The sequence below is a fragment of the Anguilla rostrata genome, chromosome 3, assembly GCF_018555375.3.
Source record: "Anguilla rostrata isolate EN2019 chromosome 3, ASM1855537v3, whole genome shotgun sequence".
Classification (NCBI taxonomy): Eukaryota; Metazoa; Chordata; class Actinopteri; order Anguilliformes; family Anguillidae; genus Anguilla; species Anguilla rostrata.
Window position 1 is genome coordinate 38,082,563 of NC_057935.1, and position 72,089 is coordinate 38,154,651.

The window sequence follows — 72,089 nt, forward strand, 5'->3', positions numbered from 1 at the left end:
GCTTTCCCGTCAGCTGACTAATGCTGCTTTTGTTTTTGTAGCGCACAACAGAGACCCAGGTATAATCAAGGGTGTTATTTTAATATATGGTCGAGATCGACTTGATAATGAGACACCCTGGTTATCATCTACCTCATGGAGCTGTAAAAAGGAACATTAATAAATGGGTCTGCCGGACACACAGCACCGGCCACACATTTCAATTAATGAAGATGTAATTTTGTCCCGAGTCCCCCAGGATACGGATTAAATATGACTGGAGAGCCCAATCACACAGCACCACGGTGTGGGCAGCATTTCCCATTCTGGGCATGTCTGTTTCTCTCCCTGCTAGCTGCGCATTACTTATGCAGCGGTTTGTCAGCACGGAACATTATTAGCGCTCGGAGAGATAAAACTTTAAGTGTTGCACCCAATTAGCACAATAGTGACCATGCGCTGTGTTCTCCGCTTAATGCTCGCACCTTCAGTGGAGATAGTTATGAAGGTCTGAGAGACAGAGAGAGAGATAGAGAGAGAGGGAGAGGGAGAGGGAGAGAGGGAGAGAGAGAGAAAAAGCAAAATGGCTTAAGCATTCATTGTGAGTAGAGAGACAGGTCCTATTAACATTTAACAGCATTTGTGCAACTTGGTGCGGAGGTTATGATGCAAATGAGGAAGAATTAAAAGTGGCCAGGGGTTTGTCATTGATGGATTGCAGTCTGGCAGTGCTCACACTTCCCTGTGTCCATCAGAGGCGATTACTGTGTAATTAAACCTTATTTCTGGACTCTCCAGCGCATAATTACTTTGTGAATGTAACCATCATCTAAAAGCTACCAAAATGCTTTAGCATTTAGTCTAGCAGTCATTTCCCGGGCTTGTGTCTGATATAGCCATCAGACCACGCAAAAGAACTGTCACGTTTAATAAGAGGCAAAAAAGGGGAAAAGAGAGGAAAAAAATTAAATGAAACAGTATGCTTATTACAGAAAAATTAGGCTTTAAAGTGGTAGAGTCATTCTGCTATTTGCATAATTTATTCTTTTTTCTCTTCCCGCCGCAAGCTTTAGGCAATTTCCCTCACATTTAAATAGATCGCACATTTAAGGCTACTTAAGGAAAATTATCACTTTGCATATTTTAATTGTTGTGAAGAAAGTGGATTGAGAGAGGTCCGCGGCTCAGCCTCTCGAGCCGCGCGGATGCGCCGCTGTCTGATTCGGCCGCTCGGCGCTGCTCTGCCGCAGATAACCCCCGAGTTCACACGCATCCACTCCAATTTCATCAGAATGCAAATGGAGCTCAGAGCGCTGGAACAAGTGGATCTTTGATATTTACAAAATAGCCACTAATAACTTGAATGTAATTTGTTTGACATAACTTAAGTTCGCCTTATCTGCATTATTTTTTATTTTTTTCCCCCAAGCCAAACGTTCCATCGCCCAATTCAAAATAAAAGTGCAATGCAAAATTATGCTGAAATCATACATCTCACAGTGTGTACATGCGCAAGCGTACTGACGGAAGCAAGCACAGGCCAAATTTCAACTTCAGTGAAAATATTCTTCAAAAATATATATATATATATTGTTTAGAATAAACGCAGAAATCTTTTTTGTAAAAAGCAAAAGGTTTCTTGTGGTCTCTTTCTCTTCCATACACACGCGCGCGCACGTGCATGCACGCACGCACGCACATGCGCGCGCACACACACACACACACAGTCTGACAGGAGTGGGCATGTTGTGTGAGATCTGGGAGATTGCTGACACAGGCATTGCATCAGATATGGCATGGATGACCTGGGAAAAAAGGCGTGCAGAGAAAAGCTTACAGTGGAGAAGGTAATACTTTACTGTAAATGTTTGTCTTGGAGTACCGGGTGATTTTTTACACTGAAGTCAACATCTACTATCGCAAATTTGGAATTCCACAGTGAACTGCTTTAAAAAGGGATGTGAATGGGCAGTAACCATGACCATGACACACATTGTCGTGGGCATAGGGACATGCAGTATTGTGATTGTGTCACTTCAAACATAAATCTTGCACAATGAACATAAAATACTGTATTCTGCATTTTGATAAGTGGAAGTGTAAACCAAAATAAATGATTTGTTGAACTGTTAAGGCGTTCCGTTTACAGTCAGCTTCCCTTCATAATGAACAAGTGTTAAATTACTGACAAGACACCACCCCGTTATACTAATACTTAGGTCTGATAATAATAGAAATGTGCAAAACCTAGTGAATTCTAAAGTTCCTGAAATATCACATCGGAAATTCCCTTCCACAAAACCAATATCTATAAACCACTCTGGAAACGGTAAATACCATAGGATCATCCGGGATCGCACCACATTACAGAATTATTGAACACATTGTAATGCTCATGATATCTATGGTCTTGAGATCATCAATTTGCAATTTTGGTTCACATCTGGACCAGCATTAGCCACATAGTGGCCACAATCCACAACAGACAAAAGGTGCGTGTTTGTGCCATGCCTTGAAAATACCCACTTTTGTGTGGTACCTTGGAAAGTTAGATGACCATTGGCAGCTAGCTAGACGTTGCAATTTATCTACCAAAGTTAAAAATATGTTTCAGTTTACGTGACCCTCATTACAGTGAACTACAAATGCAAACATTAAAATAAAGCTTTTTATATACATATTGTATACATTCTTAGTGACCAAATTATAAATTAGTTTTAAGGAGCTATTTATAACTTGAAAAATCAAAAAAATGTGTCAGGTTGTAATGTACATGCAAAAACTGCTGTTGGCAGAATATTCCAATACAGGTCATAATCAGTTGTTAATTAAAACATTCATATGTCATTGATGATTATTTCAAGATGCCTTCAACAATATTCAATTGCATGTTTTTCTATATTACAGAGTATACTAAGGACTCCAAAAATAGCATTTCTTTAGTTTCAAAATCATGACACCCTACTGTGTCTCATCGCCAAATGAACTACAGATGAAAAATGACCAGTCAATTACATTCTCTTTATTCGTCTTGATTAGGAACTAGAAATCTATCAACAGATAAAGGATTCTGCAAATACTGTGGTGTTGGCGTGGCAACTGAGTCGTGCAAGCTTCGAAGGGAAAGGGCCTTGCATACACTCGCTGGTGTGCAGTAAATCATTAATTAATTGCATTTTAATGAACCCTGAAGAAGATGCTCTAAAAACATTTAGGCTGCAGGAAAAACAGGAACAATATAATGGATAATTAAGAAATATCTTATGCATACACACATTTGTTGCAAGCCATATGAATGTCCTATTTCTGCACAGCACTCACACACATAAAAATGCAATGTACAAACACTGCACACACGCGCACACACACACACACAGCCACACACACAACCTCAAAAGCAAATATCATGTTTTTGAAGTGCAGTTTAATAACAGAAAATTTTAGGCTTTTAGCTTTCAATTTTGAACATTTATTTGAGGTACACTTGTTCTGTATATCCTCCATTTTTAGTAACTCTGGAGACAACAGCTCATAAAAATACTTCTGAATCTCTTCAAATAGTTACCGCTTTAATAGGTTTTTAATTCTGAAATTTCAACCAAGCCAGTGCCCAATGACAAGTTATCTTGTAAAGAAAAAAAGAAAAGAAAAAAACACAGAAAAACAAAAATAAATCTCCAATGGAGATCTCTTACATGGGGACTGATCTGAAAGAACATTACAACACACACCAGAGAGGATGAGGCAACAGATTACAGTTGAGACTGCGATAAGACCCAAACATTCAGCGATGTTCTCAGATGTCAAATTTAATTGTACAACAGCTTCCTATGCATATACCATCAACCATATAATAGTACCGTAAAAAAGTCCTAAGTAGAAATATCTAATTTACATTAACAATGCTCACAAATTATGGGAGTTCATTATGTGAGTGATGGGTAATTTAAGCCTTCATAATTTGATGCTTGTAATTTTTTTTTTCAAAGGGAAATGGGTTTTTATACTTTAATGAGTGCAATAAAGCATTTGTCTTTTCAAAATGCAAAAAAAAAACCACAAAAAAGATTTTTTTTTTTTAAGTTGTAGATATTCAGCCAAAAGACAAAAGAAAGATAAGATCAAAATAAAGACGAACAGCAGTTTATCTATATTGTGCATTGTATAGGTCTTTTCATATACAAATTTTAAATGGTGCACTTTTTTTTTTTTTTAGCTTGGGCTAAGCTCCCAGCACTCATCTTTGGATCACTGAAATTCAGTGTACAGGCACAGTAAACATTGTACATAGGTGTCCAAGCACCCCTCAAACCTAATAATTTGAATGGAAATACAAAAGATACAGAGAGAAAGATTTCAAGAAAATGTCTTTAATGGATCTTTTGCTGTACGTTGTACCTCAGAATACATGAAAATACATTTAAGTTGACTGTAAGTATGGCGATATATACACACATATAAACATGTATGTGGTGCATTTAGTATGTATATATCAATAACAAATGTACATTAAGTATGTTTGTGCAAGTGTGTTTTATATATATCATTTGTATATAAAATCCCACACGTACACAATGAATTTTATATATTATATATGTGCACACACATACACATTCACACGCGCACTACTACAATTCACAAAAGAATAAAGCAACGCATTATATGTTCAAACTGATTTTGCATTAAGAGACCTTGCAGAAGACCTATACAGTCCACAATTTTCTTGCAGAAATTTTAGCATTGTGAGTATATTAAGAAGTTGGTAAATATCCGTAGTAAGTGTGAATTATCTTCACTGCCACACTCACCAAATATGTCTTATCAATTCTGTTGCTAATACTGTTCAGTGTAAAGACAGTCTTTGTGAGGTAGACTGTTCGAGTTCAAGGACAAGTCTTTTTTCATGTTTTTTTTTGTTTTTGTTACAAATGCATGACATTCAAAAAGACATAAAATAAATACTACATGTACAATATGTAGCAATGAGGTAGAAATGTTTATAAAGAACAATGCTCGAATATAAACATAAGATACAGACGTGAAAAAAACATCATCCTTAGCAGTTTTGTATAAAACTAAAACAGGAAGAAAAAAAGGGACAAATGTTGGTTAAAAACAAATTTCAAGTGATTTGGTTGAATTGTATGAGAAGTAATGAATGTGCTTGTAACCTTGATGTACTGCAGGTGGATTTTTCCTAGTTATTTACTATTGGACAGGCAGCAGTTAGGCTACTCTCTGTGCTGTGCGGATCCATTCTGGTGTCTCTCAAATGTAAAATAGAAGTGCAATTTCTTGCTTGAGTGCTTAATCTCTTCTATGAAGGGACATACAGAATAAATATAGAACTGCAATGGCGGATGAAGCTGAATTAGCAAAGCACACATACCATTGCACCTAATTTAGGCAACACTCCTTGTTTTGTGGAATAATTATGTCTGTCCATATTTCTGAAAAAAAGTGGGTTTAGTTAATGAACAGACTGATAGCTACACGCATCTCCAATTTTGAGCCGAGTGTAAAAGAGTAAATAACCGAAAGGTGGGAGAAGAATACACTGCCCTCAGTTAAACCTGTCCACTGCCATCAAAGACTTGAAACACACAGACAGAGAAAAAAAAAAAAAAAAAATGCACAGTCCCTGTCAGATAAACACCCAGCAGCATGGCTTAGCATTTTCTAATTAAAGAAAAAGATTTCCAGTTTGAGCACAATTAACTCACGTGGAAACAAAATGTATTGTTGAATTTGCCGTTCCTTCAAGGGTGATTGAAAATAGAGATTAGTATCAGATAAATCAAATATTTTAAAGGACATTTCGATTAATTGCTCATTAGATTCAGAGTTTTAAGCTACGTGATGAAATTGATATTTCAAAAGTGGTTAAATAACGAGGGCAAAAAATGTTAAACATAGTAACACTCCTTTTTTCCCCCACACAGTAATGCATTTAAGTGCCCCTAGAGTATCTTCTCCAGTACTTTACCGTACAGTGTTCATTCATAATGTATATAAATTATATTTTAAAACAGATTTCTGGCAAAGTATATATTTTAAAATAATCCTCAGTAAAAGTTTTAAATTGGATGCAACAACCATACGTCAAGTTTATGGCCAAACAAGGAAAATTTATGAATTTCAAATGAACACTTTTGTTGGGATTATTAACGCTCTTTTTCAATCACCCTAATTATAAAATATTAGTGTGTGGCATCTTAGTGTATGACCTCTCTTAGGGAAATTTAAATGAGAGAGCTGTCAGGAGGACATCATATTTCTTACCAGTTTAAGGCCAACTGTACGTCATTTTATGGGTCAAACAAGGGCAGTAGTCTTTAGGAACATGTTACATCAAAGGGAAAAGAAATATTGTTAGTATACATTCAATAGAAGATCGCTCTGTATCTCAATGGATGCTATAATGGCATGGAACAAGCAATGGAAAACATAAAAGTGGAAAAGTAGTCACTTCATGAAAAATGAATAACAACAATTAAATAATAACTGAAAAATGTAATAAATATGGATGAATTACTTGACTTCTCATACAATGACAGGAAAATAAAACCAAAACAAACTGGTGTGAGAAAGAAAACAAACAACGCTCAGTGCACCTGTTATAAACTGCTCTTAAAACCTTCAGTGGTATGAAGTGGTATGGCTACATACCACAGGACTAGTGCTTAGCAACAGTTTTCATAATGATACAAGATAAAAGAAAAGGCAAAATAAAAATACATTCAAATGCAAGGCTTCATTTTTCTCATGCAGGTAAATGGACTTCCCCATGTTTCCAAAGCTCGGACTTGCTCAGACTTGTTACCCAGTGCTCATTCGTGACATTGCAAACAGCTGCACTCCAAGCATAGCATCATTAAACGGAGCGAGCTGAACGGAGTGGCGCATGCCAAATGACAGGCCGTGACAGCTTTTCCAGATGGGAAAACCTCCCTCTGTCTGGGGACCGGGGGAAACAGAAGTACGAAAGAGCTAAAGAGGACTGCTTGGGCACCGCGACCGACTTAAATCCAAGGCAACATCCTTCGTTCTTTTTGTTCAAAAAGACTGATTCAGTACACCAAAGGGTTTCTGATATCTAGCCATCCTAAGATGTTCTGCTTTCAGAGAGAATGACCCTAGACTGAGGTAGAACAGAAAGTATGGCATACGGGATACGTAATCCTTAGCCACTGTTATACACGTGACAGCAGCAGCGGAGTCACATACTCTACCAACAGCCATTTCGTTGTGTGTTTGGGGAGAACAATTTATCCTTTTCAGGCCCCAGATGCTCAGCTTGTACAATATGAGCAGCAGATGCAAGTCTTAATTTGGCTCCTGCCCTGCCACATGCTCTCCAAAATAGGAGAGCCAGGGGTAGCACGGTAGCATTTTACACGACATGGGTTCTGTTTTTGTTTTTTGTTTTTATTCTTCATGTGGGCAGGGTTTAATAGAATTACCTCAACTTCATCAACTACGCCCATCCCATAATAACCGGTAGGCCTAAACTTCTCATGTACTGCGGCTGAAGTTCAGTATCAGGACACTGATACATAATTTGGAATTTGAGAAGAAACACAAATCAAGAAACTGGACCTTAACTCTCCCATCTCAAAAAGGTAAATCAAAAAAAAAAAAAAAAAACACAATAAAAATTCTTCACTTTAATTCATGGAAAAGAAAACAAATTCTTACTATTGACTATGTCCCATCTCTCCAGAATACATCTGGTACATTCATCGTCATGTTCTTGCCATTTCCTATTAAGCCTGTTGAGGTAAACCTACATTTTCAGATCATGTATAAATCAGAAACCAAGCCTAATGCAGTACATAGTGCCTTCCACACAATCTTATGAGGTACTGTACAAATCACAATCACTTTCCTGAGTTTTTGCAGGCAGAACACTGAAATGACATATACAAATTAGGGTCCGGATTACCATTACCCTATCTGCTCCTGTTCTCACATGGTACTGCAGAACAGGCCCAATTGAGGAATACTGTTGCTCTTACAATGGCAAAAATCAGACTGTCTCCTATAACAGCACATCTCTAGTTTTAGTCTTGTGTTTGAAGTTAAAGCTCTTAATATTAGCACATGCCACCAATGTAGATTGTGAGGCAAACAAATAATAATACAAAATGATAAAAGCACCACTTTAGGCACTTGATAGCAACTAAATCTCAAGAACAGCAGAATGATATATACAAACAGAGGGCCTCCATCGTTTCAAAGTCACCTCACTTGCACCTTTGTAAGTGACGCTGGCTTCAGCAGTATCAAGCATGAAATAAGATCTGTGTTTGCGACTCGTAGATTTACCGGCTCCCGTTTTTAAAGCGCAGTCGTTTCAAGTCTGTCCAGACGGCGTCCGCTGCTGTCTGCACTTCCGTTCCCCCGGCCGGAGGGCGCCGTCGTCCGTCCTTCTCGAACAGACCCGTCCGCTCGCTCACTCGCTCGCTCGCCCGCCCATGCGGTTCTTGCCAACTTCCCCTTCACTGGCCGCACCCAAACATTTTGTTCCATTCCATGTACGTGTCCATTTCTTTCTGTGATATACTGGGCTGGACTTTGCAAAAAACGTTCTCAAAGTCCTGGTACGTGACGGGCCTCAGCTGGCCGGGCAGGATGGCGGTGAGGTCGGCGCCGGGCATGGCGTGGAGAAGGCTCACCGCCGCCTCCTGACACAAACGGGCCACGTCCAGGCCGGAGAAGCTCTCCGTCCGCTGGACCAGCAGTGCAACCTCTTTGTCATTGAGGCAATAGTTGTGCTGTGAGAGCATCTGAGTGATTATCTGGTGCCTTGCTGTGCTGTCGGGTAACGGTATGAAGAGTCTCTTCATGAAGTACCTCCTCAGCGACTCGTCGATGTCCTCGGGCTTGCTGCTGGAGCAGACCACCAGGACCTGGTCCTCGGGCGAGCTGAGCACGGCGTCCAGCTGCATCAGGAGCTCGCCCTTGATCCTGTTCACCGGGCTGTCCTCGCTCACCTGGGCGGACAGCAGCATGTCCACCTCGCTGATGAACACCACCGCCGGCTGCCGGCACCGGGCCACCAGGAAGGCGGCCTGGACGATCTTCTCCCCCTCCACCAGCCACTTGGTCGCCAGGGCGGAGCCGCTGAGCCGGAGGAAGGTGCCGCCCAGCTGGCTGGCTAGGCACCGGCCCAGCAGCATCCGGCCCGTTCCCTGAGGTCCGAATAGAAGGATGCTCCGAGGTAGCGCCTGGAGGCCACTGAAAACGTCCGGCCTCATCATGGGCCAGAGCACCTCCTCTTTAATGGTGGCTTTGGCTAGCTCCAGGCCGGCAATGTCGCTCCAGTCCACCGGGGGGCCCTGCTGGACGACCTCCGTGGTGACCAGCTCCACCAGGCGCGGGTCGCTGCTCTTCAGCTGGTCCTCGGCGGGGTGGGCGGATGAGGTAGCTGCGCCAACCGCCGACCCCGGCATGGCGTGGGGGAGGTGCGACCTGTGCTCGTCCCCGTGCTCGCCCATGACGGGCGACGTGAACTTGCCGAACGCCTCGCCAGTCCTCGAGCCTCCCAGGGAGCCCTTCGGCGGGGCGAAGGACGGAGGGCTGTGCGCCCTGCCGGACTGACCGCTGAATTTCCTCTGCTGATCCGGGGCCATCAGCTGCTTCGTCGGCTTAAACGCCAAAGACGACGCCTCAGCACTTCTGTCAAATCCATTCCCCCTGCTCGCGCTTGAAATGCTGCTGTCTCCCGTCCTGTACATGGGGCTCTGCGTCGACCGCTGTTGGCTGTAGCTGAAATTTCCATAACTGGAGTCCATTTCTCCTTGCCCTGTCATATAGAAAGCTTTCCTTTTCAGGGAATTGGCTGAACTGCTGTTCAAAGGTGTCGGTGCAATTGGCGCAATGTTATGGGACTGGTAGGTGTAGCCGGGGAGGGTGGAGGGAGGCAGGGGCGTGGGGGCGGCGATTCCTGACGGCAAGTAGGCGGACGGAGGGGGGGCCCCGCCGGGGCTGTACCCGGGCGCCACGGCAGTCTGGGGTGGGTACCCCGCGGGAGGGTAGTTGTAGCCGGAGAGGTTGGGGGACCCGGTGTTGTAGCCGGGCACCAGGGTCGGGGGAGGAGGCGGGGGCGGGGGGGGCTGCAGGAGCCCGGCGCTGTGCAGGGGTGAGGGGTGGGGCGAGGGGAGGGCCGAGGCGGGCTGCCCGCTGTAGCCGGACTGCAGGTACGAGCCGTTGTAGCCCGAGACGTATTCCTGAGCCGGGAGCCCCGAGTGGAGGCCCCCGCAGTTGCTGCTGGAGTAGCCGGGCTCCACCCCGGGGGAGCCGCCCATGCTGGCCGAGACGTCGGCCGGGGGGAGCCCCGACGCCGCCCCGGCCTTGCTCACGGAAATGACGTCGGGCACGCAGTTCATGGGGTACACCGCCTCCTGCCAGGGCTCGCTCTCCGACTTCCTGCCGTTCAGGAGCCCCGGGGCCCCGTCGGCGTAGGAGCTGAGCAGGGCCCGCTCGCTCGGGCCCTCCAGGATGCCCGAGTACTTCTCGGCGTACTTCTTCAGGAGGTTGGAGGCGGTCAGTGCGGAGATGTCGTCGTTGGCCCAGGCGTACTGGTAGGTCCGCTGCAGGTGACCCCGGTAGGCCTCGGCTTTGTGCGCCGGGGAGCGGGTGGTGGAGGTGATGTCAAAGTGCTGTTCGGCCCACTGGGCGTGCTCTGGGGTCCACTGCATCGTTATGCCTGCAATCACACCAACGACAAAGACAGAAATGCCATTTTTAGCTGCCACAAATACATTACTTTATTGACCTGGAAGTAGTCAACAGTCTCATTAAAACAATGCATTTCACAAAAAAACTAGTGATCAGAACTGGAGAAAAAAAAGCTGAAAACTTGGTGGTTCGGTACATAATCGACCTGCAGAATGGCTCGCATGCCAATAAAAGTGCACTTGGCTATACCAATCATATGCGCACTAGGACCTTTTGTTTCAGATTTTTTTGTTTTGTATGTCCAACTCCATACTTTCACTGGAGATCAATTAAAAAAAATTAAACTTCATTTTAAATTAATAATACATACATACATTAAATGCAACACGAATACTGGGGGATGAAGCACCAAGACATTTTTTGGAGAGGAGCTCTCGGTGTCCTTTCAAGTTGTCGCTTAAATCTTCACAATGTGACACTTTTGGCTCTAGCCCTCATCCCAGCTCTTCCTGCACGACAACCCCCTGTATGAAAAATATGAGACATCGCTGACAGATCGCATCAAGGACACCGCGCAAATTTGAGACCCAACACCCAGTTAGCACAGTATAATGCACCCTGCACAGAACAATATGACACAGACATCGCAGGTCACTCTATAATCCAACTCTCATCTAAAGCGGGTCCAAGACGGGTTTCAAATCTGCTTCGTGGAGTGCAGCAAAGCAATCTCCCCGGCATCGCTCTGTTGCCTTCATCACACGAAAGGCAGAGCTCGGCATGAATTACAACGGCCTCCTCTCTCTCTCTCTCTCTCTCTCTCCCCGTCTCCCGGTGCACCGACTGGGGGACTGAAGGTAAAACACACGGCCCTCGTCCGCCTTTCAGTCTTTTCTCTCTCTCTCTCCACACCCCCCCACCCCCACCCCCACCCCCATCCCAACCCCCCCAATTTCTGGGTCTCAAAAGGCACCATCCAGTTTAATCCCGACGCCCGTCTGCAAATACTAGCGTTTACAGGCGCCGTCGCCGCGGGCTCGCCGCGCGATTATCACAGACGCGGCACAACAGGTTGGGGAGGTAATGACAATCCGGCGTCTTCCGCCGGCTTCCTCGAAGGCGTTTTTGCGTTGCGCTCGGGGGGCCGCGGGCTACGTCTCCAGCCTCTCGGCGCCTGCGATTTGTTTGCGGATGCAGAGCAGCATCAACAGGTGCGGTTTCCTATCCGCCGCGGTGCGATTTTCCCGCTGACGGTCGGGTGACCGGCAGCGCTCTCGTGACAGAAGAGGAAAAAGACAAAATGCAGCACATCTGTCACTGCAAGCTTGGATCTGTTAGCCCTGATCCAGCCCGCTCTCAGAGAGACACACACACTCGCAAATACAAACAAGCACGCACACGCACACACATGCACGCACACGCACACGAGAACACGCAGACACACACACACACGCATGAACACACACGCACACACACCCGCCCGCACACAAATACGTGCGCCCGCACACACACGCACACATACACACAGACACACACACACACGCGGTCCATGAATCATCTGTTATCAGGTCAGGTTTCCATAAACAAATGTACACACACGTGTCCACACAACAACCATGTACAAACATATCCCCTACCCTCCCCAAGCACACAGGAAAAACATAAATAAAATATATGACGCTTCCTGTAAAACCATGTGCAAACATACATGGACTCACATCACTGACAACCCCCCCCCCCCCCCCACCCCACACACACACACACACACACAAACATCCTTATACAACCATGTACAAACATACACACAATACACACAGATGCCACCACATAAAAACATGAAAAAAAAACATCCTCACAAGCAATACAAGCACACTCTCTCTCACACTTGAGCGCGCACACACACGTGCACGCATGCACAAACACACGCGCGCGCGCACACACAGACACCCCCGTCCCGCGCTTGCGAGGGGCTTGGACACGGCCGCCGCGGGTTTCGCGGAAAGCGCGGCCTGCTGAGGCGCGGTGTTTGTTTGGTAACAGAGCGGCATGTGGATTCCCACATGACTTTCCCCCAGACGCTTGCCGAGCTGCTGCACCAGACACCGCGAGCTAATTAGCGGGATGATGCCACGCTAATTGTGTTAATTTACAAGGTTTTAGTCAAAGAGAATCTTGCTGGGGCTGGCATGGCTGTCAGGTTCCCGAGCTAATGATTAAGAAATGCCGAGGAGAAAGAGCGCCCTATGAACACGGCAGACATGCAAAAAGTCCATCAATTAACGATAAATACAAATTTGATTCTCACACATGGGAAACGGGAGCCGTTTTTAATACCATTAATAACATTCACCAACATCACAGACAATATCTAACTGATGGAAATTTTTGGTTTAAAAAAAAAAACATTTCATTTTAGAATATTGAAGATGAAAATTAAATTGCAATTAATATTGTGTGTGATTATCTTTTTTATCCCATTCACTTAAAATTCATCAGCTACCATTACAAAATCAAACTGATAAAATATCACAGAGCACAGGTGGACAGCACACAATTTCTCTTGAATATACCAAATAATAATTTCTAATAAACAAACTGAAAAGGCTTCATGTTATTTTGCATTACAATTGCAACAATTGCATCACGGCTAAAACATATTATCTAGCAATAACTTTATTCTTTTGCATTCTCAAAGCCACTGAAGGGGTTTGTAGGTCACTCTAAAAAATATAACAGCAGTTACCAGCTTTTAGCAAATGTTTTTGCATTTAGAAACACAATATTTTTATTAGAGTTGTTTGACATTGTTTCAGCTTAGTCACAGATTTTTCCATTTATTTAAGAGAAAGTGACCAGTACTTATATGCTCTGCAGCCTGTAGCTGCGAACTAATACATTCTAATCATTTCATTTAAACAGCAGCAATGATGGTTCCCCTTAAATCACACTTCCACAGCTCACTTCTGCAAATTACAATACATTTCTGGCAAATGGCTTTCTTTTCTGGTCTGTCTCATCTGCATAAAGTGCCGCTTTGAACAATGGCGTAGGTGCTACAGACAGAGTGTGCTTTACCACGTACAGTTCAGATCCCAACGCATCAAAAGCTTAATGAAATGGAAACGGACCAAGACGACGAAGAAAAAAAAAAAGGATTAAACGGAAGATGAGTGAGTCTGAAATCAGTGGCTTGCGGAGAGGAGCAGTGACATGAAATCCCCCCCCCCCCCCCCTCAATTCCTACCCAATCCACCTCCCTGGCAAAGGACAAGGATAACGGATATGGACCATCTTACTGTTCAAGCCTGCTGTACATAGACGCGGATTATCACGGCAAACACGCGGTGGCCATCTTTGAGAGACGTGCCAAACCCCTCTCTAAGGTCTGCAAATATTTACGATTGATAAAACGCCGGCATCAGGACGTAATGTACAGTATCGGAGGAAATAAGCGCCGTTCTGCTCTCTTGAACGCCGCGCCTGACTGGCCGCCGCTTTCGACTGGAACGCGTGAGGATGTCACGCGGTCAGCGCTCAGGCCGAATTCCCCCCTGAAATGCAATTACCGGCATATTGAAGACAATTAGTGAGGACCAGGGTTTGTGGCAAAAAATCCATTCGGCCCTCTCTACCCAGCAGCACGCAGTCTATCATCTGTTAGAAACACTTCTCTGCCGGCACTAAAGAATCCACAAACTAACTCTTCATGTTGCGTTGGTCTTGCTCAAGAGAGCAAGGTTCAGCTTTCAGCAGGGGGAGAAAAAAGTGCAGGCATGTCGGTGGTGAGAGAGAGAGCGGGGAAATGAGGGAGAGCGAGAGAGAGAGAGAGAGACAGAGAGAGAGACAAAGAGGGACGGAGAGAGAGAGAAGCCAGGATACAAGTGGGGGTTGGGGAAGTTGAGGGAAAGAAACACATTCAGAGAAGCAGTCACCTCCCTGTGCTCTGGCCTCTCACAAACACGCACGCACGCTCACTTGCCGACACATTCAAACGCACACACTCGGACGCACACGCGCGCACGGACCCCCCCCCCCAACCCCCGCCGCCCACACATTCAGACACACACACAACACATGCACACGCTTGCACGCACACACACACACACACAACACATGCACACGCTTGCATGTGCACACAGACTAACACGTCAGAAACACACGAGCACGCACGTATGCATGCACGCACATCTGAAAATAGAATTTCCTTTATTTACATTTCCTATGGCATAATTACTGAATGTTCCATAAGTGGATGGAGTCTTTTCTCATTGGCTCCAGGGCTTGAGTTCAAATTTCACTGATTCGTAACTTTCAGTCTAGTGAAAAGGTCTTTGTGTAATTCGGCCTTGTCCGGTGGTCAACATTTCATCCCAAAATCTCCCAGTACCTAAAGCAATATGCACGCCATCTACAGATTCAGAAAACACTGCCCCCCACATCCATATTCATTATCTATTTTTATTCAACATTCAACCTCTACAGGTAACTTTGGTGAGGGTGTACAGGAGTAACACTGGAGTCTTTATCAAATTTGATTCATTATGCAATCGTGATTACTAATGATATTTAGATGAATGCTGCCCCTTGACCTTTGTGCTCTCCACCTAGAACAACACACTATGATGCCTGAGGCACAAAAACACCAAGATTAGGTTCATTCAAAATGCTAGAATATTGAATTTTAGCGTTTACTGCTGCCACCAGGAGAGGTTAGCTATTAAGCCTAAGCAACATGAGGATATCAAACCTGTTTTTAAAAACAGATGCAGGGTAGAAGTGTTGTTCATTTAGTTTTAAGAGCCAGGCTCATCAACTTTTATCAGTTATCACATATGAGCAATACAACGCAGTCCGTCAAAACATCAAAATCCACACATGACAAGTGAAAATTGTTTTTAATTTCTTCTTAAATAATCCATAAGTATGTTTGCTAATTAGACTATTTGATTATGATACATTGCCATTTCTGATGTTTAAGTAAATAAGGATAAAAAAACAACCATTAAATTTGTTATGCAATCACTCCACTAAAAAGCATATTAAACTGTATAGTCTAATATTCTGGTTCTTGTTAAATAAAACAGGACATAGAAAGGTCAAAAATGTTTAAAAATATTTTTCTGCATTAAACAATGCAAAAGAATCATGTTGGTTAATTATTTATAAGCAACTCAAATGAAAACTTTATTCAGTTCCATTTGATGATTAAAGTGACAAAACGTTCTATTTCTTAAGGCAATGAAAATTGTGACAGTGATGCAGACCAACTCACAAACCTTACAAACTGCCAACTCGCCATCACTGCCTAGAAAAAAAAAAATATTGTATTGCATTTAATTTATATTGCATTTAATTTCTGTTAGTGCAGTCATCACCAAAGAAGCAAGAGAAACAGAGAAGCTGACCTTTTTGAGAACTATTAATCTCGGTAGCCTTTGCAGTTTTTAAGCAAACACGACTTCGCCTCCGCTCTGTCCATCCAATTTCCCAGTGCGTAAATTGGACTGCCGCTTGCACAATTCTCTATTCATTACTGTGCCGCTGAAAGGAAGCACAGAGGTGGCGGTGGGGTTTTTTGTGTGTAATGCCTTCCAGCAGGATTCCCAAGAATCAAGGCACAGATTTCCTTTTTTCTCTCTCTTTTTTTTTTTGGAGAAGGGGGGTGCTGAGCTGTCGTAATTGAAACGTGGCCTAATCAGACTCATTACTGTTTTCAGCAATTTGCACCACCAAAGATGCTTATTAGGTAACTGTGTTTAATAAACCGGTCTTTAGAAAAATAACTGTAATGAGCTCTTTAAAGTCAGTCTTCGCCGTGATTATGCGCTGGAAGTGTTTGCGGCACCGGAGCAGACTGCTACATTTAGTAATGTCATAATTAAGCCGCACAAGCCGGGCTTTTCTGAGCTCACGAAAAGCAGCAGGCTAAAGCAGGAAAAGCCCCCGTCTGTCCTCGGAACGAGCCGAAAAATACGTGTAATTACTGATCATTACAGCGCAGGGATTTTCATCAGCGGATGTAAACACTGGTATGAGAGCTTTTCACTTTAGATTGCACATATGTATATTTGGACAGCCTCTCTTTTGACAGCAGATTTGTCATCACAATAAAGTGCAACACACACTAAACAGGCTCGCATTACGGATGGAAACTCTCAAACACAAATTTATACAGAAATTAACTAAATATCTTAATGGAAATTTCTCAATTCAATGCGCAGCGGTAATCGCTCAACGACAGAACCAAATTCATCTTCCATATCGAGTTAGAGCCATTTAAAGTTAATTTGGAAATCCAGGCAGTAGTCATTCAAATGGATCTTAAAGAACAGGAGCCACCATTTAACCCCTAATTTGGTAAAATACGGGAGCACGTGTCACTGTCTTTTTCGCTGTTCTGCTCCGTCCATCTCGCCGGCTCAACATAACGTCACTGAGATGCTGAAAAATGAGTTCAGCGGCAGTGGCGTGCCTATTATCCTGTCAGGAGTTCAAATGAATGAACCATATACAACAGGTGACAAACCAGGGACCATCGCGTTAAATAATTAAACAAAAACAGACACAGTAGCCTACTGTAGGATAAAATATTTAAATTAAACACTTTATAAACACAATTAATTAACTAATTAGCCTTAAATGAGTGTCAGACTGCAATACAAATCATTTTAGTGTTGTGGTTAATTGACTGAAAGTAAGCACTTTCAAATATTTGCACTTTATCTTAATGTGCTGTTAAACCTGCATAAATCCTGCAATGAAGAAATTGTTACAGGTTTTGGTTGGGCTTAATTTAGAACCAAGCAATCTATTAAGCAACTATAAACCATACAGTACCTGCCAAATAGTGATTGTTCTGGGTTATACCTCAAAGGCAATGGAACAAATGACAATAGATTTTGAAGTATTTGTTCAAAAATCAGTTATATGCAAATTAGACTTGAATTATACTTTTGATGAAGCAAGCCACACATTTTAAACACCTGCTACACTGTCAATGTTCACGTCAGACCATGCACTTCAAGGTCCCCTTCAGAATTTTATATATTTTTAAAACATTTTAACCATTAGCTGTCATTTCTGCTGACATTCTCAAAAATACACAGGGAAAAAAAAAAGAAAATTGCATGTGTCCCTAAACACAATTCTGACAAACTCATTTGTTTCCACTGTTCCTACATTTTCCCCCTCACAGTCAACTACCCCCTTTCTTTCCTGGAACTCAAAAATAAAAACAAGCAGAGCTCTCTGTTTGAAGTGAGCGATTTAAATCCACCCGCTGTCCACTTGCAACATCAAGAGTACAAACTAGAACATTAAACAATGTTTGGAGCACTGACTGACTGTGGGCAGAGGCACTAATGGTGTTCAAAATAATCTTCACATAAACACTAGCTAATGTGCTGTAATAAACACAAAAAGCAGGTATAATTCTAGGTTTGAGTACAGAAAGACTTCATTTCGAATCCAAAGGATGCCTTAAGTACTCAATGGAACTCGCTGGAACAAAAGTGGAGTGGTTGAGCTATTAGTAACCTTAGGAAGCTCTAAACTTGTAATTCAACCAATTATGTGAGGTTGTCTGACAACTCTCAGAGGGACAGTAATTAAAAATAACAGCTGTGTACAATAGACAATTATGTGCTGCCATCCATGGAATGAGTTCTGTTATTATTGAGACTAAAATTCATAAAAAATAAAAAAATACAATTTCAAAAATGAACAGGGAAGCTTGAAAGAGTTAGGTAGAGCGGTACACTGATTTGTCATAGCCAACAGATGGGATAACTTGGCTTGGAAGCCCAATGGAGCCTACAGTTATGATTCTTTAGAAAACAGTGGCTATTCTCACCCATGGAATCAGTCACAAGCTCTTCAGGGGTATTTTACCCATATTGAATTTTGTAGTATCTGACTCTGTCCTTGTCGTGGTAAAAATACATATGTTTGTGCACTATACAAATTATCCAAGCTCAATGAATGAAAATGGATTTCTCTCCACAACTTGCTGTTCAGCTTACGACAAACTACAATCTCCCACAATCCATTATTCTTGCATGTCCACTATAATAGGAAAATGCATTGGATTCTGGGAAAATGAGGCTGTGGTGACAAATAAATAATGAGCCATTTTTGCATCTTGTGCAAAACAAAATAATGAACATTGCTGAAATCTAAACTGCTTAATGGAAGAATAAAATAGAATTTCTTTATTGTCATTGTACTGGTGCGTACAACTACATGACAACTACATGAACATGCACTGCACTTGAGCTCAGCAAATGTTCAGCAGAGAAGCTAAAAGTAGAGCAACCATTCAAACCAATGTAATATTTTTTAGTGTGAACTTGCCCAGGTGCTTTTATGGTGCACTGATGAAAAAAAATCTTCATTGGGTAAATCTACCCTTTAAGGATTCAACAATTCTTTTCTTATCTTAGTATGGTAGGCCATTTACCACCTGCTCCCACAGTGTTTGTCTTGACAAAGCACTCCATTATAAGACAGTGAAAAACATAAATAATAGAATTAATGATAATATTATTAATGCTATTATTTATGTTGTCTCTGAACAACACTGTTTAGATGCATAACTGTACATTCATAACTGGGCTTTATTCAGTAATTCATATTGAAAAGCATTTACAAATCCACGTTGTAAGGCCAATGGCTTAGCGTCTGCATGATACATTCTGCTAAATGCTTGCTGAGGGTTCCTTTATGGAATACTGATTTACTTCCAAGGCAATGTAACATGAATTTCGAGTTGCATTCACATTATATACGTGAAGTGATGACTGGGGTAAATGGATGAACACATCTTAGTCTGGCCTAAAGGTGTCCTTCAATGCACAAAGCATGATGAAGAAAGGGGTGTGCCTTCAGCAGCAAGGGTTCATGGGTACTGCTGCATCAGTCCAAGTCATTCAGTGTACTCTGCCAGTCAATGAGGAGCTCAATTTCCTGTGACAAGACTACTCTTCCTAATTGCAGTAATATTCTTGTTGCTGGGCTCAAATAAGTCACTGCACATGCATTGCCTGTTGTGACAGAGCTACAATCATTTTAACAATCATGCAGTCATTTCAAGTGAACACTTATTATGGCGGTGGGCAGTGACCAATACTAAAGCAGCTCTATCCTGGGCTGACGGAACAGTTATCTAGAGCTGCAGCATAACTCAAACCCCTGGTGAATTTACTTCAATATGTCTGCTAAATTATTCAAGTAATACTAATACTAAAGAAAATGTGCATGCATGCATGTGTGTGTGTGTGTGTGTGTGTGTGTATATATATATAAATTAATGTGTTAGATGTAGGGGAGGTTCAGTGAAGTTTATCAATTAAATTGATTCTTTTAATTCCTTTATTTTCCATCTGAATTTAAATATGTTCATACCTCTGCATGAATAAACTGTAAATCTAGATAAACCGAACTCTAACACAATTATTACATGCATATATGAAAATGTAAGCATTTGATACTATCAGTACTGCAAAGATCAACTGCATACATTTGTCAGTTAATTTTGTTACAGCTTCTGTAGGGTATGAATACATTTGGAGATGAGCGCAAGCTGTTACACACTGTAACTTCTTTTGATACAAGAGTTTGCTTAATCAAAAACATGCCCACTGTCCATTCCAGCAATTAAAATAGGACGTTGAAATACATAACTTTTTCTCAATTTCTTGACATTTCTGAAACTTTGTTGTTACTATAAAAGGGTGTATATAATACACCAATCTCCTAGTAGCACTCAAAATCATATTTAAAGTCCAAGGGCTGTCAAATAATACATTTCCGGCACTTCCATAGGTTATGGGATGGCTATGACTAATGAAAAGCTTCGCTAACTTTACGCTACATTTACCTAGTTACCACTACCATGTCCGATATTGTGAAATTACTGCCTATTGATATGACTGCAGATATGCTGGCAAGAAGATATGACAAGGCATTATCACAGTGTGATGTACAAACAAACTAATCAGAAAAATGTATTATAAAACAAAAAGTTAAAACTAAGGCCTACAAGTCCTACTTAAAGACACGCTCACCATAATTTATTTTTTTATTTTTAAAATAATAATAATAATAAAAGGCTTCCATAATACAATCCAATGTGGTATCAGTGGGACAAACTACATCTGACTTTATGGTGGCACATGGTGGACTTTACATGAAAATAATCTATAATTTATATTATGCAAGCACAAAATGAAATGGGGCAGTTAAGTGAACACTAAATCAATATTTGTGGGCTGGAGTGTAATCTAGAGCTCAGTAGATTATCAACCAACCAATCTCGCTAATACTCGTAATTTGTAGCCATGTGGTAGTCAGTTACAAATAAAACTGTAACAATAGCAAAATATACACGCACACACACAGACATAGCATAATATAAAGTAGTATCAGATCTCAGGAGTCATCTAAACTTGACTCAGACCTGAACGTTTGATCATCATTTAATGTGGCAGAAAAGAAAAAAAATAAGTAAAATAGAAAGCAAAATAGAATGTTGATTTTTTTTTTTTTTGATGTTATGCGTTTCTAACAAACACAACTTTGCCAAACAGGAACTGTACCATATTTGGCTTTATTTCAGAGGAAAAACATGGTCACTATTTGATTGAGCAGTTGGGGATGTGTGTGTGTGTGTGTGTGTGCATGCGTGCGTGAATGCACACATGCGTGTATACACACACTTACACAAACTGATGCACACACTGTTCTTGTTCATGAAGTGTTGCTGTGAATGGAAACACTGGATTTAAAAAAAGCACCTAATAATAATACGAAGAAAGCCTTTTAATGTTATCCTCAACCATTTGAATAAATAACATGAGATAAGTATTGAAAGCTACCGATAAATGATGTCCACAATGCATATTTTACTGTGGTAATTATAAATCATTACATACATGGCGCTTGTTGATATTAAGTGCCCACTAAGTATGGTGGATGCATCGTATTTCAAGAGCAGGCAATGTACATGAGCACAGACAGCAAGGAGAGTAATGACAATCCATTATCTTATATTGCTTGCAATAATAATTTTCAAGGGTTTCATTTTAGGAAGTGTCATCTATTAGATGCATGGAACAAAGACTTTCATATATAATCCAAAATGACCATTTAAGGGTTGTTACCAGGGTTGAGGTCGCAAAGATGCGATGTGCGAGTGGCCTTTCTATTCAGTGTCATTTTCAAACTTGGCTACTTGCAGAAGTTCTGATTCTCCAGTGATGGGGTACAGACACATGAGAACACATGAGAACCCCATCAACGATTAATATGTATACTGTCCACATAGATCTTGTGAATAAATACAAACATCACACTGAGCGTCATGGCTCAATGTTTCTAGAACCTTGGGCAGTAGTTTGAAAAAGGACGTTACTTGTAAATACAAAATACATATTTGACATGGAGGCGATCCTCTATGTTTAACAAATCTGAAATACATTCAAAGAGCGAAAATACTATATATATATAACAAAAGGCTCCAGAGATACTGGATTTTATTTAGAAATTTTTTTTCTCCTGTACTTATGTGCACAAAACACACACGCACATACACAAAAACATCCCACTGGAGGGGAGGATTTCATTTATACAGCAACTCTCAAGTGCTTCATTCTTAGGAAATTCTCCTGCAGGTTTGCGACAATATCCATAGTTGCAATCTTTTCCTTAGAGGGTTTGCTACAGTGGAGACATTATTTGCTGTGAGTGCCACCAGACTCTTCAATTGTGATAAATACAAGCAGCTGTCAATGAGTGGATCTCCTGTCCATCACAAGACTGCTCACCATTCATTTCCACGGTGAAAAGCAAGCAGAGGCCCACCGTTGGACTACCAGCCAAACATCGCCCATGCAAGTCCATTCTGAACGATTAGAATAAAACCATCTCTTCGAACATCAGAAATGGTTAAACTCCACTGACACGGTGATTGGCGTTACGTGTACAGCCGGTAGCAGGAGTTCATGTGTTAAGAGTTGTGTTAGCACTAATGATGGCCACCACATTAAACTGACAGAATGGACAATTTTCCCAAAATTAAAAGGCAGAGGGGTCGGGAGGAGAGTCAACGAGGTACCCTCCAAACTGAAGTTGCTGGAGATTTGAGATTGGTTAAATATCCCTGTTGCTGGCGAAAACCTGTCAGGATTACTAAGCAGGGCCAATTGAAATACTCCACATAAATGCATTGTGAGGCTCTCTTTTTGTTTTGAGGACAAAAGAATGTCAAGTTGCTCGCACTTCAGACTGGACACCGGTGCAATTGCCAAAGAATCTCTGACACTCTCTGAATTTTTACATCTTATAATTGCATAAAAGTCCACAGTAGACTTATATTAAATGCCTGAATGAAAAATTAAATTAAATTAAAAATTTCTATTTCGTCCTCCTTCCCCAGAAGAACAATGTGGTTGGGTTGGTGGGAGAAAGTCTTAATTTTTTCTCACCTGGCTGCGAGAATACATCCTATGTAAGCTGCTGACCATCTTACATATTCCTTGGTCCACATGCTTCAAACCACTGAAACATCAGGGGCATTCACATTTGGAATAAAGAATCAGGATATGGTCTGTCCCACCTGGTTTGGAAGCGGATTGGATGGTAGGTCTGCTAAAGGGCATCATTCAAACAATTACAAATATGCACAATTTTTCAGTACCGATTAGCTCATTTGGTAAAGGAATCTCGCAGTGTAGACTGGGACCCACAGGCATTAAAATGGATTAGTTCCACATCACATATACCCTCTGGCATCCAGTTGGTGCCAGTGAGATATATACTGTACTCAGAGCTTGACATTAACTTTTTGGCTCACCAGCCACTGTGGCTAGTGGTTTTCCAAAGTCACTAGTCACTCAGCATTTACAATGGCTGGTGTTAATGTCAAGCCCCGACTGCACTTCTATCTGATTGGCAGACGCTTGTAGCATTGCATGGCCTGCAGGATGAAAACAGCCACTGTTCTGCGGATGGGCAAACCAGAGGCATAGAAAATAAAGTGGCCTGCATCAGTTAGCTGAAATTATTTGTCTGACTCAATTTTGACCTGGAATGGTGATGGTCATTACTTTTTTTTTTTACCCATTCTCAAAAAAATATGTCTCTTGATTCATCTAGCTAAAAAACCGCAAGGATGAAATTAAGTCAATCTCAGCAACAGATAAAAAAACCCTTCATTACTGATGGCAGCCACATCGCCAGTGTGCACAGTACTTTTTTCTACAAGTGGAATCAACTCCCTGTGGTACAAAGTAAGTGTAAACACAACACAACTGAATCTAATCTGATCAAAAATACATTAGCATCAAACCCACATATAATTTAACTGCACAAAGGATGTGAAAGGCTCTTTAGGGGAACTGTAAAGGAAGGGAAATGGCATCTCTGACTTCACAGTACACTGCTACTTGCATAATTTTCTCCGTACTAGGCCTCAATTCAATCAAGCCACAATGCGCCGTCCTTGACTTCGCCTAATGAGTTTAAGCAAGTGTTACAAAAAATAAAAAAAGCTAAATTTGCAGAAATTTGTTTCAAGAAGGCAAGGACAAAGTGCATTGTGGTTAGATTAGAGACCAGGCTTTTCTGTGCCGTGTCCGTTTCGTGTTTTGGAGTGTACTTCAGTACAGCTGCACTGCAGAATTGAATCGCTGTCACGCATATCAATTATACCAATTCCTCACATGCATTTTTATGCAGCTGGATGAGGAGCTATGATTCATGTGGTTAAGGACCTCAGTGAGTGTTTAAAACCCGTGTCGATCAGACAGTTTTACATGGGAACAAGTACACAGCATGTACGGCATACATCTCATTAGGCCATTAGATGGTGGCCCCAAACAGAATCCATAATTTATGGCCAAGAGACAGACTCAAAGAAGTTGAAAAGCATAGAATTAACCGACCAAGAAATCAAAAGTAAGTTGATCAATATAATATTAGTACTTCATAAAATTTACATTTGCCATCAAGTTGAAGATATATACAGTATGCTTAAATGGCAGTTGAAATAACATCAGAAAATGTATCTACTTTTGAAGATGAACAAAACTTCCTAGCATAATTTATCTGGAGACTTTGTGACATCACCTCTGTAGCATTCATGCGGTTATTCTGGCCTTTATTTTCTGGAAGCAACTACAGCCATCCACACAGATATTCAATTTGAAAAAGAAAAATCACATAATTCTAAAACTGACACTGCTGCCCCACAGGGGAGTCAAATCTACATGACAGGGAGCCCTGGAAGGGCACTCTCTCACAGAACGTTGGACAGCATTTCCAAAAACATTTTGCTCATCCTTTAAGGGTGTACATATCAAACTAATATTTCCGAGTGCTGTTGCCTATCTCTGTTGTTCTCAATGACCAATTTAGAGACTTGGATGTCAAAACCAGATGGACAAGGAACCCATGAAACGCACGTTCATCCGGTCACAAGAAGGATACAGTACATGAAGGAAACATGACATCAAACAGGGACAACTAGACACATTAATGCATAAGGCCCAACCAAAATGGAATAAAGCTTGTTCTTTCATTAACAAAGCTGCAACTGGCAATTGTTATTACAGGAAATAAAAAAATTCCATCAACTGAAACCAGATTACAAAAACAAGGAAGACAACAATTCCAATGAATTAACGTGAAAATGACATAATGAAATTATAATGTAATATAACATTCCACCTGACAAGAATAATGAACAATCAATAATGTCCCTAACCTAGTTAGTGTACGTGCCAAACGGCAAACACCTATTGTTAGCATCCCTGCACCTATTCCAGGAGTTACCAGAGAGTTCTCATGACGACCAAGAAGCAAACTGGTATGCACTAGAGCACACAGTGTATTACACTTGTTTTGAGTCATAATGTTTAGTGACGGTGTAAACCAAATGCCTGAGCAAATGATAATAAGGTTTAACCACGCTAATGGGCTAAGCAGCAGGTTCCGTTTCTCAGCAGTGTCCATGGATCTGAATCAAATTTGCCCAACTGAATTGTTTTAATTTCTATATATTCAGTTGAAGCACATGCAGGATACCCAAGATTTTGTTTTTATACAAAATAATACATACTGTTCTATGTCATATGGGCCCAAGATGCACATTCTAACCTAAACTGGCCAGAGGAAGAGATTTAAAGACCACAATACAGTTGAGCCTGAAATCAATTTATACGCAGAGTATGCTTAAAGGCCATTTGAGGGCTCAGAGAACACCAACTGTCTTGTTTGACTTTTTCCACATTTGATACAGTGAACCCTGGGGGGTTTGAGAGGCATTTGTGAGACATCATTGTCCTGGCCAAATGCTGATCATTAAGCCCTGACTCCAGAGGCCAGTAGAGACAGAAGCCAATCTCCTCTTTAAATGTGGATCTCTCGGTGGTGGCCCAGTTCCCTGTCTCTCTGTCACAGAGGGCTGAATTGAGCAGGGAGCTGAAGCAGTTGGCCTTGGAAAGCAACCGCCATAGGCTCAGATGGCACTCCCGCTAATACTAATTCTTGGCCATCACGCATAGCACCAACAGCCATGGAAAGGCGCCGAACGCTCGCCGTTAGCCAGAGGTCCGTGGAGAGCCAGCCGAGAGCGTGCGGTCGATTTGTGTAGAGTAGCTTCTTCGGCTGCGGTGCGCTGGAATTTGGGGGTGGGCAGCTCTGCAGGCATCAGTAAGCCCCAGTGAACGGGCACTCCATACCCCTGGGGATCACTTACTCACTTCAAGGGAGAAGACACTGGAGCCTGTGACCTGCAGGATGTTCTTCTCATTGACCAAAATCTGCCTCTAAAGATGTGCATGTGGAGAAGCAACATCCCCCCCCCCCTCCACTCACTCCCCCCACCTCACCGCACTAGCAAGGGTGTATCCTTTGAGACTAGCCAGAATACAAAAGGATAAAACATTTTCTAAAACAGATATCTGGACCACGACAGGCGCTCGAGGAACTAACTGCATCCACCACTTTGCAGCGGGGTTTGCGAGCGTGGGCAAGCAGTCATTTGATTTGTAAACCGATAGGCCGCCTCCACTGCAAATTCGAAGATTACCTTGTTCACTGGTCCGACACGGAATTGTGATTACTCCACACTTGCCTCCATTAGTTTACATTGGTGTAAAAAAATGAGTGTGTGAGGGGTTGGGGTGGGGCGGAAACTGCGATTCGAATCCCATATCAACACATTTACACAATGTAATTACGACACGAGTGTATAAATGCAGGGTGTTGTGCATTGTGCTTTTTTTACTTTCTGCAAACCTGATAGCGATTTTCACTAATCTGCAATAAAGTTCAAGGAGCTTCTGTCTCCGTTCAGGAGCCCCAGGAGCTTGGGGGTGTAAACAGACAGATAAATGGGTCATGACTTGACATGGATCCTGAAATAAATGGCAGCATCCAAGCAGTCTAACAACAAACCACACATCTCCCTCAGCTGAGATACATTTGAGAAATGATATGCCTAGCCCTCTTGACAAACATGCAGGTTTGGACAACTTGCACCTGTGGAGTTGGTTCTAAATTCTCCATGATGCTGCAACAATGAAGAAAGGGCGTGTCAACATACGCACACACTAAGAATTATCAACGGGACAAAAACTTGACAGTTAGCTGAAATGTTAAAAAGAATATGTGTCCCATTTGAGAAACTGACCAAGAAAAGCACTAGCTAGAAGGAAGGGAAGGAAGGCCCTCGTCATGTCATGATACAGCAGCATTTAAGGGGTTGACTGATGAGCACAACTATCTTGACTATCTAGCACAACGATAGCTTCTAGCACCGTTAACAATAAAATGCATGACAAATTATCACATTATTTTACACAAGTAGGTAGGTGCCATGCAAAAATTTAGAGTTGGAGGCATAGGACCACTTCAAAAATAAACTTTATAAGTCCTTTTTATAATTCAATTTGCAAATAAATTCCCCATTACATTGTGTGGTTTAGGCCACACAAATTCCACAAAACAGTTAACAGAGGAATTCTCATTTTTTGGGAGGGTTTTGGCAGTGTGGTGCTAAGCTGGGATGAGCACTTCCTTAACTAGGTGTGCCTCAATTCTGCATGCGCCTGAAGCCATTCTACTGAGTCCAGAATACTCCCCAAATGTTTGCAGCTCAGCCATTAGTTCCACACAACCCTGCTGCAGCAGACTGTCACACATTCAATCTGGAGAAGGGACACAACCTGAAACTTACAACCTGAAACTTTACTTCACATTTTGACTCCTGCACAGGCTAGTGACTATAACTATTCATGTTCTCAGTGTGGAATTATTCCATGGTGACTTTAGCCGCGTTTCCACCGAAATTACCCGGAACTTTCAGTCCCAGGAACTACTTTACCAGGAACTAAAAGGTTCCTTCAGCCAATGGTTGTCTGCGTTTCCACCGGGGTCTAAAGTACCGCGAAGATTAGGTAAATTAGCCCACTGACGTTGTCGTCGGTCCATCTGTCATATGAGTTCTTCTGTAACCCCATACTACCACCGAAGTAGCCTACATTATTTTCTAATAACCGGGACAGCCCGGAGGGGTTTATTCCACTTATATACAACGGGTTACCAACAATGACTATATATGGTTACTTTTGTATTTATTGATTTTCATATATCCTCTCAAACACATTCATTAACAGCAGAAAACATGCACACGTTGTAAACAATTAGCTGTTTTATTACTTTCTCGTCGTCAATTCCATATAGGCTAATCGCAAAATGACAAGAATAGAACGAAAACTCGGACTTGCGTGAAAATGTAAATTAGTAGTGGTACAGCCACCGTTTGCTTTCCTTCGAAGTTACTGCTAGCCGAGCAGCGACGTGTGCCCTCCAGATGCGAACCATGCACCATAAATGAGTCCATAGTCTTCCTGGTCTTTTCGTGGAATTGAAAAATGGCAGTAAAATTGAGTAAAATTACGGCAGTCTGAAAAAGCTAAAGGGAAGATTACTAGAATTAACCTGTTATTTTACCCGGATAAAAAGTGCGGAAGGTGATTTCCAGTTTGCTTGTACTGTATCACCAATGTTAATCGTGCAGAACTACCGCATACCTCACATAACTGTATCAAACGTTTTGAGTCAATTACAACGGGCTAACAAAGAAAATCCGGAAGAAAATATTCAGCAACCGAATTAATCCGTTTGAATGTTTTGGTAGCCTACGTAATATGCTGTCCCAGCACGAATGCTTAGCATTTTATAAAACGAATACTAAAGCAAGAAAAGAACAGAAGAGCACACGTTATAATTCCAAGACGTTGACAGGTTATAACCAAAAGTAGGCTACTGCGCCGCATAACATACAAGTTTGATTTGAAGTTATTATGAAAATTAATTGGTTTGCGCTGCATATTTTCAAACATGGCGGGTAATGGCGGAAAATAAATACAACACAAACGCTACGAGTACTCGACCAATCAGAAATGTTCAGCGCAGCAAGCTCCACCCAAAAGGTTCCTGTACTTTCGGAAAGTACTACCCCCCGAGCAGGAACGTTTTGGGGGGTAAAACAAAGCCCCCAGAACTAAATTTAGACCCTAGTTCCTGCGGTGGAAACGCACTGAGTTCCTCAAAAGGTTCCTAGTTCCGGGGTATAGTTCCTGCGGTGGAAACGCGGCTTTTGACATAAAAAAAGCTAATTCAAATTCTCTTCTCTGTATATGAAAGCAAAGCTCCTTTTCGGCCATTTTAAAAGGCTCATTTAGGAGGGGAGTACCCAAAAAGGACACATTTTGGATTGTAACAAAGCATAACTAATCTGCAATCAGAATTTAAACATGCATTATTTCCTGTCGTGGCTGACAAAAAATATGTTGCATATGAAATAAATGTGAATTAAACAATACATGAACTGGGATTGTATAAACCATTTAAACAGGAACAGTTTAGAGATCACTGAAACCAAATATTTAAGAATATTTTATTATTTTTAAGACTTCCACACAAACAGATTTGTATTATTCAGAAGCTATCATTTAGTTGCAGTTTATAAATTTAAAACGATATTTCTTTCATCAAAGCCAATATTTCATTAATAAAATCAGACAAATACAACAGAGCAGTAATTTTCATTCCTTACACAGATTCTGCAAAACACAAATAGATCATACTTACATCGACATTATTAGGTTCACAATTAAAAATAGCAAGCAACTGAATACAATAAAAGTGCATAACACCTGAATTGGTTTCACGCAATTAAATGCTTTTATATTGCACTGAAAAGACACAACACATTTCCGTTTAGTCCGATTATTAACAGAATAACAGTGAAAAACTATATGCAGCCATTAAGCCAGTGACCTTCTGTGCTACTAGCTTTTGTTGTGAACTTTGTACAGCCAAACTATTAATCAAAAAACAGGTCGCAATTGATGCCTTCCATGCTAAACTAGCCCTGTCCATTGTTTTTTCTTTTAATTATATAGAATTAAATAGTAATTAAGAGTCTTTGCTTAAAGGACTCATTTAAAAAGACAGTAAGTGGATCAGAGTCACGAAATTAAATAACTTTGTCCACAGCTGAAAATAACACCTTCTTCAGGCGCCTTGAGAATGCAGCAGTGCACTATTGATGGCTGCTGAAGAATAAGGTCACGTCTCAGACATGGGCCGGACAGAGGGGAATCTGGGCAACAGAGACAATCTGTGGTCAGAAAACGAAATGGGGAAACTCTCAGCCGAACTGCGATAAAGTTACTGAGCTTAAGTTACAAAATTAAAACACAACTGAGGAAAGGGCATCATCTGGAGAAATGGTCTGTCTAGAGTCTAGGTCTGAAATTCTCGGTGGAGAAGGAATGGACCACAAGGAATGGGTCAAACATTCCCGAGAGTAACACTGGACACCTCTTAAAAAAAAACCTCTCTCCACAAGGCCTGTACCGCCATGACCTGAGAGTCATATCTATACACATTTTATCATACAGGATTTGTTTAGCTGTATTTTAGCAGTATTTGCTTTATCATTTAATGCACCTATCTTATGGAAAAGGATCAACTGTGAAATGAATATTTAACAATGTCACCTAAACAACTTATCGAAGAATTCCTGAATTAATGTAATGCCACTTGAGTGCATGTCCCAAACCTAGTAAATGGAAAAGCAGACTCTTTATGCAGACTGATTACAGAGTAAGCTTTGGTAAATCTAAGCACATCTGCAAACAAGCATTCCAAACAAGGTTCTGAATGGATTAACTTGACATATAGTCTATTCCGTTAAAAAATGATATCAGAGGAATGCCATATCCAAATATCCAATGTTACCTTTGCATCTACTTACACCAATATTACCAATGGCACCTGATGCCTGAACCAAGAAGTCCACTCTATGCATCCCAAAAAAACCTCCACCAGCTGAAATTGTAAGTGTCGGCCAAACAAACAGGAGTTTAACAGGTCAAACGGTGGATTACTCATTTATGCCACAAATGACATTTAAAGTACTTCATACACTTTTTCTTAAAGAAGTGCTCCCATTTCACCATCAACCATCCATGGGCTGCTCTTTAACACAGCCTAATTCTACCAGACTAGTGACTGGTTCTTATCCAGACCACAAGATGACAAACAGGAGAGAAGGCAAGGCAGCAGAATGACCATTCTTTAAACAAATTGCTCTCAGCTTATAGATAAAATATCACTACTAAAATGACACTTTTACACTAGCTATTTAAATGAATAATTTACTGTCAAGCTAACTGGATTGCAGCAAACGTTCATCTTGTGATGTGAAACTAATGAACATTTTCCTGTTACAAGTTGCACTGTATACTTAGTTAGCATTCACCCTTTTAAGCTACACTGTAAAACTACTTAGCATTTACCCATCAAGCTGCACTGTAAAACTAGTTAGCATACACCCATTAAGCGGCACTGTAAAACTAGTTAGCATTTACCCATTAAGCTACACTATAAAACCAGTCAGTATTTGCCTGTTACAAGCTGCACAGTAAAGACAGTTAGTATTCGCCTGTTACAAGCTGCACTGTAAATATAGTTAGCATTTGCCTGGTACAAGCTGCATGGTAAAACTAGATAGTGTTTCTTTGTAACAGGTTGTGCTATAAACCTAGTGATAATTCAACTGCTATAAGCTGCACTCCAAATCTAAAATGAGCAGCTTCACTTGCATGGTAAAAATAAAAAATAAAAATAAATAAATAAATAAAATAATAAAACAAGCGGAGATTCACTGTAACAAGCAGAGCGGAGAAACTATATTAAGCAAGTAACAAGTGGTGCTGTCACGCTCGTGTACATTCACCTGCTACAGGAAGTGTGATTACTGTAGGCCTATGTTCCAAACATGGGGTTACTCTGTGAAATGAAAGTAAGCATATTATTCTTCTGGTTTGTTATGGTCTGGGCACAATTTTTTTAAACAAAGGCAAAAGTTCATTTTAGGCAAATAATATACACTGATAAAATGGACTCAATGCTGCTTTTTAATAATAATATGTGAAACTCTACCATCTATAAACATTTGTTTTTGTTCTTGTCCAAAATGTTGACCCAATTACAACACATTCATTTATCACATATGAAAGAAATTTATGTTTTTGTCAGTGTTACTGGTTCTTCTGTAAGTTCCAGGCACAAAGGTTTTAACTGGAAAAATCCACTTCCCCCTAGAGTCAAGCTGTGTTCTACAGAAATGTCATGAGCAGCCCTTGGTAAAGTAAACAAAAATGCATTTGTTTAAGCCATGAAGCAAGTTCACAAAATTAAATAAAAGTGGTAGAAAGCACATAATATGAAAAAATATCAGCCTTTAAATTTAGGGTGTAACCCATTGACAATACCTCATCAGGCATAAAAAGTGTATTGTCCATTTGATAACATTTGTTCAATATAGTAACATAATATATTAATTTTGATGAATATAGTTGCAAATTCATATATTAGCATAATATTTAATGATCATAACGTCCATAAATAAAATTATCAACTGGTGCATTAGTAATATGATATCCTACTAGTGTTGGCCCTAAACAAAAAAAAAAAAAGATGTAACTGTAGTCACGGCTTTGATTGATCATTTTAAAATAGCCAAAACATAAAGACAATTATTTATTAAATACATCATTAATGACCACTTAGCATACAACTCATGGAAGTTACTGGATTGCACTGCATAGTCATTACTATTTTCTCTCATGTCATTTATTTCTTTTGAGTACAGGCTTTTAGTGTAGAAATTTTCAGTAAAGCCAGATTTTTAATTTTGAGCTAGATTTAATGTCATCAGCCAAACTGATGGGCAATATAGGATTGTAAGCCTGCATTTGATAAAAGTGTCACACACTCACACATACACCACTAAAATAGAGGGAAAAAAATCCAACATTGACGTGCATGATTAATGAATTCATCAATTCGGCATGTAGACACCAAAATTAATGCATTTCGCGGGATGCAGCAGTTGACCAGGGCTCAGTTGCATATGATTTCCAGTTACAACACATTGGGTCATTCAGGTTGAAACAGGCTTCCATGCACATTCTCATGTGCACCTTCTGATTAAAAAAAAAAAAAAAAAGATTTGATGGACATAAATGCCCAACCCTGAACTTGCAAACTTGCAATTCACGTTGTACGAGACGGTCTTAGGCACTGTAGCGGGCTCGACACAGACGAATCCTCGTTCAAAGCTAAAGATTTTTCATTGCCTGGGTTTAGCTGTCATCCCAGTATTGATTTAGAAACAGACAGAAGATACATCAACTCAGCATTAATGCGATTGCGAAGTCAAATGTTCAGCTGAGGGAGAAAAAAAAAGTAAAGAAAGCAAAGAACTGGCAGATTGACAAAAATGTAGCGCTAAGCCGTGAATATGCAGAATCTTTACGTTGCGATACGGGCAAGAGCGTTATCCATTCGCGAGGGAGATGGGTGCCAAACACAGGGGGGAAACAACCTCAGATTGAGGACGGGTACTTCAAGGCTGCTCACTTTCAGCGCCTTGTCAGCGTTAATACCACAGAGACAAGAACACAGTCAATCAATGTTGGTTACTAATCGAGTGGCCAAACAAAGCACATACAGAGAAAGCACTTTTCAACCTCCGCATCGCGAAATGAGAGCTAATAAATATTAATAGGCTCTGTTTGAACCCCACTTTTACACTCATTTAAGCGCTGTAAAGGAGGTGTCTGCAATTATTCATAGGAATCCAGGATCATAGCTTATTGGTGTGAAAGCAAGTCGGCAGGCCAAGAGAAGATCTAAGCGGCTGGATATTAAATTGAGATTCCCTTCCTCTCTGATGCTCGAGAGTATTCATGTTTCCCTCTCGGTACACAGCACCTATAATGCCGGTGCGGGCGAGCATATGGGGCCGCGGGTTTCGCTTTGTGCGTTTCCACGGCGCGCCTCCCCGCCTCTGACACACGCAGAGGCCCGCGAGCAGGTGTGCCCGGCGCAGGTTCGCAGAAAGGCCACGGTGGACCACCGCTCATTGGCAGACATAACGAGCTGAAATGGAAACTGTCTGCAACGAGGCGCCGTTCGAGCACCCGGACATGGCGGTGGCGGGGGAGAAGCCGATGCGGGCCACGCCGGGGAGGCCGTCTGCCAGGCCGCGGGGGCAGAGTCAGGGGATACACGACAAGGTCAGCAGAATGAGAATATTCCAGAAGAATGATTCACGGGCAGTGACGCCACTAGAAGGACCTCCAGTTCAGAAATGTACCATGAGGCTTTGCAATGTTTCCTGATGGAGCCAAACAACTGGTTAATTCGCATGGATTGGTGGTAAAGGTAGACATGCTGCCCTTAACTCACATGGCCAGACAGCAAGATGGAGACATAATGACACACATGTGCAGAGATAAAGAATAGACAGGCTAAATAATCAGATTGAAAAACAATTGGACAGTGGTTGTGTTTTAAGCAGACACTGTTTTTTTTAAGTGAAATTTAATAGCACTTATTATAGCATGTCCGTGTCTAGTAATTATTTCCCTTGTTATTTAAGGAATCCAAACTTGAGCAACAAAAATGTTATTCCTACGCAAAGATTGAAAGATATAAAAATACAAACATTTTAAACATGGTCACATTCACATGAAACAGCCACATTAAAACAATTATTTATAAATAACGATTGAATTGGAATCTGCAGCATTTGCATGTTCTGCTTTCGCCCAATTAAAAGCTAATTAATTAGATACAATTCTATTAAGAATCAAATCCCACTCATCAATACGTGCAACCTGAGGTCATTCATTGCTCAAGTGCAAATTGGCTTTAAGGTTTATACCAATCTAAAAAAGCACAGGAATACGGCACAAGAATAAAGATTTGAATTTAAAAAATGGAACAAAAATTTGTGCAGGTAATGAAATGAACAGCTGCATAAATTGATCCAGTGTCTGTGCACAGTTGCTGGCATTATGGAGGAGGCCTCAAATTTAGAGTACCCAAGCACTGGGTGTGGATACATCACTTCCTGTGGGATCCTGCTCTGCTGATCCCTTCCTATCTCGAAGGCAACCGTTAGTTAAATAAACAAAATTCCCATTAATGTTCTAATGCAATTGTATGAAAATGACTAATAAACTAGGATTGTAAGTTTATTTTAGGTGAACACATCAACTGATTTTGCTACTCGCAATTTCAGTGCTTCCAAAGATGAAGCAAACCTGATTGGGGAATCATCTATAATTCCATGCAAGTTTAAGCACAAAAATTGCCTTTAGCAATCCATTAACATGTGACAAGAGTAACATTTCTCAAAAAAAGGATACTACCATAAAAAAACGAGGCTCAAAAGATGTAGGTATATGAAATCGGTCTTGTCGTTCCACTGTGAACTAAGAACCAAGCAACCCTCAATCAAATGTTTAATAAAGATGTTCACTTGAATAATAAATAAGCTTTTCCAATTATTACAGAATAGGGGGAAGTTACTGGGAAAAAATAGTTAATCAATTCTTGTCCAATCCATTATACAATAAAAAGATACAATTAGAGTTTTTGAAAAGAGGTAGCCCCTATTGAAGTCTGTATTTCCATACTGTAGTCATGGAACACAAAATTCAAACATTAAAAAAATAAACAATACCAAAAACACTGGAATATGTCATGGTGTGAGGAAATGGCAGTACTGTGTATCTCCTTGACAAGCCCTAAGAGACGATCCTGTTTCCTGAAAAATGAGCTGCATTCCCTATTGTGTTCGGTCCTTCCATTTTAAGGCCAGACCAGTTATATCATGAGCCCCCCTTCCCCCAGCCCACCCCCCTCCCCCCTCCAACATCCTTATGCTGCCTTCAGTGTCACAGAAAATGGGAAAAACACTTTTCTATTAGTCTGTTGTGGTAATGCAATGGAAAGAAATCTACAAGTGCAAAAGGCCCTCAGGATAAGACTACTAGGGGTGGTTACCAGTTGCTTATGTTGTATTCAATCAGATAGAGAGATGGAGACTATCACTTTAAATTTTATACTTAAATATTATTGATTGAATCAATTTCTTTAGAGAATATTTGTACATATATGACGTTAAGCACCATTAGTAAATCCACAACAAACACACTGTCCTTGCAGTTTGGTCAAAATTGTAAAGAAAAATAAACAAGTGTATAAGTGAAGTAATTCATTTTGGTTGATGGAAGTAAGGTTTACTGTTGCTGGAACCACAATTTTAACTCGATACATCAGATATAACCTGTTGTAAAAGTAATAAGTCCACTCCCTGTCAATCTAAGTGCTTCCTGATTGTCTTCAGTGACAATTATGGGTTCCACTGATGAATAGATTACGACCAATCAAATAAATCAAATGGGAAATTCACGCAGATTACATAAATTTAATCTAGATGTCACCCTCACAAAAACATGCACTTACAGCATGTGTTTACGCATGCACACACCACGTCATTTAGCCTGACGTCATAAAATGTATAAATTAAATTACCGTAGAATGATATCAATACTGAATGGTCAATATTATCATATTAATATTACTATATTGACGAAACACACTCATTTTTCATCCACATTTGGACTGAACCATCCATATCTGGGAATTACAGTTTGTATCTGTCAAAACACTACATGCTACATTCCTAATGTTAGTATGCAAAGCCTCAAGATTGACCAAAAAAAAACTGTACTTCACTACACAAAAAAAAATGTATGTTCAATTGCCATTTCTGCTAATGCATACTAGAAAAAATTATCATATCAATGTTTTGCTGCTGATTTGAGCAATTTTAATACATACAAAAAATCTCCAAGTACACAATGTTATTTTAGTTTATCAACATAGTTTATCCACATTACTATATATATTCAAGCAGTTTTGAATAGCTTTTTACATTTTTTGTTGAGGAAAGCGAGGTCATGCATATAAATGTGTTGCCGCTTCAACAACATTAAGGTGTCCAGTCACCCGCCGCCGGTTTACACACATCCGATGACAGTATTGTTTTCCGTGGCGACCCGTTGTCACCGGGAGGCCTCGCGGTTGAATCCTGCCTGGTGCCGCGCGGGTCTTCCCCAGGTGCCCTCTGGGAAAGCGGTTAGGGCTCGGGATGACAGAATGACAGCCGCGGGCAGACAGCTGAGGGCCCCGCGCCTCGTCCCCCCGCTTGCCGCGCCGCGGGCCTCTCGCACAGACACGTCCCGTCCGCCGCCCCCCCCCACCCCCCCCCAAAACCCCACCGATGCCAGGGGGTTTCGCGCAAAGCGTCGTTCCGCAGAAATTTTGGCTCATCTCAAATGCGAAATTACATTTACGCCCTCCCTCCTATGCATACCTTTGAAGGAGGCACGGAAGGTCAAGCTTCGCAAACCCGCAGAGGGGTGTTTTTTGGGGATAGACTTCCGCGGTCAAGAAGTCCGCATGCACTATTTATGACCCAAAGTTTTTGTCCATTCGCAGCTCGTTTCAAATGTACGATGTCGCAATGCTCCGCGCTGCTGTGCCTTTGGCAAAGAGCATAACATTTCCAGTGTGTGCAAATTCAATTTGCCCAAAAACAATTAGAGTTGCGATTTGGAAGCATATCCGAGAAGCAATAGGTGCTTAAAACATAAGCAGTTAATGAATAGTAACCTCATTAGAAAGACTTGTTCATTTTCCTCTTGATTTTATTTCTGCTTTACCCGGTTTCACGTTGCATCAGAGAACAAAATCAATGGCAATTGTGCAACGCAGAAGAGAAATGGAATCACTGCACTGTTCATAGGGAGTAATTAGACAGCCATTACTGTCCTGGGCAGCAAATAGTACATTTTTCAGAAAGAAGCACAGTAGCCATTAACACCCCGGCCACACATTGAATTAAAGTCCTCAGACATTACGGAGAGCAAGCTGAAATATGCAACTCTGTTACGCAGGGCTGCCATCAAAGTATTTTGCCAACATTTTCTGAGGGTACTTAGCTTGCCAAGGGTGATCTGAAAGTCTGCTTGCATAGACAGGGTGTAATGCTATTAAAACTGAATCTCCTCTTTGAATGATTTCCAAAAAAACAACATTTTAATTTTAAGCAAAATAAGTCATCTTCAAAGGTACGGTTAAGGACTGCATGTCTGGTTAGCTTTAATATAGAAGATACAGGACAGGGTACATTCTCCTTGTAAGGGAAACAAAGTCCTCATCTGTAACCAGAAAACATAAAGTCTCCCGGCCAGTGGATGTTTCAGCGAAGATACAATCTTTCTTTATCCCCCATACTTACGCTGTGCAAAGACAGATGAACATCAAAACAAAACTGAATAATGCCTGATTTTACAACAGTCAAAGACAAAAAAAAAAAAAAAGAAAATATCAAAGCAAATTTCACTGGGGTCGTCTGGAGTTTTTCCAGTCACACCTGCATGTATGATCAAAAGGGATTGAAGACGAGACGATACTCATTTATGATCTCCAGGATATCTCCACCATAACTGAAACTGAAAACATGACAAACTGTCCATTTCTGTCCAGACCATAACAAAGTCACTTCTGCTTCACTTGGGAATTACATGGGATGGATTTTTATGATTTTTCAATTACCAACACACCAAATGCAACAATACTATGTAGAACAAACTAAAAAACGAAAATGTGCATTGCATTGCAGTGGAATGCAGACCTTTATTTGGATAAAATTAAGGATTACAAACATGTTTTCACATACGCTACTTGAATAGCTACATTAGGGTCTGTTCTAATTGTATAATTACATGTAAAGCTTAGGGCAGATTTGGTCTATAACTACCAGTTGGACAAAGGCACGCATTCTCATCTCAAACAAGCACGAAACCGTGTAGACCCACGGCGCACCTGTACAAAGTGTCATGAGTAAAACTTGGCTAACTATATAGCTAGCTAGCTATGGCATGTTCTCACCTCTGTAACGGTATTTGTTGTCCTCCGTGTGCCAATACATCTGTATCGGTGGTATGCGCTAAGTAGGTTAACTAAAGTAGGCAAAACGCTAATATGTTAGGGTTAGCTAAAGTAATGTTAGGCGATAAAGCTGTGCTTAAAAATCTTGTGGCGTTCGTTGTGGTGATATAGGAGATTCACCTGCGCATGCGTCCTACTACTAAATGAAGCAGCACCTGCGTATGTGTCCCACAGGTCGTCTGTGAGCGAGTGATTATTTTTAATTTCACTAAAGAACTTGGACAAATTAGAAAAGCTAATTGCACAGAATTTAAAACTTTACCAATCACTCAATAAACAGTACATGTTTGAGCCTCCCAAGTAATCATGGTTCGACCTGCACCTGCACAGCAGCTGAGGAATGTATACCCCTCTGACGCACTCACCTGTGAGCCAGCCACCATTTTACATATGGTATCACTGGTCACACTGTACTACAGGAAAGCAATCACCAAATAGAAGATGGCTACGTGCTACATGGCTCACACAGTGACAAAAGACAGCTTGTGGGCATGGTTTTGGATCCAGGCCTGCCTGCACTCAAGGGGAGTACCATTACCATTACAACTGACCAAACTACTTCAGTTAATCAAATTTTTAAATTATGTACAACTAATATGTGAAATAGTACAATAGATCTCTGTGCCACTTTCAAGAAAATGTGGCTATACATAAGCATTCATGTTCCCAGAGCAAGAAATTTCTGAACCAAATAATAAGCTGAACTCATAGTATGTGATCTACTTTTATCTTCACATCACTGTATCCCCAATTTCTGGACAGGCTTTTATGAATTACCTAGACTATGCAACTGTGTTATAATGCAACGCATGAGCAAAAAGGTTTGACCCATTATTGTAAAGCACGTTCATTCTGAAGGTCACAATGCAAGCTGTTGCTGAGAAACTCATGGGGTTTTAGATTCCATGTCACAAAGCTAGAGAACAAAGGTAGTATACATCACATGATTTATAAGCGCAATGCCAAATGAAGTGACAAATAAAGAAACAGAACAAGGAGATGTTTTACCCACGTGCCAGTAATGTATACATTTCCAGAAAAGATTCTTCCAAATAAATTTAATATTACTTCATTGTCCAACTAAATTTAATATTACTTTATTGTCCTTTTTTTCAGGAAAAGGGATCCAAGTCAACTACAGTGTGGCAAGTTGCTCTGCACCAGTTATTTTAGAACACGCAATGACATCATTAATCCCTGAAGCGATTTCATGATAATGAGCACAAAAGAGGTGTCAACCCTCATAAAGCCTTGAAACCTCCAGGATAATGCTGAACCCTTTATGAAGACAATCTTTTTTTCTTCGCTTTTAAATTAATCTTATTCCATGTGGACACCTGGTAGAGCCGTCAAATAGGCCACACACACAACACAAGCAAGCCCAGCGCCTTCCGTTTCGCAGCCAAGCAGTCAATCAGATGTATTTAGCGCATGCATCGCAAGGACAAAAACTCAGGGGGGATGGAGGCATTTCCATGGACAAAAACAGAGGGAGATCACTGACGCAATCACTAAAGGCCCAATGAGCGCAGCACGATCGCAACATGAGGTGATGATATCCACTCAAATGAAGTGCTATCAGCAAACAAATTCCCTTTTCAGAAAATACTTCTTTTTTTTTTTTTGTTTGTTTGTTTTTAATTAAAACAGCCTGTAACTACAAATGGCTGCATATTTTATCTTATGAAAACCTGGGTTATGGTTCTCAGAATTTCCAAATACGGAAAGGCCAAAAAGACCAGGGTAATCTGTTATGCATAATGGGTTTGTACGACACAATTTAGGTAAACATGCTGCATTCTGTAGGATAAAACATATGGTAAATTTGACTTTGTATGAGGGTATTGTAACAAACCAAGGGCATGTTTAAAACAACACAAATGAACAATACTGTAAAGTGTAGAGAAAGGGAAGCACTGGTATCTGTAAAAAAAATTCTACTGTAAGAAAGACTAGCTTTGATTATCATAGTTTATGTAACCGTTACAACAAGTGTTAGCATTGATGATCACTATTAAAGAGAAAATGCACCATGTTGGTTCGTGGGGCACACAGCATCAAACTGCACGTAACATCTGCCAGCCTCTATTTGTCACGCTGAATCATGACAGCTCCCTCAGAAACTTATGAATGGCAAAAAGACACCAAACCCATTTTCCATCTGTTTGTCGTGGGTATCAATTAGTACGGAGCAGGGTCGGCACATATCTACTCATCTTTTCACAACACGAATGTGTCAGCGTAATCACTGGTGTCGACTGTCAGCCAATCCCGACGATTGAAAGATCAGTGGATCAGTGCAGCGCCCACTCTGAACTGATGCTAATGAACAAGAAGCATGTCTTCAGAAAGAATCTTCTTGGCATGAACTCACGAAGGGAGATGCTCATCAGCGTCCGCTATCCTACCCGACTGCGGTATTGGATAACAGATAATGAGAGTCTTCTGTCCCTGAAATTACCTTTAAACCATGGTGAATTGTACTAGGCATACAACCGAGATATTAGAAACTGCATGTTTAAAACAAATACTACTGTGGAACAAGGCATGGAACCAAACTAAAGAGGAACCTCATTATGGAGGAGCTCCAGGCTTAGTTTTAACCAAACTGGTGCTAGTTTTGTGGATAAAAACAGGGTCAGCGATGACTTACTTTCTGGGGGAGAAGACAGATTCGTTGCAGCACCCAAAAAGTTAAATCGGTTCCCAGCCCTCTGGGGAATGATAATTAGAATCCATTTCTGCTGAACTTTGAAATACAAAAACATGATAAATTCATCAAGTATCATTACAGCACAATTACCTTTCAAAGGCACACAACTTTAGTGCAGAAAAGTGCTAATGAATATTACATACAAAAAATGCCCACAAAAAAGCATTGGACAGATACTCTCATTTCTCAAAGGCGTATAAGAGACTAAAATCCGACTGCTTGCAAAATTCTCTCTATAACAATTGTATTTTGTTACTCTATTTTTAAAACCCGGGCTTTACTCTTAACGCACAAAAGGCACATTTGCCCAACTCACAAAATGCTGCTGCCCACAATCCCCCCTTTGTTTGAAAGCATTTATCATTGTTGCGGCAACAATATGGCATCTCGCTAATTCTTCTTTAACGTGAATGCTCCATTCAGTCATTTCAACGAGACCCATTGCCCACACTTTTTTTTTCCATATTGACAACAATATTCAGCATGACTTTCTTGGCAGTTTCCCCAAAAGTAACAAAAAGAAGGGAAAAAAACCTTTTGTCAGAGACACACTGACAGCCTGGAAAGCAGGCGAGTTTGACAAAGTAACTTTCAGAACACGCAGGTCCTGAACCACACAAAATTGGGTATACTCTGTGTGTGAATAGCCATGTCCAAGTAGATCTATAACATACATTTGTCACCTACAGTATAATACATTTTCAAAGGAGTCCCATTTAACGTGTGCATGTTTGCCAGAAATGTTTTATAGAACAGTCACCATGAGTAGACAACCTACATGACAATAAATCTGCTAACAAAACTAGTTGTTTGCACATTTATCAGCACTCAAACCAAACCCAGTGTTCCCTCACTTAGAACACAATACCTTTCATTTTAAACTGGAAAATGTAATTTACTTACTGTACGGATTATTTATCTTCAGTGATTTTTTCCTTCCTAAAATTATATATTCTGGACATTGGTTTTTAATGTTATGCTAGTGAACTTGTTACTTTTGCAGTTTGTGACAAATGAAAAAGATCTGATTCATGATCGTCTAAATTTTCATTTTCACTTTAGAAAATAAGCTGTTAATATGAAAAGAACCCTACATTTGCAAAGCAAATTTGCCAGTAGGAAGGCATAAAGAAGCCATCCGGTATTGGAAATGTTTTCCCATTGAGCAGAACTATGCAAAAACAAAAGTCTAACTAATTTGTATGAAACAGTCGTTGAATTCCACAGAAGTTCAAAAACTGAGGAGAGAAACCCCTTCAAACAAAACTTCTAAGTAAGATGTGTTTGATATCTGCTGGCAATGGGGCAATGGGAAAAGATGAGAAAGATGGACCAGAGTTTATCTTTGCAGGTTCAACAGTGGATTTTACAGATAATCCAACATCTCCCAAAAATGATAAGCACAGAACAAGCAATTTGAAGTCAGCTTCACATAACTATCCTGTAATATAAATGCTTCAGATAAGATTAAGCATCACTGCCTGTAAGCTATAAACAGGATTTGATTGCATTCAATTAAGATAGCAATGTAAGTCACTTTAAATCTGGGAATGCTTCAGAAATATTCAGTAGAAATACTCTGCCATTTTCAATTATAAAAAGCTCTTTAAGGGGAAACTAAGATACCTTTTTTCTAACAATAGAGAATGAAGACAAAATATACCTTAATTTAATACAAACTTACAAAAACAATCACATAAATATTATATTTTTATATTTCACCGTAGCAAATATGTGGCAACAAAACTGAACACGGCAGCAAGGTTTCCTTCGGAACACAGAGAAGGTGTCTCGAGTGTAGTCTTAAACGACTGCTCTGAAGTTCTATATCTTGTCATTAGCGGCCGGTCCGGCTCATGTGACAGCAAGCAGGCGACCGGTCTTTGTAGCGGCGATCAGAGTTAGGCTGCTTCCTCGTGTCTGTGCAGATCACTGGCTCCTTGGGCAGCTCTGACTCACATTCTCAATCGGATTACACGGACGCTTATTTCTGACACCTTGCAGCTCCGTGCCAGTTTACCAACACTCAATCCTCACTCCGCCCCCCCCCCCCCCCCCCCAATTCGAGACAACTCATAGTCTGATGTTCTCTCAGGTACCCAGGGTTCTCTCCGTCGATCCCTGGCCGTCTGCCAGCTTGTCAAACGCACAACTCTGTGAAGGGAGAACGAAACATTGGGAATTTGTCATGGACCACCGATGCCATGCATCTTGTATGACTGTCCTCCTAATTAAGTTCCAACTTCTTTCATGTGATCTTTAGAAGTACATCAAAATATCAATTTGAGACAATTAGCCACCGAACGTGATGACTCAATTCGCCGTTCCAGAAGGATTTTCAAGAAAAAAAAGCAGATAAAAGGTTTCACAGCTTTCATATTCTGGTAAATGAATGCAAGCTGTCTCGCATATCAATGTACAATTTAGCCCAGACACTAATTTCAATATTTTAATTAGAATTGTAAGGTCTCATTTGCCAATACAATATAGCAGTTAAGGAGCGTTCACATCCGTTATGATCTTAAGAAGCAGCCTTTTTTCAATGTAAGCCAGAATGAGTAGTATTTAACCTCTTCCATCTTATCTGTAGATATTCTCAGAAAAGCCGGAAGAAAACTTTTCTGTAGATGCTGAGCGCAAACAATAATTTCTTTAAAATTCCAGACAAGGGGAAAATCTGAGGTTTCCATTTGATTTAAATGAGTGGCACTCTCAGGAAAAAAAGAACTTGAAACATATATAAATGTCAAAGTCCTAGGAGGCAAGATAAGTGTTAATAGCATAATTAAAAGATTATGCCAAGCTGAATGCAATTGTGCGGTGAAGTGGAGGGGCTTGTGAGGGACGGGGTGTTATGGGTAGGCCACCATGTTGCCTCGTAAGCCATTCTACAGCACTGCATCTGGTCAACAACAGGCTTGCAGTACGCGGACTACCAAGGACACACGCAGAGCACATAGATGGAATTGCAATACAAACCAAAGTGTAAGAGAAATGTCTCATCTACTTCCAAGAAGCTGAAACTGTGCTAAAACTTGTCAGAAGGAGCACTGATAATTCTGTATTCCTCTTACCGCAAAACATCACTGAGGTTATATTCAAAATAGAACAGCTGTCAAAGCTTATACTCCTGCAACATCCTTGCCTGTTTGTTCATTTTTGCCTAAAAGTGTACCCTTTACTACATTCTAAATCAAAAAAATCAAAAGCATATTTACACAAAGGCTTTTGAACAGGAGGTCAGAGTGGATAATAATTTTCATATTTCACATTATTTTACATATTTAAAATATTTAGAAGATCTAAAGTTTTCATTAAAGATGCTGTCAGTAAGAATAAACAGAGCCTACTCCCAGATTCGTTCAGTATGGCATGCACAGTGCACATCACTGGTCTCCTTGAACTAAAGGGAGAGAGAGAGAAAAAAAATCCATCATAATAGCCAATAGGAATCAAAAGTTTAGAGCATCTAATTAAAATGTAAACAATGTAATGAAGACATCAGTGTTTTAGGCAAATGTGTCTCTCTCTGCCACTTGGGGTATGATAATTACTGAAGCAAATCTAGGAACGCTCATGAATCCCGTACAAGTCCAGATTAAAAGCATTACTGCAAACCTAGTTTCATACACTAGGGGATTGTCTATTCTAACCAATCCCCAGTTGGCGCTGAGCTGCCTCTACTCTTTAATAGTACGAAGACAGCGATCGGGAAGGAGGAGATGGAACAAAACCTACAGTTCATTGTTTGAAATTGTGAGAAAAAAGGCCTTGCAGACACAAAGCAACACTCTTTTCAAATAATTTAAATTACTTGCGTGACACACATGGCCTGAATTTAACAACCACCCCCCACTACATGAAATTCAAAAGCATGCCAGGTTATCTTTCAGTTGTACACTGCTGAAAGTGTCTACATGAAACGTGTTTTACAGACAAATTGTGTTTTACATACTTGTTTTAAGTCATGTGACAGTATAAATTAGAGCAATATACATTTCTTAGTTGTTATTTAAGTGACACCGGCAATTTGTACCTTCATATGGATCTTGACTGCCATACATTTTCTTAAATGCTGCAGTGTAAAAAAAAAAAAAAAAGGACCTCCATGAAATTCTGGGGCATTAATCTGACGCTTTCATTTAATATCACTATGTTAATTATAGGTACAACTAAGGCATAAAACGAATCAAATCTGGTCAAATTCATAAAATTATTCAATTAACTCTTATCAAAGTAATATAAAATGAACAACTGGAAATTCAATTTTAAATTGAAAGTACACTCAGTGAGTACCTTGGACATGAAAAGTTTTAATTTTAACCAACATATAACAATATTTCAAAAAGAAAATATTTCTCTCAAAGAAATGTGATTAAATAAATCCGTTAAGTCATTGTGCAAGAAATATATGTACTCCACTGAAATCAGCATTAAACAAAATCAGACATGAAAATGCTTTGAAAATGCTACACCTGTCCTAAATTGTATTTTCTTCTCGACACATTCCATATCTGCACATAATTTCCACTTTACTACTATTCATATATTTATTTTCTTTTGTCTAACAAGCATCTCCATTTTAAGACTGATGGTGAACACCAAATTAATCAGACCCATTAAATAAATAGCCAATATGAGAATTCTCTAGCTAAGCAAAACCAAGCAGCCGAAAAAGGCATTAGGTGCCCTTTGCCAGTGAACAGGAATATAGTTAGATATACTTTATAGATATAAATATGGAGTAAGTGCTTAGTAACACCCTTGTGGAAGTAGCCGAATGGCATTTTACCTGTGCACCTGTCAACATGGAATATTTAGTTAAATTTTGTTCAAGTGTACATTTCAGTAGGAGGTAAATTCTATGAGTACAGATATCCAGAGGTTCTGGTTGTAAATGATAAGCTTAGCAGAGATGCATTTCTTAAAAATCAGAGAGCTAAAAATACATTGATAAATTAATTCATGAGATCATATGCACATGATGGCACAATAGGTTTTGTCATTATTTTCACTATATCTTTATCATTAAAGGATAAAAAAATAAGGAATGTTATTCAATAATGTCATGGTCTTTAAAGTCAGTATGTTCAAAAGCCTTTGTCTTTAGTCCTTTCCTTTATTACAGTTTGTCCTTTGTCCTTTTTTTGTGGTGTGAAAAAGTCTCATGAAAAGAGAATCTAATTCAAATGTGCCAGTTACGATATGTTTATAACTGAATTAGTGCACAACACAATGGATAGATATTGCATTCGAATGGACAATAACATACAAAAAATAAGTTACATGCAATGCCTTGAAGTTGATGGCATGCATACACACACACACACACACACACACACACATCTGACAATGCTATAACATGTAAATAGTGAACAAACAGATGCTGTTCCACATTATGTGGATGCCATGCCATAATTTGCAGACAAATATAAGCCTCCTACAGTACATACGCCAGGATTTGTGCCGTTTGATTTCAAAGCCGTGATCTACAAAATTGCTAAAGAATATGCTGTACCTATGCTTTTCGGTTCATTGTCCCTGGCCCTGAATGTTTTTAGAAAATTTGCACTCCCTATTTTTTCCCACCCTGAAACGAGAGGTGTTGAAAATTCTAGTAGTGCTACAACAAAACATGCTGGCTGCATAAATGGGTTTTATGGCACACAGTACAGCTCTCACACCACCTACATTTATTCAACCAGCATTTTTCACAATTGCATAAAACTCTTACAACAGTCTCAACTGAAGTGTTGAAGTTTTAAAAGCAAGTCAAACACTTTTTAAATCAGGTTTTCCTTGTGTCTATTAAACAGGTTTAATGTCAATGTATTCTTGATACTAGCAAACTGCTCTTTTGCGTTTGACCGTTGCAGTTAAAACATGTTTCAGAGTAGATTTTGCATATAATTTACAAACATTCTAATCAGTGCTGTAAATCAAGCTGCCCAAGGCAAACATTTTGCAGGAGGGCCAAGTAAAAATGTGAATTACTAATACACCAGGCAAGCACAAATTTTGTCAAATACTCCTGTGTGTTGCGGAAAACCATTTTCTTATAACCCTTGCCTCAAAGCTGAAACATGAAGGTGGTTAGGAGCAGAGCATCAACAACTGAGGTCCAGATTCCACACAAAACAGCATCGTCTACACAGCCCATCAGCGAGCATCACTCAAGTTACATATTGACTGGATGGTTACGTGATCCAGATAACCAATTCAGTGTATCCCAGTGCTATTAATGTTACAGTTGGTAAATACATCCTACAATATATACACATTACAGCAAAAATATTCTCAACATAAAGTTTATTATGAACAAATGAGCACTTAGTTTCTAGTCAATGTTGTCTTTCAGTCTCAGCTTAACTAACACTAAGCTAACATTAGCCAGCGTTGCTAGCTCAGATATGTAAATGCATTTCTTTGGCCATTTGATATTAAGATTAGAGAACATATTAAATCACCCCCACATCCCACCCAGTTTAACATAATATAACCTACAGTTTTTATGCATTTTTAAAAGCTGTACTAAGCATATGTGATATTCTCTTTTGTGTAAACCTCTAACATGCTCATAATACATGTTGTAGAAAGGGCTATGTGGACTCTTAAGTTCAATTGTACACTCCTGGAATGAGACATCAATGATAAAAATAAACTTTAAGATAGAAAAATCCATCTAAAGAAATTCTGAATAAGTCAAATAATTCTACTACCTCATCTATTAATTTTTCACTTGAAGCATGGATTATTTCATAGATTACTTCCCATTTACTGTACACATAGTATCTAATCAGAAAGGCCAGTACACACTATGGCCTGTCAATCTCAAATAGAAACAGGACTAAATGTAATCATTTTTTTTATGTTAAGTATATTCTTAGTTCCCTTTGTAGATTCATGGCCTTTCTGTTATTAAAAACATTTTGATTTGCCCAACATACTGAAGGCACTTGATAAATTGCGCTTTTACAGTGGTGCTATGAACAATACTATTATAATAATTGACAATAGAAATAACATTCATAATACAACAATAAATGATGATCGTCTTTGCAATATTTGTTGCCATAATCAGTCATAATCAGTAGGGAAGCCCATTATCATAGAGTGCGCTCAACTTACAAGGTATTGAGCAGAGATATGATTTACACATACATTTCCAACATTAGCCAAATATTAACCACCAAAACATTAAGTGAAGACACAGAAATGTTTGGCTGACGTCTCCAGTTCGACTCAAAGCAAGCCCAGTGCTCATCATTAAATAACATGGCAGCACAAACTCCAGCCCCAGATAGAAATTCTCAGTGTTATAGCAAAATTCAGTCTCCACAGATCAATACCAAGAGTAATTCAGTGATCATGGAAAAGCATCTAATCCATGAAAGAGCAGTTCCACAGCAAGGGAAATGATCATTTTGTCTTCATTATTAAAAGGCATTCTGGTTGAGAATATCTATGAGAGTATTGCACATTATTATTATTTGACAGTATTAGTAGGCTGCATTCAACAATGTAATTAAAAATAGACATCAAACTCTAGATTACTGGGTGAGACTGTCTAGAAAAGAATTTTTTTGTAAAAATTAAATAAATCTGTCATAATTTCCAAAACAATCACATGGTAACTAAATAGTCTCTTTATATATTTCTGGCAGTTATATTTAAGATACAAGGTCTTTGCATATATAAAGTGATGTCATTTTTATACAACTGAAATTTGAACTACGGCTATTATTACAAATATATATTTCGGTACTCCCACGTGGCATTTCAGTCTAAAACCTAGAACCTGGTGCAGCGATCCATTCCACAGCCCGGAATGTAATCATGTGTTCATGCCCATTTTGGCCAGGGGTCACGGAGTGTGCATAACTGCCCTCAGCGCTACCCAGGCAGGGAGTGTTTAATCCGGTATAGTATCCCCTACCACTTCACACCATAGCAACTCCTCTGCACGTGCCACCTGCGTTAGCGGTGTAGACCTCCAGCGCAAGGACTGGACACCTTGTCTGGTGGACAAGAAGCAGCAGCTGGCTGCATGAGATTGCACCCCCACCCCTGAACTCACGGAAGAACACGAAGCAGAAGGATACGTCTACAACCATGGACGGACACTGCAGAGTTAAGAGAAGAAATAAAAATGGTGGAAAAGACGCACATGTACATTTAATTCGGAAACGGCAAAACCTGAATTTAGTGGTAATTAGTAAGCTGCAATTGTCTGGGATCCCATGATGCTGGGAAGGCAGGCCGCTGTGGCAAAATTGGGATCGTCACGCTAAGAGAATTTAATGCATTTTCAGCTTTTGGATTTTCACCACAACCCTGTGTGTAAATGTGCAATATACTTCAAGTGACGGCTAATTAGTATGACACCAAAAATTTGGACTGTCCTTCCTGATAATGTATAAATTGAAATTTGTGCAGCGTCCAGTTGATATGTACACTATGAGGGCTCGGATCGTATACTTGTCAGTGAAACATGCTCATTCAACCAGTAGCAGGAGGGGGCAATATGCAGCTTGACAGTGAACAAACCTGAAAAATGACACCAGTCACCGTGAGCAGTTACCGTGAGTCGCGCTACTTTAAAATTAAAGTAATTGTCAAAAGACATAGTCTGTAGGTGATTTCAGTTTCTATGGGCTCCAGATACCCTTAAGACACCAAAAATGACAAGATGCACTCCACAAAACAAGATCACAAGAAAAAAAAAACAGTTCGATTTTAATAGTTCAATATACAGTACGTTACCTTTTTTATAAGCAAAACAACTCCATTTTGACAAACAGCTCTGTTGCCCTCACCCCGCATCCCCTGATGTAAGCCTGGCTACATTCTATAAATTCCCCTCGGGTCACCACATATTTGCTCTGTGCAAATCAGACCATCATAACCTGAAATATAACACTGGCGAGATTGCAAAATGACCTCATAATCAACTAACTCCAGCATGACTACACAAAATCCCCACAGAAACGCTTCATTTGAAATTTCACCGTAAGAAAACATATAGGATCCTACATGAATTTCTCATTTATATCTCCAACTCAAAAATGGTCAACGACTTCACTGCAAACCTCTCAAGGAGATTTCTTAAACCAGGGAAATGCCAGAGGAGATAAATTTGATAGTCTTTTTCGTTGACTGCATAAGAAAATATAAAAAAGGCTTGAATACTTATGTTTTGCCCAAAACAAATAAAAACAGTGTGAAATGTGTGTAACACATACAGTTCATATGTATCTAAAAATATGCACTTATAAATCCACATAGCTTCTATTCTAAAATATTATTTTTTCAAAACTAAATCTATATGGTAGCCTATTAAAATATCCTTGTTCTGAACCAAACCTTTCCCTATTATGCTGGGCCCATTTTCCAAGCAGCAGCCATATATGAGGACAGTAATCACAGATGCACAAATGGTACGCAGCCTCACAGCAAAGGCGGGTAATGGACATGTATGCATTGAGAAAAAGTGTGCCATATGCTGTCAGTCAGAACAAAAAAAACTGTCTAAGCAGACAGTCTCTGCGTCTAAATGAGATGGTGAAAGGGGGGAGGGTGGTAGTGTGTGCGTGTGTGTGTGTGGGGGGGGGGGGGTGTCAAGGATTCACGGTCCTTCATCTCTGCAGTAGAGCAAATATGTCTCTCAGTATAGCAACAGACAGCTGCTTCCACTTTCAAATGCACCCCAACTTAGATCACTGAAAGAATTGTCAACGTGTAGAGAAACACACAAAGATAACACGGCCAGCTGCCATGAAGGAAGGGAGAGACTACACAGAGTGGGAGAGAGAGAGAGAGAGAGAGAGGGAGAGAGGGAGAGAGGGAGAGAGGGGAGGGAGAAAGAGGGAGAGGGAGAACGGGGGAAATGCAGCACTCAGAAGAAATGGGATTTGTTCTATTTGCATGAGTCTGGCTCCCTCGGGGTCTGGCGCACTTTTCAAATGGAAAGCACAAAAGACAACACTTAACATATTTGCTTTAAAATGACAACCTCGCGTTGATTTCATTTGAGCCCGTCTTTGTCAGGACTGGAGATATAAGGATGAATAACACTCGCTACGGAGACTGACAAATGTATCCATCTGTAACAGTTGCTCGCTCCATCTATTTAAACAGCACCACAGATCTCCCAGGAGCGTTAGCCCATAAGTAACTTAAGTTAGTAAGAGGGTTTCTTTAATGCTCGACATTAGAACGTGATAAATTCTGTCAGTCTAATTTATTTATATAATCCCTGTGGGAAAAGTGATCGTCCCCCCTTTCTTACCCTAGTCGGGTACATGCAGCCTTTTAAAGTGTTACAGACCAGTCACAGTGTAAAATAAATAAAGCACACCAAGAAAATGGTCTTTGTTTGTCAAAACAGGCATCATGTCCAAAACCGCTCTGCAGACTGCTTTCAATAATTGTAATTATCCCCTTCATTATCCCTTTGTCAGGGGCTATTAAAACCCAAAGCTAGATTAAGACAAAATGACACATTATGTACATAATGGATAACATCGCATACAACTGCCAATTAGGCGGACTGAGCTCCTCCGAAGGTGAGGTGGCGGCGTAGACGGCGATAAGATCTCGCTACGTAATTATAATTCCATCAGAACGCGAGCCGTAAGCTCACCACATTTCGCTCTTTATGACAGCAGCCAGGGAGCAACAGTATATGACATGCTATATAATTCACTGACTGGCCCACTGGCCACAGCCACCATCACTCTTTCTGCTATTGATTTACCAAGAGAGACATCAGGATTCCATGCCTTGTATTATGACAAGCCTGGGTAAATGTATTACAAATCAATTACTGCTGTTATTAAATTTGTAGCGCCACATTTCAAATTCTGTAAATCTTACAGTGCACAAAACTGTAGTTACAAAGGGCTGGAGTAGCGTGAATGCAAATACTTAGCATTCTTAATCCAGTAGAATATACTGGTCAGGCTTTATGATGAAGTACATGTTAAGGTAATTCCACTTGCTCATATATGAACAGTTTTTTGTGTGTGGCCACACAATTTCATTTTATTCATTTCGATGTTCATCGACGGCAGGCAGCAAGTACAACCATGGCAAAATGAATAAATATGAATATTAATTCACTCAGTTTTTGAAATATACATTACAAAAACAAACTTGAGGTTTGAATATTGAAATACTGCCTGGTCACACACACACGACCAAATAGTATACAGCCACCAAACCAAGGCTTCGCAAAACAATAAAACACAATTGGACTCCCAAGAATATTCTGGACAATCATTCATGATTTCAACCATTCTTCAAAATACTGGCTGGTTGCCATAAATTGTTTTCTTCTGTACTTAAACAAGAGGCCCTGCAACTTACTAAACAATGACACGTCAGAATCTACAACTGAAATCTCAATCTCACAAAGGCAGTAGGCCTGTATGGCCATTCTCTTATTTTTTTCTGCATCACTATAATGTAACAATAAAACAAAATCATTACAAATGCTTTCTGGGAATTTAAATAAAGTTTCCAAGATCAACAATTCACATTATGCTCTGAAGATATATCATTGTGACTGCATGAAATGATTTTAGTAGATCGCTTTGAAATTGTTTTAATTTCATTTTGAGGGACATTTGTTTTACTCAAACATTCACCTGTTGCAGTTATAAGATGCAGCCACAAATGCAATGTGTACATTTAAAATAATTTAGGTAAATAATAATATAAAAACACAAATGTGGCTTACGAATGCAAAGCAAATTGAAAGTCCTACCGAAGTGGCACTGTAGAATTTTCCCCCCATTCAAAAACCAGTATCATATCCAACAAAAGTATCAAACGCAGGTTACTTAGAAAAAATAAACATGCATGTTATAAGTGCAAAAAAACTGACAACTAAAATATATATATTTTAAAAAATAAACTTAATTTTCCTTCAGGGGAAGAAAACTATTACAATATATAACGTTGTACCAGATTATAAACATTTGTACACACATGCGCACAGACACAGATGCAGGCACATGCGTATAAATGTGTGTATGTCAGCCATTTTCCTGAAGTAATGTACAAATGATTTAAATCTATGTTACGGAATGGGAAAGCCCATGTATACTCATCCCACCTCATACAGTGTCAGGGAGGCATTATTGCTTCCATCTTGTAACTCTTTGGGGCTAAATGAATGAAACGCTCCCCTCGCATGTCAAAATGTGTGACATCAAGGAAAGAGGGTGATGAAAAGGGGTGGGGTCACTGTCTGTCATCAAGGCTACCGCTGGACTCAACTTGAAGGGTCTGCATCAACTTCCCAGCTCAGATTGCTATCATAGGCACCTTGAAATCAGGAATAAACAGAGCTGTCAAGTCCTTTCACATGCTTATGGGGAGAGGTTAAATCAGGACTAACAAAGATTTCACTCGCTATAACCCTGACATCTCATCTAACTATAACACACTCCCCAGCCTTACAGTTAAGCTAGGCCTATGTATGCACTGCAACTCAGCACATCCTAATCAGATAAATATTTTAAGGTCAATATACAATAATAAATTAAATGAAATACATAAGGTGTCTAAAATATGATCAGACTTCCACAGTGGGTTTCATAACAAATTACCTGAGAGAAAATATTAACCAGAAAGGAAGTTTAAACATCCCTGTTTCCAAAAATAATTTTAAATTAGAATTTCAATAATGAACCACTCTAATACTGACCACTACAGCAAAGTCACCATTGCTGTACAAGTGTTTATTACAATCATTCAAACCAATCTGACAAGATACATACTTACAACAAACATGGACGTGAATTTGCCTGTTCTAAATGCAGTGACCATTATAAGACACACTTGCAAATCAGAGGGATGCTCTATTTGACTGAATACTCGTGATGCTCAAAATAGCATTTTTATCCTGCTTCTCTTGCAATGTGTGTGTAGCTGTATGCAATTACTGGGGAAAACCCAAACTAAATTAATGCAAGACTGTTCAAGCACTAAAATCAAATTGATGTATTTTTTTCTATATTTTTCAAAGTAACATTTTACCCACTGCAGACAATTTAAGAAGAAATAAATTACCGTAACAGTAAGTTAGTGAAGAAACGATAAAGCATATAAAGAGGCACAGCTATGATTTGAGCTTCAAGACCACACTTTTAGCCTACATAAAGGTTAGACACAGGTGTCCACTTAAATATAAGCACATTAGACCTGAACACCCAGAGATCTTTAATGTCAAAGGTTAAGAAGACAGCGCCATGCATCGTTTTCAATACACCCATCTTTATGTAGCAATGACTGCTTAATTTATAACACAGACAACATTTTCCAATAAATTTATATGCTAAATAAGCGATAGACATAATAAGTAAAATGGCACACATCAGTAATGTTATTACTGCAGAAGTATTCGATTTTGAATTATTATTTGTAAACATTCAAGACACCATTTACCATAGCCAGTACAGTGAACACTCAAGTATCGTATTATTTAATCGTAATGTGTTCACGGCGTAATTATTTCGTATATAAGATGTATTAAAATTGTGTGTTGCTGCTGTGAATGCAGCTATTCCAATACGTTTAACCTGTTGTAGCCTGCTGTAAAAATAAAAGACAAAAGTTACAACAATCATCCGCTTAATTCAGAAGCCAATATCTGATCCACGTGAAGTAACATGCATAACTTGACGCCCGAGTTATAGGCCTATGCCGCATAGTAAACTAATCTGAGATACAAAAAACAACTTCTCATTAAAATGATTTCTATCATTACTACCACGCGAGAAAAATTTTGATTTTTAAATTGCGAAATTAGAGCACCGAAAACGTGTTAGCACCACACCGACATTTAGACCAGTTTAAGACATCATTCATTAAAAAGGTCAGCAAAAATAACTATTCTGCAACTAGAAAACTGTGTTGACAAATCCTATACGTATTATAGGCCTAATTAATATATAGCCTACACTGCTAAGACCAAAACTTCTTGTTCCTTTGCTTTAAGGAAAAACTCTTTTATTGAGTTACCCAAATAGTATATTGCAGTAAATAAACGAATTTCGCGCACTGCGTAACATTTCTTTTTTTTTCTTCAAAACATACGTATTGATTTACAACACTCGTAATGTCATTAAATCAATATTAACAAACAACGTAAAAACAAAGTCGTATTAACCACGTATACACGGCCAAGATCTTACTACTACCGAGGACTGGCCTACATGCGTCCATCGAATCTTTTTTTCCTGTCTTTTCTTTTTGCAATCACACCATTAATGAGCATCGGTCCGTGGGAAACATCTCTCCCTCAGATATCGAGATCTTAGAAATGCTTCCTGCCCCCGATTTAAAATGTATAAATGCGATATCCTGCTCATCAGAAGCAAGCTGACCAATCTGCTCTGAATATATATTAGAGCTTTAACATGAGGACGGGGAAATCTCCCATCTGGTAATCACATCCCTCAGAAAACCTCCGGGAGAGAGGCTCCACTCTCATTCCGAAAACATTTCTGCACTAAAATTATGTGCATCTTAAAACAAACATCTACACAAAGGTTTCCTTTTGAATTCCGTAGATTCAGATGCAAAAATTCCATCAAATCACATGGTGATTATTTGTTCTGCAGGAGGGAAAAACGGTTCTGCAGATAAATTAGAAAAATACTACTGCAACATGATTGTGTGTGATAGCTTGGCAACTATTTTAATACAAACCGAGAAGACAGGCTACTATCATAGGAAACACCGAAAATAACAACAATAACACAACGTTTTAACAATAGTTTTGCCAGAAATAGGCTACACATGAAAATATATTAAATATAGCCAGCACGTATATGTAAACTGATGTAATGAACAGGCCTATACAATGAGTCATGCTTGAAAATGTTTTTAAAAGCACAATACTAATCGTAGTATCGTAGTATTAGCACTACTAGTAATATGTTCTCAATGTTGTAATAATAAAAAACAAAACAAAACACAAGTTGAAAATGGACACTAGCATACTTAAATCTTGAAAAACTACATAAGTAATTCCACAATGTCAAGTCTCAAACACACAGCATGGCAAACACTGACAGTCACATAATAAACAGCACAAAACACGTCTTTAACAATCATTCCGTTTTAACAAGTAACATAAAACCGCACACACAGATGCAAATCCAATCACGATGCAAGCGAATTTTATTTTCTATATAGTTAGTAAAGTAGATCCCAAAATTGACATACCATAAACGCTGCTGCTACTGATCATTTCTTGCTGCGATAACAGGAAAAAAAAGAAAGAAAGGGCTGAATCGGAATTTTCTCAAGGAGGGATTCCAAAGGTTGCTTTTCATTACAGCCACTCTTCCTCTCGGATATCGGATTTCACTGCCTTGAAACGTGGGCCATTTTCGTCAGGTATTCATTTAACCTACATGCATATAATTAAGAAAAACAACACCAACAAATGCTTTTTCGTATAACAAGTGAGAACAGAGATGTGAAAAAACGCATGGCCACGAATGGAAGTCTATGTCAATTTCACTCGCTCCCGTTGAAACTACAGTGCTGTGGGGTAGAGGGGTACGAGGGGGGTCAGAGAATTGCGAATACCATTAAAACGCACATTTTTGCCAGCTAGATTTCTGAGGAAACGATACACCCACCACGCCGTCCCCCTCTACTTTAAAAATAGATGCTATGTCTGCAGTTACCCCCACAACGAGCCAGTGACATTGTATCTATTTCCTGTTATATGCTTGAAGTGATCACTGGAACTTTTTTCAAACGATGATACATGCATGAACTTCTCGTCGCTGAAAAAGTTACTTTGAAACAATTTAAAACCCCACCCAATGTACTCTCACTTTCTCGTTAAATACAGTACACCAGAATCGTAAATAAAACACGCTTATGGGTATTTTTCCCAACCATATCGCATCGCAATTCGTCACCGATCTTTGCGATATGTTTACCAAGTCGATTTAAATATGTTGCACATTTTGTATTATTGCGTTTGAATTTAGATGTACGATTCTGGTTGAAGCGTGCGAAGGTTTGGAGAGGGTAGGTTAAAATAAGAGCGGTCGCTCTTTCGTGGCATTGCTTCGGCATTTTTTAATTGCCCAGATCTCAGATATCCCCATTTAAGTCTTACCTGTATGTGTGGCAGGGCAGCGTTAGAGGTTAAAGTAACATCGATCCGATGTGTTTGCTGATGAATGGGTTTTCGGGTTAATCGAGGATGCTTTCGATTTGAAACCATTCCAAGTTAGTAAAGGGAAGACTGACCACAGCCTCTGCCATGTTGGAATTTCAAACCCAAAACAGCTGCTTTGGAGAAGCCAGCATGCCCCGCAGTGCGCATGCGTTTTGTGAAGGAGCCAAATTCAAATCAATTCACTATCACGTCAGAATTAATGCACATTTCTGTATGCGTGGTGATCCTATGCAGCATTGTATTGTAGGCAATTTATTTGTATCATCTGTTGTTGAAAATAAACTGTGAAAATAAACGAGATTTTTTTACAGAGCGTTTGAACTGTACCTTTTATAGACAATATATTGTTACAGAAATAAAACAAATACAAAAACCTCATAAATAATTGACGCGTTAAACTCATATAGGTCTATATATGTATAATGAATGCGTGATTTAAGCCACTTTTATAAATAAGATGAGTGTTCAGTTCATTCAAAACGGTGCAGCTATAGTATTTGGAAAACAACATATGTAGTCACAAACTCCAGTTGTAACCACATGTTGTTAAAACAGTTCAATTTAGTTTAGAATAGTGTACACTGATGCATTTAGACGAATACATTTCCTGACTCTACAGGAGTACGCATACAGCGTCTGTTTGCTTATATAGCCTACTGCTACAATATGCTCACGCGCACATCTGCTCAGCACCCACAAGTCCCGCTTGTTGGCAGACCCATGTCTTTCCCAATGATAATTATAGAGCGAGCGTAGAATTAATAATTTCAGTCCTAATTAGTGTGGAAATGTCCCAGATAGCACGCTATTAGAGGATCAGTGGGGATACTTGATCTGAAGAAGACATCAAAGATGATGACTGTCAACTTAAGTTCATTGTTTAAATATAAATCAGACTTTGAACACTCAATCTACGATGCTGTCATTTATATTACATAATTAAAATAGTTAAATAGAGGCTACCTATTTTTAATTGTATATATATATATATATATATATATATATATATAATTGCACAAATTAAGAAATTTAACAACAGTAATCACATTTTAGAGTAAAGACCCCTTTGTTCCTCATCTTTTTTCTCATTCAGTGGGGTGTCCCCCCTACCCCCGTCTGTAGGGACTGAAGACGGAGCCTCGGTTTGACATGTGATCTGAAAGTTGACACCCTCAGTCTCAGAATGCCTTTCTCAGACTCAGTGCAGGGACCTTGCTATGATGCATTGATTCAGCCCAGAGCCCTCCCTGCAGGCCTCCTGTGCTGTTTCTCGCAGATCTGCTGCTCTTTGGAGATTTCCTACCCAAAGGCAACCAACACTCAAACGCTCAGCCAGTCTAACAAATGATGGCGCACACATTCCAAGGTAATAATTACTGCGCCAGGGCAGCCTCTTGCAGCTGATACCAGCAGCGGCTGGCGAGTGAGGCTTTCTCTCGTTTTTTTTTTTTTTTTGCCCGTTTACTTCATCTTAAAAGGAAATTGGGGGGTAAATAAATCGATAACGAAACAACCGGAAAAAAAATGTTACATTGCTTTAGCGCTGTGGTATAATGCGCAAAAACACAGCCGACAGGAGAGCAGGGAGCACAGACAGTACTGTAGATGTAATCAGGATTGCTATTAATCTCCTGGTCCAGACGTGGCCAAGGATTCATGGGAGAATCCTCATCACGGTCGGGGTTACTCTGCCTATAAGCGCCTGAGCCGGGGATGACACTGCACACCGTCCTCACCTGCTGTCCAGCAGCAGTTCTTCACACGCTTTCTGCCAACTGGAGGTCATTTAGAAAACACGCGATGTGCATTTCCGGATGCGCGGCGTCCACGTCGCCTCTCTCAGACGCAAGGCTTCTCTGGCTTTATGCTATTTGTCCTTGTGTCAGCAGGCAGGGCATTCTGAATTACTCCTCTCAGCTGCCCAGGCTGCTCTCTACCTACAGCATGCCAACACATCGTCCAGACAATCCGGGACAAACCCGCATCTCAGGACGGTCTTCCTTCTCGTGACCTTTAAAAAATTCGCCATTGTTTGTGAATCTTTGCAGAAAGAAGCTTGGTTAAGCGTAAAATGAACACAACATTGTACACGACAATTTGTAATGTAGACCAGGATGTGAAATATTTCTTTATTATTTCTGCTACTTCAGATGTTTCTCAGGTGGTTGGATTTCATTCAATAGATATGCCCGCAGAACTGGAAATGCAATAAAAGAATGATTTACCCTCTAGAAACTTTTAGACAAACTCGCCTGTTTCAGAGATGTCAGATACATCCATTGAGATTATGTTGTGATGCTTAGAAGTCTCAAGGCCAGTTATGATAGTTTGGCAGATTGTTCTTATCAAAGCTAAACCTTCAACCATTCAGACTTTATTCCCACTAGTAAACATATCCAGTACAGCCAGAGACACTTCTATAACCCTTACTACTGAAACTCAAAAATTCTGCAACTAGTTATGGCAATGACTCATTTTCCAGACATAAATATTTGATATTTTGGTCTGCTTTGATTGAATAAGGCATTCAAAAGGGATGTGGATTGTATTTTAAAACATAATGCCTAGGGGCGTTGTTTTCTTTCTGTTTCGGTGGTTCAAAAATGTTTACTTCTGAAAACCACAAATATCTCTATTGGAGATTATCACATCTGTTTCAGACTATGGCAGTATGGCCCATATTTGAATAATTTTTGAAACAAAATTGTTTATATCATTGTTTGGATTATAATTGTATTTTATTAAACTCAACACAGATTATGAATTTATGGTTGAATGAACAATGAAATGGACACAATGTCAAACAAGCAATTTTATGTAGGATTTGGTAATGTTTATTACTAGTCATAATAGCATCAGTTGAATATATCCTCACAAGATGATTTGTCAATGTAATTTTGTTTTCAAGTGAACCACCATTTAATTACAAAAACTGCATTTGCAATCATGCACAATACAATACACACATGACTACACAGATTATTAGATAAAGGAATAGATGGTCTTGTGCGCAAGACTTGCTGTGGTATTTAAGCTAGCATAGCTTTGATTTAACTGCTACATTAATCTAAATAGATTTTTAACTCATTAACTGTTTCAGAACTAATGGTCTGGACCTCCATGCGATATAATGAGTTCACTCTCCTGATTGAATAGGAATGTGTGGCTACTACAGGGTGTTTGTTGCAGAGGATTTTTTTTTCCCCCCACAGTGAAATTGTTCATCTCCTCAGGATGGAGGTTATGGGGGTTTACTGAGTCACGTGACTGGCTGTATTTTAACCTTTTGCCTGCAGCCTCTGATGTCACCTCTGATCGCTTCAAGAGCAGGAGCCGGGGGTTCTCCTTGTTTTTCCCTGCAAAACGTCGGCTTCACAGAACGCTGTGCAGCAGCACGTTACCAAAGCTCGGTTTTCACATGCTATCCAAAGTGTCTAATGCAATCCACTGCCATTAGATGGTTTTTAATGATTGGTATTTGGTTTTCATAAAGGGCCATCTTGGATTTAATGGATCGTTATTTAATTTGAATTGTTCTGTTCATAAAATACATTTGTTCTTAAGGGTTGCCAGTGATGAACGCTCATCCACTGTCATGAAGATCAAATGCTTTAATCATGTTAGAAGCCTGTTTAGTTTATTTTTACTATAATTGTTTTATCTTCACACTCGTATTAAATGCAAAGGGTGTGCCCTTTAATATTTAGTGTCAAATAACACTGTCAAAACCATTTATATTGCGCAAAAAACATTGTTCCATAAAATTATTCACACCTTTGCCGTGTTCTTTTTCTAGGAGAAGCACTTGCGTAATATGTGCTAATATATCTATAAACCGTTATAGTGGCCCTCTCACACGTCCAAGCAGAATACAAACCTAAGCAAATTACCAAGGTCTAAGAATGGAAATAAAAGTGACTTTCCAAGCAAGACAATCCATGGGGGGAAACTGAGACGTAAAAAAAATAAAATAAATAAATATACCATAGCAGGTTTCAGGAGCCACTGCAATGAAACTCAACGACTGTTAAAGAGTATAGAGTTTTAGATGGTGGGTGGGTTAAAGGAAAAAAAATTGAAAAATGAAAGGTTTGGGGTTTCTCGCATTGTTTGATGATGTGTAGCCTAGTCCCTTTATGGACTGAGGCTAACGCCCTAATGGGGACAAGCTTGAAGTGAATGGAGCCCACAGAGGATAAGCTACTAAATCTTGCAATAAAAGCAATGTGATTTACAGTAAATTCCACAGGGCTGACAGCGCCACAGCTGAGGGCATAAACACTCCTTTCAGCGGCAGGCCTTCCCTCAGCTCCGCGCGCCGTGAACTACAATCGCCCGGCCGGGCACGGCGCTTACCGCCAATGACTTTGATAAATAACCAGGAAGTCCCACTGTTGGCTTAAAACTAGAAGTTGTTCAGTTGCAATTCTGCATTTGTCCTGCTTTAATGGGTCTGGAAGTGGCTTTAGCAGTAATCTGTCAGTGATTGATTAGGCCTTACCAAATCCCCTCTCCCGCTCGCTCCTCTCAGGCCCAGGCGCTCGGCCGCGGCTGCACGCTCGCAGCAGAGCGAGTGTGCTAGGGGCCCTGCACTGTATTTACCTGAAACACAAACGCAATTAATTCCACTCGGGCGGATGTGTGCTGGAGCGGACTCCAATAAAACCAGGAACAAGATGTGACATGTTCTCGTTGGTCCAAAAAAAAAAAAAAAAACTACAAGCCAAAGGGGGAGAAAACAAGTGCATATTCATCAAACCGTGGCTCTTAATTGTTTGGATAAGCCCGTATTCAGATATCATTATAAAGCAGTCTCCTGACATACGACTGACTACTCGAATAATTTTGAGATGCTTTAATATAAAGGCAATAAATAATATTAGGTGCGTGGTGGATAAATATCTATTAATGTTGACTACTGATGTCTGGCTAAGCTGGTATAATGGCACCTCAGACCATAAAACCTGTCAAAAAATATCTTGTCTGCATCCACTGCAGTGTGAAAATAATAAGATCTTTTCTCTGGTTTTATAACTATACAGAATAGTGACATTTCCACACTGTGGATTATATTCAGGGAACACTGTTTACTCATCATGTGTAACATTACTAATGTGTAGGAACACAATATCGTAATTTTCATAAATTATTAATGCATAATTAATATATTACAGTCCTGCAGGATATGCTTGTATTATCAGTCTGAGGCATTTTAATTAGATTTAAACCGCAAATATAATTTATTAATAATAAATTAACTACTAAAGCAAGGTTTCTGGATGTTTTCTGCAATGAGCTAGCAATAATTATTTTAAATATGGCATTGGAGGTTGACAAAAATGCAATTTAGAGAGGGAGTACAATATTGAATATGTTTTATTAAACAATCTATTTTAATTAAATATTAAGCGTACCAAAAAGGATCACAGTTCTGTCTTTCTGCATGCCTTTTCATACATGACTGCACAACAGGATAAAAAGACTACAAGCAGATTGTATATAGACAGACACTTCTTTAATCAAGCATTTAAAACCAAACTGGGTAATAATGCAATTCATTTCAAATTCAAAGAATATTTTAGTTATTTTGAAGCAAGGGGTCTGGGCATGCAAATCTGTGTATGAATTTTAATGGAGACACTTAAGTGGTAATTATTCCACTCAGCTCAAATACAGGTAGCAAATGCAATTCAATCAGTGTTGGTGCATAATGACCGTCATTAGGACAGAAATAATAATGACATCCTATCAGCGTTAAACCCGCGGACACTTTACACAACGATCCCAGTCCTATTATTGATCTCCATGGAGATGAGCAATTGTCACTTTCTTAGCATCGCATGCGGATGTTAAAAAACAGCATGTTTGTTTTACAGCAAACTATATCGGCAAATGCCGGTATCTGTCTAATTAGCTACTTGAAACGTTCTCCATAACAGAGGATGGGTGAGAAGGAGCATCATTGACCACTCCAGTGTTCTCTCGGTGGCCTTTTGCATTTATGACTCAAATCCACACAAGAGCAGGCTGGCTGGAGATTATACACGTTTTAAAAGTGAAGTTGACACTTTTGAAGGTTAAAGCTGAGACATTTTGAGGGGTTGGATGGGGGGTGGGAGTTGGGGGGGAGGAGGGGGGGGGTGTGGGGGCTGGGGCGCTGCCACACGTACTTGAAATTCAAGTAGGTTGTCTGTGTACTAGTTCACGGCCGTCATGAAAACAATCTCAGGCTGACTTATAAAACAAACCACATATCAGCAGTATCACTGTTTTTTTCTCTCTTTTTTGTTTGTTTGTTTGTTTTTTTGTTTTTGTTTTGCTGAGTAAATGAAGCAGGAATGTACTTTGCTGCCTTGTAATTCACAAAATGAGAGGGCTCAGAGTTCTGGATTTGAGTACTGAATGACACTGCTATAACTGCAAGATATTTTCTTGTGCCTCTCAATTAAAGATTTAGTTTAGTAAAACACAATAAACAGTTTTGGAAGATGATTAGCTCAGACACACTACAATATCTATAAAGTGTGTGCATGCATGGCACCATGTATATTGTATGACTGAGGCCCACCTACAGTATATATGCGTGTAATCATGTTATTTCGAACTAGGTGATACCAAGCTGAATTGAAAATGCTTTTGAACACTGTATTAATGTTGTGTTAATACAAAAATACATCAATTATACATCAACTACAGTCATGTTCCTTTGATTGACAGGAGCAGGAAATCCCTGGCATACATCGAGCATGTGCACCTCATGCACTTGAGAGGGATTAAATTTTCCCCAAAATATCTGTAGTGATTTCAGTACTCTGTGTAATGGCACCTGACGTTTGATTTGCAGGTTGCCAGATGCACAACCCGTGATATGCTTGGCTGGGCCCACGCATAGCGGCAGTGTACAATAGCCATCCCTTGCCCAGCGAGGTACCTGCTGTAAGGTTGAGTGGAAGATTACTTGGCTAGACAAAATCCCTGTGGTTTACTCTCGAGATACAATAGCTCTTCAGTTGGATGGACTCAATCAAAGGTATAAGCTCAGTGAAGTATGCAGTTCAACAGGACTCAACAGATACTGCAGGACAGTAAAATGGAGTGCTTTGCTTTCAGAGAGTGTTTATGTGCTTCCAACATCCACCTCAACAACAGCAACAATAATAGCCCCATTGCCTTTTTAAAGACTGATTTAAAAAAACAAAAACCTAGACTGTGTTCAGTAGTGGATATGAAAAAAGGAAATGTATAATTGGTGAATGTATTACATTTCTGAACAAAATATTCAATTGAATGCCATGATAATGTCATTACATGTTTTTATTGATATATGGAAACTAAATTACACTGTTAGAGGTTCCATGACGAAATCAAACGCATTGCTGCAGTACCATTTGCACTTATACCAGAGTGCCTCATCATAAATGCCTACCTCTGCTGCATGGAACTAGCCAGCATTCACTGCAGACAGAGAGAAAACATGCACATTCAGACCCTAATTTAAAGCAATCTGCATAGATGTGCACTCTTGGTAGAAAATGAGTCCTGCGTTGTTCCTGGAATATCAATTAAGAGCCTTTTAGGGGAGCAGAGGCAATCACAGCAATCATTAAATGAATTAATGCCGTTTTATAAACTGTTTATCGGGCTAAATCCCAAAGTTTGGTTTGAAGAACAAGCCTTCCTCAGAATGGCAATGAACTGAAAGGGAGACACAGAATAAGCAATTGGCTGTCGCCTTAACGGAAAGAGCTTTAAGTACACACGTCCTAGGCAGCCAAGTTAGTTCACGGTTACTGAATGAATCATTCCCTGTCCTCTTTCTTTTTTATGGCCTGTTGATGATCACTATTGAATCTTAGTTTTGTTGATATGGTTTTTCATTTTCAAATAAAATTGACAGTACAACTGAAAATATTTACATGTTACCTACATGACAGACCTGCTAAGGAGGCGTGAAGTAGGCAGCAACAATTGAAATGAAGGACAGGAGGTACAACAAATCACTTTTCAGATTATGGTCGACCATGCCCCTCAAACTGAAGTGTTCATGACATTATTTCTGCTTTTCATGAATTTCTTCCTTTGTTATTAGACTAAAATGACCAAAGCACTTTATTCTGTTCCCCCGCATGCCACAGACATGCACTGCTGGAAAAAAAAATAAAGGAAACAAAAACAATCATAAATAACAGATATCCTGGAAACAGGCCGAGCTGTACAAATAACCAGGAAAATATGGCTTAAAAGCTATTTCTGCTTGAATAGCCTCAGCTGAAGATACTGAAATACCCCATGGGGATGAGAGATATTCTGTTGATAAATTTCAGCTTGAACTTTATAACGTCAGGTTATATGGACAAATGACAAGCAATGCGAGACAGAGGCCCACCTGCATGAGTTTTCTGTTGACTTATGCAAGCCTACTTACCAGGTCCAGTTGAACGGAAGCTGACTTTTAGTGGTTCAAACTGTGAAACATCCGCTGGTATGTTTTGCCAAATGGTGTTCTGAACATGACAAAGACTCCAAAAAAGCAACTTAAAGCAACTTATTCAAGTTTTAGCATTTTTACATGCTATCCATTAATACTACTGGACAGATACGGAGGCAATTCAGGTCAAGTACCTTGCTCAAGAGTACAACTGTAGTGTCCTATTTGTGAACTGAATCTGCAACCTTTTGGTTATCATACTACACTGCAACCCTAACAGACATTACTGTTAATGAATTACATCACAATTAAATTCTGGATGGGCCAAAATAATTTTGGCCGGGTCCGTTAATGCAGTAATCAGGCCGACTGTTTGCACACTCCATGTCCTATATTTCATTCATTTACAGTGGGTGTTCTGGCTTTGTCATGCCACATATGCACCCATGGTTTTTTCCTGCATTGAAATTAGGCAGACCACCTAAGTGTTTCCCAAGTTGCCTAAGCAATGCAGAAATCGAGGAAAAAATAAAAATAAAAAAAGAAACTGTAAAACGATTAGAAATGGTCACTGAATTTATTGGTACAGTTTGGTTGAGAAAAGATACTGCTTTTCAAGTTCGGACTAGTTTAAAGTTTACGTGCAACCTTATACATGCTAAATGAACTACAGTACGACCCGCTTGATTGAATAAAAGAATGAAACAGTGTGCCGACGACTACACGTCACACTATTGACGTGATTTTCAATAGCTCTGTGATGTGGTTTCTCCATACAAGCTATTCTCGTAGTGTAAGATGATATACCTAAACTTACACTTTTGATTTTTCAAGTGAGCACATTTTTTAGTAAGCGAAAATGTATGTTTTTCTCATACAGTGCGGCCTACCAACTAAACAATACTATATCCACGCCCAAGCCTGAGATGTCCTGATAGGGGCTTAAGAGGAGTTATCCATTATATAGTCCTGTTCAATCTGCAAAAAACTGAGGATAGTGACAAAACATCAAAATCACCTTAGGCCTCTACAGGTTAAATAGTAGCTACCTGGCTATTTTTCGGATGTTTCATTGCAACAGCACATTAGCAAGCAAACATCCGTGCTGGTAACTTATAATCAAAATACTGAACAATAGCTCCCTAGCCAGTGACATTAACTATTGTTAAAAAGTTAACTACAATTGACCAGCTATCAACGGCATAGATTTAGGTGTGGATGGTAGGGACGTGTCCCTATCAACTTTCAGGAAAGCTGAAACACAGTATCTTTGAGGTAAAATGTATGTGTGTATGCATATATGTATGTGTATGTCTGTCTCTAGATTTAATACTTTTATGGTTTGTAAATTTATATGCATTATCATTATCAGTTACTCATAAGAAACACAGTACAAAAATAAACGATATCTCAATAAAAAAAAATATTTTCACTATACAAAAATGCCAAGTTAGTCACACATACAAAGTACTGTGTAAAATTTGTTACTTAAAACCTACATAATCTAGGCCTGCATGCAAAATTATTATTATCAAAATGAAGCCTAGTTACAACAAACAATATTGACTTTTAGCTGGCTGACCAGGTGTTCACCAACTGACCAACCAATATAGTCAACTTGTCTAGTTTGACCACCAGTTTACTCTACCAGCTTAACCAGCTAGAGACCAGTTTTGACCAGCTAGAAGTGGCGAAAACAGACCCTTGTTAAACAAGCTTAGAATCCCCACTGGCTTTAACTTTCAGTAGGGTTAAGTTGCGCAAGTGACAGTGGGTCTAGAATAACGCTGGTTTGCTCTTATGAATGAATGTGGGGCTCCCATCTGGCTAGCTATGTTTTTGGCAAGCTAGTTGGTGCTTACTATTTTAGCAAGCTAGCCTCAAGATCTAAAAAGTAAAAGTAATCTTGATCCCCAGGGCTGCAGTAGTTAGCTAGATATCTAATGTTAAACTGAGGGCATGTGGTCTGTTTATGTAATGTTTGCAGACAAAAGGTAGGTAACTTATTTGCTGTAGGGGACAGCGGGGCAAAATCTAACACAAGGTAAAATGTAACATGACTTTTTAGGTAGATGCATCAAGCTTGAACAACAGGTTAAACGTGCAAAATGACCATCTATTTTTCTCCAACAAATGACAGGAGAGTTCAATAAATATTTTGTGGGAAATTGCCAAAAGTCTGGTTTGGCTGTATGTCAGTGATTTTTTTTTTTACTGGAAGTGTTTTTCGGCTACTGTATTGTGTATGTATGTCAAGGAATCCAAATGTATGTAATCAAAACGGTCTTTTAGTGACTAATAGATCACACAGTTTTGATATAGCATGCTAGCTTTCTGGGATTACAAGCCAGGCAAAAGTGCAGATACACCTGATATAGTGTTTATGCATATGCAGCAAAAGTTAAAAACCTTAAAATTTGCAGCTGCTGGGTGGCTCATTAGGTTAAGGCACCATTCTTTTTTTACCTGGGAAATGAGCCCCATGGTCTGGGGTCGAATCCTCCCAGCTGTGACCTGTGGCACTGCAGGTCGGTACGTAATTGCCGTTGATGTCGTCCATGGCTAAGGAGGGTTCATTCAGCAGGCATGCACACGTCTCATCGCACTTGTCAGTCGGGAGCCTGCAAGTCCACCTGCACGTAAGGTGTCTTCCTCCATTCTCAGTGCTAGCCCGACTTGCAGGCTGTTGTGCCTTGAAATGTGATGCTTGAAATAGCATGTGTTCAAAAAGAGCAAATGCCGGTCTGCGCTTTCCCAAATTGATACCAAGAGTCCAGTTATGAGTGAAGATATATGATCTGCCATTTCAAATTGGGAGGGGGGGGGGGGTGGCTCCCAGTTTATAATACAGCTTCATCTCCCCTTATTTACCCCATTTTACATTTCAGTTATGGAAAGCTGCTTCTTTTATAATGCTTTCCCCCTCAGTTTGGAATGCTCAATCTTGGAATGCTCAAAAATGTCCATTGCAGCCTCCAAGGTGCATTCTGGAGAGCATGGACAAGCATGCACTCTCCTCCAAGGCTTGTCATGTTGTCCACCACCTCTTATCCTGCTGCAGTCGACAAATGGGGCTAACACTGCCATGCATCAGAGAAAGAGATGCGGGGCTGCTCCCCAGCACAGTCAGTGCTGACACAGTCTGGATTCTGTAACAAACCATGGGGCCCATCCATGCACTACAACAGTGTCTAACAGCGTGAGTCACCCAGCAGCCTGAGGAGATACTCTCGCTGTCTGTGCCACTTTATGCGTGTCTTCTAAGGGTTCTTTTTGTTCCACAAACAGTGATACATTGCTTTAGAGGTGTGGGTTAAATCAATCGGTTTTATACGTTTCAGCTTTGAGGGCATCCCACTTTGGTATATTTCAGGCAGATCGTCCACACTAATTCCCATTAACCATCACAGCGAAACAATGTATATTGCTGGGGCTAGAATGCTGTCAGCAAGACAATTATTAATGTAATCGATGCTTTTGGTATGTGGCTTAGCACTGACTGTCTCAATTATTAGCTGACATCCAGCAGTGTGTTGTGGATGTTAGTAATGACTGGTCATTCTAAAAAAAAAGAGGAATGAGAGGGCTGATGCAATCTTTGTATGAATGTGTTTGTCATATTTAAAATTTAAATAAATAGCCAGGTTAGATTGATTCACAGGAGAATTATTTAATGCGAATCCCAGTGGAATGGATTTTTTTTATTTAAATTTTTTTGCTGCACTCTCAGCACCTCATGTCACCTCCATCTGTCTGGGTTAAGGAATGTTGGCAGAATCAGAACACATAATTTCACTTGTAAGTGAAATAGTAACAACATACTTTCCCCCTTGTACATTAAACAAATATCCGAAAAGCTTCAAAATAAATTAGTGAGAAATCATTCTAGACCGTGCGATGTACAGTAGTTATTATCAAAATTATTGCTGTACTAAGAAATAATTTTGTACCATGTTGTTTCTGCATCAGTTATTCTGTCGCAAAATTGATGAACAATCATGGCACTTTAAATACGAACACATACGTTTTAGAGTCATTTCCTGTATAATTATTTTCTGAAATGCATCTAAAACACTCCAGTGGACTAGAAAGAGATACAACTAGCTGTTCAGGCATTGCAAGGCGGTCTTGTGTGTGCAGGAGGGGGGAAGCTGTACAGAGAACAGTTTGGCTGGAAGCCAGGAAGCTGCTGGATCTCACTCTCACCTTTCTACAGATGCCTATCTCAGAACTGATCTCAGAACCCCTGCCTGGGTCCACACCCGCTGAAGCGGCCACCTGCCGCACTGGCGGATCCATCATTGCAGCCGGCGCGGGTTGGGGGTGGGAGCCCAAGGCCCCCACACAGCCTCAGGTATTGGGCTTGATTGAAACACCATCAATACAAACAATGAGAGCTGCCCCCTTTGCTAGATCTGAAATGTAATATCCAGACAGTTCTTTGAAGGGGATTTGGGGTGAGTTCAGAGGGGATGCTTCTGAACATTCCTTGGTTCTGCGAGTCCGTTCTCAGGCGCATTCAATGGATTCCCTACTGCTTGGAGTATGACGGAAAATAAGCTGGTACGCCCTTTGTTGTTGTAGTTGCTGTTGTTGTTTTTTGTTCCTTAAGACTCGTTAAGCATAAAGTGAATTCAGGAATCACGCAAGTATTGTTTTTGTCATGTATTCAGATTGCACAGCTTCTGCTGTAGTTTGTCTCAAATTCTGCAGCCTCATAAGGCACAAATACATAATATGCATGAACGACAACATGTCTCCCCCTTTTCTTCCTAAGTGCCACGCCTAACACAAGGAGCCCTGCAGGAAAAGCATGGGTACTCACCCGATGCATTCACCCAAGAGCAGCGACTATTTTACACACTGACGACTACACTGTACTGCAGGAGAGCTAGAACAAATCTGTGAATAAGTACATCTCTTGCGAGTGACATACTTTTTGGAGGAGTTAATGCAGTGGTATCTCCATGTACCCTGGCCAATGTAAGCGCACACTACCTGTGATGGGACGAAACCAGTTTTGTCCTTCCACTGTGGTGGTAGTCAACTAATGAGGCACACGCTTGCTATGATATCTAGGTTATGTGGGCCAGGTTTTCTCTGATGGCATATTGTTAGTCGCATGCAGAATCATATACCTGATGCTCAGCATATAAAAGCGCTTTCGGAAAGATTTACAATAATACAATTGCTGGTGATACAAGACAATTCACGGAGGAAGAGACCTATCAACATTTGATTGGCACATTGAACATTCTAGAGCCTTTTCAGTCTGGGATTACATGTGCTGTCATTCAGAATATCCCCTCTCACTGATTTGGTTTCAAATTCAACATAACATCCCATTTCAATGATAATAAAGAAACTCCTTTAATAATGACAGTCCTCCCGTGCACAGTCAGTCCTTTCTCAGTAATTCATTTAAGATTATTATTTTCCCTTTCCCATATAACTGTTATCTGTTTTATTTGCATTTTTTTTTCCTGAGTGAAGGAAACGGAAATATGTTTTATAGATTTGTCATGAACAAACACAATTTATATTCATGTTTATGCTGTCAGGATTAAAAAAAAGGCTGAATAAAATAGATTACTGTGGAAAAAAGGAATACATTGGGAAATGAC

General features: G+C 40.0%; 1 protein-coding gene across 7 annotated transcripts; it reads right to left on the reverse strand.

Annotated features, from left to right (window-relative positions):
* Positions 1 to 3,535: 3,535 nt before the first annotated feature.
* On the reverse strand, positions 3,536 to 58,169 carry fign (fidgetin). Of its 7 annotated transcripts, none has more exons than XM_064327415.1 (3): positions 57,975 to 58,169; positions 57,062 to 57,092; positions 3,536 to 10,690 (listed from the first exon to the last, which is right to left on the reverse strand). In XM_064327415.1, the coding sequence occupies exons 1-3, from the start codon at positions 58,080 to 58,082 to the stop codon at positions 8,481 to 8,483; spliced, it is 2,349 nt and encodes a 782-aa protein (XP_064183485.1). In that variant the 5' UTR covers positions 58,083 to 58,169; the 3' UTR covers positions 3,536 to 8,480. The 7 variants fall into 7 exon arrangements, 3 of the variants coding, with proteins under 3 accessions (XP_064183485.1, XP_064183486.1, XP_064183487.1); XM_064327416.1 differs by having other exon boundaries at positions 57,062 to 57,248; positions 57,975 to 58,110; XR_010329005.1 differs by lacking the exon at positions 3,536 to 10,690 and adding an exon at positions 29,657 to 30,349 and having other exon boundaries at positions 57,062 to 57,248; positions 57,975 to 58,110.
* Between the last annotated feature and the right edge of the window lie 13,920 nt (positions 58,170 to 72,089).

Excerpts from the sequence above, each read along its gene's own strand:
- fign (XM_064327415.1), bottom strand. The coding sequence starts at position 58,082 with ATGGTTTCAAATCGAAAGCATCCTCGATTAACCCGAAAACCCATTCAT. Across the intron at positions 57,093-57,974 it reads CTGCCCTGCCACACATACAG|CAAGAAATGATCAGTAGCAG; the intron begins GTAAGACTTAAA and ends CTGTTATCGCAG. Across the intron at positions 10,691-57,061 it reads CAGTAGCAGCAGCGTTTATG|GCATAACGATGCAGTGGACC; the intron begins GTATGTCAATTT and ends GTGTGATTGCAG.